A 60,699-nucleotide genomic window follows, 5' to 3' on the forward strand; every position below is an offset into this window, starting at 1 on the left:
CTTGCGTGACTTGGTGCAAGCTTCGCCAATCTTTGTAACTTTTGATGGGAATAAACCTAACTCAATTCATTTTCCAGCATGCATACCTCAAACAAAGCTGCAAACGAATTAAGTGTGCAAAAACAAAAAACTTTCGATGCAAAAACTTTCGAGCGTGCGTAACCCTGAAAGTGCTTTTTCTTTTGCATTTTTAATGGGAATTGCAAAGTTAATAGTCGCCGTAGTGAAAGCACAAGCGGAAGCCATGTTGGTCTGTGCATCGCTGCAAAAATAAAACAATAGTTTACGGTTAACGCTACTCATTGAGCCGCGAAGTCCGTGACGTCAGTTTCTTCCCCCTCCCTTTCCACAAACCCGAAAATTTCGTAGAGGTTCCATATCAGTCACGAACGAAACCCACAAACAATAAGAAAGTCTATAAAGAAGTCGGAAAGCGGTGTTCCGTAACGTCGCCCATTTCTTGCATTTGAGCACTCTAGAAGATTTATAGTAAAAACGCCCCCGGTGGCTACGATTGTGAAGGCGCATCTGAGGAAGGCTTGTCGATACAAGCAAATTATCATCATTAGTTTTTTCAAGACAACGTGCCCGAGCTAAACATTCTTTTTCTGTTTTTTCTCCGTCCTTCTTCCAACTTGGAGCCCAAATGCTCAGCTTTCGCGGGAGCTTTTTACACCCACGCGATTTTATTGTTATATCTTTGCTTACACTCACCGTGAACAAGAACAACTTCTTTCATTAGAACTTTCAAATCGGCCGAGTCTACAGCCGGAGTAAGGCCACTATCTGCAATGTGGCGCTTGAAAGCAATGTTTAAAGCTCCGGAGTCTATTTGGCACTTGTGTAGTTACTGCCTTTAAATAATATGTCCTTTGAGGCCTCCTTGGCTTCAACCGTACAACGGGTCGGCAGCTCAGTGGTCGCAATGAGTTCTGTCGTTAAGGCCTCGGGAATGTTACAGTGATACCTAACCATCAACATGGTAAAGAGCACGTCCAGGCTACTACAGTGTAATCTGGACGCGTTCTTTCCATATGGTCCAATTTAAGATGGAAGTAGCCAAGACAGAGTCGACGTGTCGCCCAAAGTTTCGTTTCAGTACTCAGCGTTCAACGTCGCATGTCTGCCCTAATTGTAGTGAAGATTATAGCTTGTATTCACTGGCGAGGCACTCATGCAGGCAACCATGTGAGTGCGCCGTTTCTGGTTACGTCGGGCTCCGTGGGATGGCGGTACTTGTCCGTGCTAAGCACACGATTTGTTTTGGACGTTCGAAACTCTACCCCAGCGAACGCAAAGTAATGCCTCGAGTTCAATGTGAGTGGGATTAATAACATCTCTGTTGACACCACCGTTGAGAATCCGGTCGAAACGGAGCAGACGACGCACGCCGGTGTTTTTTTTTTTTTTCGGCGTACAGGTAGCAGTAGCGCAAGCCGCGCATGTCTGTGCCGCATCGGCCATGTCCGTGGCCGTTTCCGGTGTTGCCAAGAGAAGAAATTGACAGCTAAGCTTTTCAATGAATACCACCTATAGCACCACCGCATATCCGAGTGTACCGTCCCAATTTTTCGTATTCCCAGAGTAATCGCAACAAACGTTTACTGAAAGCATGAGCAGGGAACTGATTAGGAAAAAAGCATAATAATTCATCCTTATTTGTTTATTACGTAAACATTAGACGTAGACGTTACGTAAACAGTAAACATTACGTCCCTGCTGACGTTAACTTTGTAGCCAGTCAGTTGAACGTCGTTCGACGATTCTAAACTTTTCTGTTGAACACAATGTCATTGAGGCCATAATGGAGTTGAGCGAGTCACTAATCACTGTCGTGCGATATCCTTCTATAAGATTCAGAGTGTTGGGGTGAACAGCAAAAATTCCAAAAAAAAACACGTAAACATAGAGAACTGCCGCCGGCCAACACTGCGCAACACCGGTATCGTGCAGATGATTTGGAGGTGCGCTGGGCATGTCTGCCAGGACACCGGCCAACTGGCGCAAGCGACACTGCAACTTCCGTCACCCTGTTTATCGAATCATACTCAATGAGTCACGGGGCGATTAATTAGAACCGTGACAAAGATAAACCAGGTACAAATCCGGTCAAAAACAAGGCGAGTACAGACACTGGTCCTTGAGCAGTATGGTTGGGCTATCTAGGAAGGCGGATGGTGACATAAAGCGCTTCCGCATGACCTCCTGTCGAGCTCATTTTCGGTTCCTTATAGAACGCTGCATCTGGAGGCGTTATGAAGTCAACATACAAACTTTACGTTTCAGGCACTTCTTCTAACATGCTATTACTGATCTCACAATTAAAGTTTTCGCGCAGCGGAGTAATAAAAGCTTTGGCTTTAATACTTAGTTTTATTGCGATAAACAAATCGATGTTTCCTGTTGCACAAGCGCTGACGCTATAAAACACTGAATCTTTTAAATAAAACAAAGCAGTATGTTGTGTTTACGGCCCCTTTATTAAAGGCGCGGGCGCGGGCAGATGGCGCAAGCAGTGTGTTTATCTTTATTCCGTTGTACATTTCACGAGGTTGACCTCATTCTAGCACGGAGGACACACGGTCCTGTTGTGGGACAGGGGAGCAATGGTAGGTAAGATGGTTTACATCATGTTTGTTCACTGCCCTTAGAGTGTTCACTTGAACCTGTCAAAAGAAAAGTAATTACGCCCGCAATTTTTCGTTTGTGGAAACAACTGCGGGATCATTGTAGATGGCGTAGTATTTTTTAGTGGTAAATTTCACATAAAGCATGAGGGTGCTTCTATTGAGACATTTGTGTACATTAATGAGGATGATTTATATTAGTGACTTCGTTTCTTCAATCCTTGTCTAGTTTTATGACGATTCAATCAGTCTTTAAACGCATGCTGCTACTCGTCGTTCTTGTTCGTGTTGTTTCTTCAAGCATAGCACATACCCAATCAGAGGATCGGGCAAACATCAGTGGTTGTAAAAGAAAAACGTTTACCGAATCAAGGGGCGCTGTATTTTGGGCAATTGGAAAGCATTCTGGATGTAGAAATAAATGAAAAAAAAATGAGAAATTTAAAGTGAGAGTAAACAATGCATATTTAATAGTGACAATTGATTATATTTTAATGGCGTTCAGGAGGGGCCAGAAAGCGTCCCGGCGGCAGCTGAACACCGTCCCAGAAGCCCCGAATGAATGTTAGGCCGGCACTGACATGGCAAACCGAAGGCTGTGAAGCGGCATCTCAAGGAGCTGGAACCCGAGTCAAGCAAAACGTTGACAGGATAACAGATAATGGTCAGAGGACTGACCTTCATCGCAATAACTACACTGCGGTGTTAGAGCCGGACGAGACCTATGAAGGTACCTGTTTAACTCGTGTACTCGACAGCGAAAGGCCGTTACGTTATCCTCTAGGCTGCGTAAAGGGCCCCATTCGGATCTCGAGGAGAACTTTTAACGCGAAGCATTCTTTGTCGAGTACTAACCCACAGCCAGGGCCATGTAAAGCCCTGCATTTCCACAAAAGTGCAGACTTGGTGGGAGTAGTACCTATGAAAGCTTATAAATGGCGTAAATGGAGATAATTGGTCGAACAAAATTTTGAAAAACCAGCAAATAAGAAAAATAGAAAAAATCATGCACCCCTCCGTGTAACGAGGACTATGCTTGAACGCCAATCTTTCGCGTGATGGATTCTTTGGTTGGCCAGTCCCACATTGCGAGTATGTTTTACTCTGGAGGTACGCACCTCTTTTCGAGAATACCCACAACAACTCTCGGGTGTACCCTCCGCCGTGGCTCAGTGGCTATGGCGTTGTGCTGCTGAGCCCAAGGACGCGGGTTCGATTCCCGGCCGCGGCGGCCGCTCTTCTGATGGAGGCGAAAAGCGAAAACGCCCGTGTGTACGATATTCCGGCACACGTTGAAGATCCCCAGGTGTTCAAAATTAATCTGGAGCACTCCACTACGGCGCGCCTCATCGCCTGTGTAGCGTCGGCGCGTTAAACCCCACAATCAGTCAATCAAACCAACTTTCGGGTGTGCGTCTGTTGTGTGAGTCAGTTGTGTATCGTCCCAAGTGGGGTTTTCCAGTTTGCAGTTAGTTGTCTGTCTGCGTGTCCCATGTTTGCTGCCAAGATTGTCGGAGCGCCCTTCGTACCAGTGGTTTTAGGTCAAGGTAGGGAACACACAGTACTTCCACACTGTCGAGGAGAGCTGCCACAGCGACATCCTGTGGCACAGCGGCACCTGAATTAGCCTTAGCACAGTTACGGGTAGCCATACACATGCAGCACACCTTCAAGACAGACTGACTCCCACCGACTTGGGTACGGGTCTTCATAACAGTTTCCCAACAAAACATGTACGTGAGACAAGTGGAAAGACGTAAACCCGGTCGTAAATACGTAAACCCAGCGTAAACCCGCGAGACATTTCAGGACCTGAGTGGGCGAAGAAATGCGGGCCCGTAACCGTTTAACCTCGGGGTAACCTCAAGCTGCTCGAGCTCTGGATTCGCCCAAGCAATTGGCAGTATACCCCTGTTAATTCAATGCCTCGAAATTTCCCTCCTTGGAACGTTACTCCCTTGCAAATTCAATGTCGCATCCCTGGAATTGGCCCCAAGAAGACAATGCCCCATACTTAAATACTACATATCGTGCTAGAATACATGTGTAAAATGCATTCGGCTCGAACTCACATATTTATGGATGGATCGTCATCCACGCAAACTCTTCATCTGGAATGTACGTGCCACTTACGGGTGAAATGTTTTCATTTCGTATGGGGCGACCAACATCATCTACAGCGGCTGAGCTCTGTGCCCTTGAAGAGTCAATTGTTTACGTCCTGCGCCACCAGCCGCATCAGTGGAGAATATTTAAAGACTCCAAGGCAGCTCTGCAAGTTTTGTCAAGGAGGAGCAGGTCTTCCCCTCACCACCGCAGCCTCCGATGTCTCCTACCTTCACCACCTCGCTTGCTGCTGGACACACTATAAAATGGCAATGGATACCTGGCCACTGTGGTATTATTGGAAATCAAAACGCCGATGAAGCGGCTCGTATAGGCCTTAACCACTGGAAATACCGCAAAGTGTACTTTACAAAAACAGAGGCTTCTAACATGGCCAGTCGCTTTGCAGTAACTGAAAGAAACCAGCTATGGTGCAACGAACCGAATAACGAAGTATTTTTGCACGCGATTGACCCTGAATTGAAGTCAAGACTTCCAAGACAGCTCCCTCGTAGGCTGGAGACGTTATATCATCGCCTACGACTGAACTCGGCCTACACTAACAGTTACCTTTTTCGCCTTGGACTGACCACCAACCCGTACTGCGATAACTGTTCTTCCGTAGAAACCGTTGAACATATTTTATTAGAATGTGTGGCCTATTTGGCACCAAGATCCCGTTTTTTTTTTTTTAAGATATTGAATGCCTAGATCAAGGGCCGTTAACTTTGAAGACCATCCTAGGACCATGGACTTGCCCCTCAAAACAGCGTCAGGCTCTAAAAAGTTTGTTTTCTTATTTGGAAGACATTGGCCACATTTCAAAATTGTGAATTCTGTGACACAATCTACATAATAGTCCGTCAAGTCCGTCAAGCCAGGCCAGGGTTTTTTCTTTGTTTTTTTTCTGCCCACCTCTTTCTAGGGCCTGTTTTCCCTACATCCCCGACCCCTAGCAGAGAAGTATGTAAGCGATTGCAAACGCCGGCAAAACTCTCTGTTTCTTTCAATAAAGAGCCTTCTCTCTCTCTCTCTCTCTCTCTCTCTCTCTCTCTCTCTCTCTCTCTCTCTCTCTCTCTCTCTCTCTCTCTCTCTCTCTCTCTCTCTCTCTCTCTCTCTCTCTCTCTCTCTTGTTTCTTTATTCAAATGTTTGGCGCAACTATATACTTAACATCCGAGGGGACGGTGACGTCGCAGTAGATATTCGGTGTGTTGATTTTTCTTCCAGCACATACCCAGCACGCGCCAGACAAGGGAGGATGGACTTATAAAGCGCAGCATCCCGACTTTCCATAGCTTTACCAGTATGCAGAGCACGCCCTAGGAAAAGGAGAAACGTCGCAGGGGCGTGGCCGATTGACTGTGCCCGATCAACGATGGATTCTCTCCTTTCCGGCCAGGACATAAACGAGACGCCAGCACTCTCAACGGGAAGTGGTCTCCACGGGTGACGAACGTGCCCAAATTACTCGGGGACACAGCTAAAGACATAATGAGAACGATCACGTAGAATTAGGGGCTTCATTGTTTATCCACGTCTCCTTTATTATGGGAGGGTCTCGCTTAAGGGGAAGGACTATCTGGATTGCAGACAACGGGAACACCGGCGTTGCTACTCGACTAGGGCACTTGGGGAGAACATACGTGCCCTTCGTGCCGCAAGGAAGAGCGGTAACGATTCTTCCGAATAATGAAAATCAATGCCTCCCTTGCTGCGACCAGACAGGCCGGCCTTACGAGCTGGTCCTTAGGACTAAGCGCTTCCTGCATGGCGCATTTCTCTTCGGGCGGTGTCCAACCGGGGCAAATGGCGCAACAGGGTGGACAGTAGGCAGAGACCAGGTTTTCTTGTATTGCTCGATGGCAACGATAAATTCTAATCTTGCCTATTGTTTATTTCCGGGGAAGCGCTAAATACCCGCATCGCTCAGTCACTCGTTACAAAGTGTCGCGAGGCGCCCCGCACTTTACTGGCGCGCGTTCTGATTAGGTAAAAAATACTCGCAAACCAGTTTTCTCGGCGGCCCGCGCGCCTTCCGCTTCGGCGGACCAGCGTTACTTGTGCGCGCTGGGCTGCTAACATCGCTCGGCGCGGTGTGCTCCGCTGCGTATAGTTCAGGAGTGTTTCGCACCGTGCGCTTAGTTTTTGCGGAACTTTCAACTGTTTTAGCCAATGCTGTGGTGCTGTTCAAGGCGTAAACGTCGCTTGGTCAGCGCTGTGCGGTGGTGGGTTATCGAATAACCAGAGAAAGCGAGAAAAATTCCGCCATCTCCACGAAGTAAATGATGATGAGAGGGGCGAAGCTCTAATGCTTATCGGTAAAAGCGTGAAACATTCGCCCGAACATCTTTTGAAGACTGGACACGTTGTTGTAGGGGTGTTTTTATGTACACTTATATACATGGTGTTTATTACTTACATATCGATGCAATTATGTACACTTATATACACACAAGATGTAATCATTTATATATCGATGAAATTATGTACAAGGATTACATTACTGATTATTAAGCTGTGGGAAGCGCTTTCCTTTGAAGATAATAATTTTGTGGTCGGTGAAGTACGTGGCGAGAGGATCTTGGATGAGAGGTTGTACTTGAAAGTTGGAGAAGGCGTCGATGTTTGTGGTTGTTATGTAGGGGTTGTTTTGGACGATGAGAATCTCCATGGGTAAGTTGGCGAATTCGGTGTGTGACAGTTTAGCCACCTTGGCCGTCGTGTTCTGCAGAGCGTCTTGTGTCGTGTACCCCCGGTACGTGTCTTGAGCTCGCAGGCGACGAACGACAACCTCTTCTTCTTCCTCTTCTCCTTGTTGGGTAGCAATGAACGCGTTAAACGTTTTGTCCTCTTCTGCCAATCTTTGGTTGGCCAATCCCTAGGGGGATCCTGCCACAATCATCATCAATGTGCCGTGTCGTATACAGCAGCAACGAGGGACGGGACAGGGCCCGAGCAAGAGGAGCTTCGGCCCTAAAAAATGATATTACCCGACTCTTCCCGTCAACCCACTATAGAAACAGGATTTCTAAAGTAGCGAATAATTTTGAATATTTTTTTTATTGAAGGATTTCGCAGCCATCACTGAACGGTGCGATTGTGCTAGTCATATATCTAAACTTGACAGCGCTTAGAAATAGCCCGACGTGGAACGATTGACCTGCTCGTCCAAATTCTAATTGGGCAGCATTAATTTCTTTGGTGTACCGGTAGGGTGCCGGCATGTACGCGACTCACGGAGAATAGGCATCCAAGCCGCGTATGGTAATGCGTAACCTGCGATAGGAAAATACTTCAGTCGTCGTATCAGACGACAGGCTGAGTAAGTGGCGGCTCTTCCCCTGAACTTGAAAATTTTGGGAGAATGAGTGAGTCGCTCGTCCGCTGAACTTCGAAAAATTTGGGAGAAGCCGCGGACCCCCACCATGCGCGCGCCAGTGGCTGTCGTCATGCGCTCCTCACGGAATGACCGACTCCGGTAATCACATCATGTATTATCTGGATACCGGAGAGGAAGCAAGGTCCTATTCCTCCCCACGAGGAAGCAACGAGGGTTCCTCGAAGAGTCACGAGAGACCTCGTTCAGATAGCACAGATATATGGCCCGCCCTTGTTGAGCAGCGAATCGTCAATTCGTTCCCCAACAGGGCAACGCCGCATCCCCCGCTCCCCACCCACGTGAAGGCTCCATCAACGCAGGAGGCGCGGGTGTGAACATGATTGCGTGTTCATGGATACACCTGTTATTTCCTTCTGCGCCCCGAACCTACTCGAGCGAAAAAGGAACTAACCCTAAATTTTTTAACAGCGAAGCTGTTGCACAAGCCGTAATTTTGCCGTTGCAGGAAAAAAATACTAAGAAAATGCCGAGTGCTCGTGAGTGCGTGCCTCGCGGTGACCAACGAGTCCCCGGCTGGCTGAATGGCTCCAGCAATAAAAAAAAAGAACAAAAAAGAAAGCATACAGCGCTGTTGTCAAGCGCTACCGCGTATGTACAAAAAGAAAAAAGAAGAGAAAAAACTCCAGCGCTAATGCTACAGCTTAAAAGACACCCTGCTTGGGAGAGGTCACCGCGGCCGCCGCATATTTTCTAGAAGCCTTTATGGACCGTTGGAAACATGGCTACGAGTGTGCCACTCCTCCCCGAGACGACTTGCGATTCCACCACCGCTGCCCCGAGTCGATGAAGAAGAGCTGGTGGAAGCCTACAATGCTGAGGATGACTTGGCATCCACCACTCGCCGCGAAGAAGACGACGACCTCTTCGATGCATATGACGACGATTACTAGCCCCGCAACTATCGCACGTGGGCATCACGGGCAACGAGGTTGCAGACGCCCTGGCCAAGGGTGCTGCTCGCCAGGCAGGGGTACCAGCCTCTCGGGATGTGGTGTCATTCGACGCTGCAAGGACTATCCTGGCCCGAGTGGTGGAGGGTCAACATCCAGATGCTCGAGTGGTCAGTGGTCAGGCCCCACGGCTCCTGCCCGGCCGCATTAGTAGAGGCGCCCGTTCGCTCCTGCTTCGCCTTCGGCCTAATTGCTGCAACGTGGGAGCCCGCCTGCACCACCAGGGCCGCCGGGCGTCCCCCACCTGCGCCGACTGCCCAGAGCCCGAGACGCTCGAGCACTTACTGTGCTTTTGCCGCCAGCACGACACCGCGAGGGAGGAACTCCGGACCGCATTCCAGCGACTCGGTGTACCAAGCCACAAGCTGGAAGACTTGCTTTTCCCCACGGGATCGGACGCTTTACGACGGGAGGTCTTCCAGCACCTCCTCAACTTCCTAGTTGTGGCAGGACTACTGCAGCGTTTGTAGCCGTCACGCCTTGGACGAAACGAACGCTGCATAGACTGTGCCCCACTCTCTTCCTTCCTTCCTCTTTCTCTCTTCCTATCCTTTCAACCCCCCCCCCCCCCCTTCCCTTCCCTGGACTGGGTTGTATGAGGGTGAACTCCCCGACTGAGTTCAACAATATCCCCAGTTCTTTTCTCTTCCCTTCTTTCTTAATAAATCACTACCACCACCACCACAACTATGCAAATAAACAATGATACTGAAACTTAACTATGTGTCCGCCAACGCTCACCTACGACAGCCTCGCCATTCAAGTCTTGTGCCTGAGTGCAAGCTTCCTAATTTTTTTTTTCACGAATTCAAAAGAAAAAAATTAGTTTTTTTTTTTCCTTGGATAACCCACTGAGTGCACAATATGCAAAAATGATCCGGCTTTCCTAGCATGGAGCGCGAGCCAGTCAATATAACAAGCTAGTCCCGCACCAGTTGAGTATGTGGAATTTTGGGCACCGCGAGTAAAAGCTTCGCGCGTCGGACGCCGATCAAAAAGCGAGAAAAAAAGAGGGAGATCGCGAAGTGACAATTTCCAAACTCAAAGGCGCGCATGTGCCCCAGTTCAATTACATTTTCGCATAATTAAGGCTGGATACTCGCAGTAAGGCTGGGCGTCGAATCAAATTTTAACCTGATTAATCGACAAGATTTATTCGGTTAATTGATCGATTAAGCAGCTGCATTGGTTTATGGAGAAAAAAGGTAGCAGTGAACTTTATTTGTACCAAAAATCTGTAAAAACATACTTCACGTTTGGCTGGTATTTCTATATGTCACGATCCGACGCGGTCAAATACTTCAGAAATTCTTAGCGAGTATCGCGGTGCTCCGCTGACAAACAACATTTTCGGACAACAGTATGCGTCTTGGCCTTTTCACAGAGGTGTAATCTGATCATAATCATGAGGCTGATGCGGCTGGGACGCTTATCACCGCGTTCATCATTTACCCTATTTCTGGAATGAGGAACATTGGCGCGCGCCGATGTCCCCGCCTGAATTGCAGCGGCGCCGAGCAAACGTGGTCTATTGTCTATAAAGTGCCAAAACGGTCTAAGTGTCTGTTCGCCGATGGCTGTACTACCTAGAGGTACTCGTATTTGTATAAAAAATACCCAGTTTCCATGTCTGTGTTGGCTATCAGCTTGGGGTTTTTAGCGCTGATCCCTGAGGATGCCTACATAGTTTCCTGTTGTGACGTATGCTATGTGAACACGAGTATGACCCGCAGCATATACTTGCGCCAATTTCACCATGACACTCTTGGTACATGTTGCTCACATCGCTTCAACCGATTAACCGATTTAAAAAATTAATCGCGACTAAACCATCAATCGATTAATCGGAAGGTTAATCGATCAATCGCTCACCCCTAATATCAATGTTGTACTTGCTATTGTTTGGTGAAGATGCCGCATAAGTGAGCTTTCAGTGTAAAGTTTACTTAATAGTAAAGACGTGACGGTTACGGGCGCATTGACATATACATGTCGATTCATACACGTACCGATATTTAACGTGTAGGAGCTCCGGCTCGAGGCGCGGAAAGAGCGTGAACAGAACCATGTTGGTAGAGTGGGCGTCGCTCTAGAGTTCACTTTTGCTTAAATTTTGCCATAAGTGACACTACCGGAAATGTCAATAGAAATGTAATTTAACATTTTTCGCTAAAAAACAGGTTAAGTTGAATTTTGTTGCCATCTTCGCAGTTCAAGTGTTCGTGCTGCCCGCAGAATTAGAGTAGTGGATCTCAACCATGAGAGTGCGGGGACCTCTTTTGAACTCGCAAAAGTGATGGAGGACCCCACGATGAGCTGTATTTATCCGTGTCACAATGTCAAACAATTTCCACATCTAGCTATAGAAAGTCGTCCACACATATCTGATGTATGTGCCCGCCTTTTGAAACTGACGTTTATGCTGATGCACGTCATATGGTCAAACGACCTGCCTCTTCAACTCAAAGTCGCCCAAACACTCATCTGGGTTTAGTGGGTCTGGCTGTCTTGCATATCTGGTTTGTTGGGGGAAAATCGGGCGTTAAACTTTGTGCTACGCGGAGAAAAACTAAACGTACATGGCATGCAGTCAAGCCACATTTCTGCGTTGGCAGCAAGGTTTAGAAAAAAGGAAAAATGAATTGTGAGGAGGGGGGGAGGGGGGTAGTTTTGGAAAAGGCTACCCAGAACCTTAAAATGTCCTTGCGGGCCCGTGGACATAAATTTGAGAACCACTGAAGTAGAGTATGCATCAGCAGGCAAATTTTCCGCTCTTCCACAAGTGGCTCATGAGAGTGACAAAACAGCTTGAACAAGCAGCATCTAAGTAGAAAATATCCAGAGAATCCCACTGTAGGTGACCCCAGATTAAAAAATTATTTGAATGGCTGCCATTTTAAGTTAACGTAAACTTGTAGGTACGCCGGAAACGCCGGAAACGAACCGAAACGAGATGTTTCAAAACAGCTTGCGCGTCAAATCCAAGCCAACTGTATCCAACGCTAGCCGCTGACGCTAATGGCGTTTGCGGCAGTCTCTTCAGCCTTCTTGTTTGTAATGATTAGTTCGACATTTTAACCTCTGTTCTTGATGAACGTAGCGCAAATGAATGTCTTAAAGTCGTGAGTGGTTGTCTTTTATTAATCGTGGTAAGGAACCCGGCTTCACGTAAGTAAAGTTGTACACTCCTTAAGCTTTGTTTTTGCTTTACTTTCACTGCGGACTCGTCGCTTTTAGTATTCCCTCCTACTTTACTACTCACTCGAGCCAGCATTCGACAGCTTACGCGGATGAAGTGATAATTAGTGAGTTCGTCTTCTGCGTTTTTCTGCTGTTTGCAGGACTATCGAATCGACATGTTTCATAAGGGAGGAGAAGGGCGACCGAGGGGCTTTGGCTTCGGCAGCTTCGCGGTTTCTGCGAAGAAACCCGACCCTCAGCTTGGTCGCAGTGCTTTTCAACCAGAGACTACACCTGTGCCAGCTTTGCCGGTGGTTAACAGGCACGGCTACACTGGCCTGAGCACGATAACCCAGAACGCTCTTGACATCAACTACGGCAACCTCCGCAAGCGGCCCAAGACCGAGGAAGAGTAAGGATGCCTTTGCTCATTCGATTAAAGGCCGGCAACTGTTCGCGTGCTCCTCTAGAGGGCGGACGAAGGCCGGAGTAGCAATGCCACGTAATTAAAAATTTTGATCGATGCAGAATTCAAGCGTTCCGTTCGTTCAAGCACGCTAGCTCTATCAAGCTCTGTCTAACGTAACCCGATCCCAGAGGCTAAAGGTATGTCGCACGAACTCAGTACTGGAATTCGGTAGTTGTGTTCAAAAGCACGTAAAACGTACCAGGATCTCAGTGGTTAAAAGTACACACACACACACACACACACACACACACACAAAAGAAAATCTGTGACAGCAAACATAGGGGCTCGTGGCACTCAGTAAATGCAGAGCAGTCTAACGACAGGCTGGCACAATCCCGTAGTTTGCATGTTTGGCGCTTGATCGCGTGGTTCTCTGCTGCAGTATAGTTACGTCACGATATCTGGAAATAATTGCAGGGAAGTCACGAGCAAGTCAGGCATGTTTTATCAAGCAGCGAAACTCAGCGAAAATCTTCAAATTCATTTTTAGCTGTTATATTGAATGACGAAAAAAGCTTTATCCTTTTGCAAGAATATTTCCAGACGCCGGGACGTAAGTATTGCAGGAGGCGATCTTTCAGTCAAACGCCTTAGGAGGTGGGTCCTCTAAATCTACAAACTCTGAAAATGTGCTAGCATTGCACCAGAGTACTCTATTTGTACGGAGCGGCAAGTGCTTCCGTGTTTAATTTCATAAAGCTTTTGACTGTATGTCGGACATACCCGGCAGTCTAAAGATGCTTCAGACATAGCCCCTACTGGTCCATCGGACACATCCGCTGGTGTATTCCGAGCATTCCAGAGAAGGTGAAGGAGGAGGAGAAAACTTAAATTTAACAATGAGATCGAGCTGATAAGTGGGTGGGGTCCTCAGTCCAGGGCTCTGTTGGTGTGGCCTTCGGCCTTTGCCCTTTCAGCGAGCCAAAGCTGCTTACATAGTTCCCGAGCTGGCAAGTTCATTCTCCCACTGCTTGTATGTAGGGTACAAATTGGGGCAAGATCTGGGTTGAAATGGCATGCCAAAACCACATGGTAGTATGTTGCTGGATTGTCGCAGTGTCGGCATAGGGAGTTATTTTACATTGGGGGGTGAATGGCGTGTTGCCATGTGGGGTGTCAACATGTGTTCATTGGAGTTGTTGGAGGGGGAGTTCTTGTTCTTTTGTTAACTTTTCATCTGGTGGTGGGAAGGTGTGTGTTGTGAGCACGTAGTGTTGGGTGATATCGTTGTATGTAATAAGTAGAGGATGAAAGTTCAAAGGAGTACTGACACGAAATTTTCGTGTTACGTTTTTTTCGCTGCTATGGGTGTCTACCAGCCCACTAATCATAGAATGGCTCATTAGACAGTCGATTGCAGCGTAAACAATCATTTACAGCGTCGTTGATTTGGGTCAGTTTCGGTTTTGCCAAAAGGAAAGCAGAGCGGCTGCCATGACAGGAGGGCGCCCATGACGTCACTATTCTTGTCGCAACGCTGCCGGTATGGACGCATGAGTGAGCGCGCATGTGTGCCTACACCGACCGAGTTTTAGATGCAAAGCATCTCTTGCTCTCGGCTCCATCGTCCGTCGTCCATCCATCCGCCGGCCCAGGAAGACACCGGCAACACTGCCGCTCCAGGAGCCCTTTAAGGGGAAGCGTGCTCATCTCATGCCGGCCCAGGAAGACACCGGCAACACTGTCGCTCCAGCATCTCATGGTCGGGGCTGTGTCCCTCCCTTGTTGTGGCGCCGTCCACACCCCCACTGCGCATGCTCGGCTCATCTCGGGCCGGCCCAGGAAGACACCGGTAACACTGTCGCTCCAGGAGCCATTAAAGGGTAAGACACCACCGGACGTTCAGCAAGCCGAGCAGCACAGTGGGGGTGTGGACGGCGCAACAACGACAAGGGAGGGACATAGCCCCATCGCATCTAACAAAATTACACCATCTTCCCGTAGGGGAACCCTGAGTAGTATGCGAAACAACCGTGGGCGCAACGCAATTTCCCATTTCGTATTTCACCATCCCCATGCGCCCGGGCAGCTTGACGTCGTTCTCAAAACCATGACGTGATGCACACGGCGTCACATCGCGCACCAACGGCAGCGAGCGCGTCGGCTACGTCACGGGAGCGCCAACGTCGGCAGTTTGGGGCAAGGAGCAGATGATGTCGTGCTGACCCACTGTGGGCTTTCTTGTGCGGGCAAAGATTAAAATGGATTCAAAATATGTTATACTGAACGGTTACAGTTGAAACTTGCTCGGATATATCTCCTGATAAAAAGGAAGCAATTTACATAGTTATCTCAGCTATGAAATTTCGTGTCACTACTCCTTTAAGCAAAATGCCTATTTTCCCCTTGAGTCCGTATCAAGCCTATTTAACATATAAGCATGCGCTAAAGAAAAGGGAGCATTTCACTCAATATTGTATTGTGCCTATAATTGCCTATCCTGACAATATGGGTTTTTAGTGCCTATTTTGACTATACAGGCCTGTATGGGCCTTTTAGCACCTGACAAGGCCTTTTTTTTTTATGGCTTTTTTTTTTTTTTTTTTTTCGAGTCGATGTTCTGCAAGGGTTGTTCTTGCTTCAGAAGCCCGCAACTGGGTGTTTGTTGCACGCTGTTTGCGAGAAAAATTCTCAAGCTGTGCCAAACACACCGAGAAATGCAAACGAGCTGCCGCCACATCGACCAAACCACCAGAGGCCCGTGCGCAGCAACCCTACAGCCAACCTCACTGACATCACCTCTGTCCACGCGAGCTGTTTTGTTGTGTCCTCCAAACTATAGAGTTTCATACAATAACAACTAGAGAGGAATCTGGCGCTGCAATCGTACACCTCATTGGGCGTGATGGGTATTTCTGGATTCAGATTGGCGCTCGATGGCTTGTGGAAGTTACTATGGATTGCAGGCAGTTTTGTTTTCGTTTTGGATTTACGTGAATGCATTTGCCTACGCGGGGTGTTGGAAGAAGCTATCAAAAATACGTTTCTCCTTGAACTCCATGCCGCGCGCGCTCTGACGCCGCCCTGAGTGGAATGTTTTATAACCAGAGTTGTGAATTGGGTGGGTTATCAATTCATTGCCAGCACAGCGAGCACGAAAACACAAATGACGGCGCCCTGTGCAGCGAAGTTGTCTGCGAATTAGGTGTTGCGGCGCTGCTCATTCGGCAGAGCAGTGTATTGTCGAAGCTGACGACGATTGCGAATCGCTTGGAACAGCCACACCTTCCATGCAAACGCCAGCTCCTACGGTGTAGAGCAGCAGTACCAGCGGCTGATAGGAACGCAACTTGATGACGGTCACTAATTCAGGCAATAATAACTTCTCCAAAGGTAATTGGGTTCTGTTTTTTATGAGCACAAAACTTTTCTCTTCGTATTACAAACCACCAGCGCCGAAACTTTTACAAATAGTTTTTGAAGAAGTCCGCGTCCTGCTGTAGTTGGCGGCAAATGGCAAACCTGCTCCACAAACCTCCTCCACTCCGTGTCTGCTTTTTATTTAAACGCGCCGTTTAATTTCGTACAAAACTGATTTTTCGTCACTAACCTTTTTGTAGCCATGTAATTTGTAAACGGAGAACCAGGCAATAACAGTTTTTTTTGTCAAAAAACACAATTTGCGCAGCCAGAGGCCCGTTTTGATCCTACGCAATCCAGTTTCCGAACTACCCATCATTTCCATTGAAGCGTACGCGCCGCTGCCATGTTCGCGTTGACACTAGCGCCAGTTTCCCCTCTAGTTATTATTGTATGAAACTCTGTGCTTCAGACCAACAGCAAACCTTGTGCCCTATTCATTGCTAACGCAATAAAAAACAAAAATGAAGAAAACGAACCGACACAGCCGGGCATACGCCACTTAAGGTCAAGGGCGCCTCCGAGGGGAAACCCACATGCAAATAAGACAAACCATTTTAAGGTGACGCCATGAACACAAGCAGAATTATGCACCAATCACAGGTGCACCGCCAGCCAGCAAGATGCAGCACGTGTAGGATGAAGAAGGAACAAGAGACGGAGCTTATAGGAATGAGCATCTCGGCACTTTTCAAGTATTCTAGTTGCGACAGCCATCATTGCTATGCAGGGCAACATTCAAGGGCATTTGGAAACCTAGCAATAAGGGAATTCGTTGCAAAAAATCTTTTTTTTTTTTTAATCTTGCGTGCTGTCTAATATTGATAATTGGTATATAGGACATAGTTACTCAATGATGTTAATCCTGCAACTTCGCTGGTCATCTGCTTCTGCAGAACAGACTAATTCAGTAATTCTTACAGAATTGTTGCACTTCCCTGTACTATCCATAGGGTTCATCCGTGTTGGGAAGAGCTGAAAAGATCGTTGTGCTCTGTCAACGAATAAATACGTGCAGTCAAGGTCTTTCTTCGAGGCGCAGTTGTGTCTTCAAGCAGCGGTTACCGATTGTGCCTCTTCCACCAGAGCCTGTTGTTACCCTTTAAAAAAACTTGGCTAAGGGCAGAAAACTACAAACGAAACACTTGCCAGGGGTATTAACAGCTTTGCAGTCTACAGAAGAGTCGCTGCCCAAATTATTTACACCACGCTACACTTGAACGTGACTTGTCACATTCATGTGGTTATTTCACACTCTTAGCAGAAAGAATTTCCACAGCCGAGAGCTTGGGCTCAACTCTGACTGAGAATTCTGAGCTTATTTTGAAGGTCCAGGACAGATCCGCCACCATTCCCGAAGTGCTGGTTGCCGATAGACCTATTCCTGTCTGAAATTCTCCTACTTTGTCTGACATAAAATTCCCGAATTCCCTGTGCTAAAAGGACTACTGAAGGTTTTGAGCAAAAAACATTGATATTCTCAATGGAATCAGGTCATGGAGTGTCCCAAAGTCAGGCACGCTCCCCCAATTTTCTTTTTTGCTTGCAATTTTCAAACGAAATCAGGTACCCAACTGACCAAGCTACTTCTGCTTACTTTTATTAGCGAGAGTCAACGTTAATTATGTAGTTACTGTTCTTTTCTTTGCTGTACCTTTAGCCTCTGGGATTGGGGCACGTCTAATATATCTTTAGACACTTTAATTAATGCTATCTTGAGTGCCTATTGCGCGCTGCAGTGGTATATTAGGCGTTGCCATGGAGGCATTTATTAATCCTATTGTTTATTATGGTGGCTACTTATTAACTTATTGTCTATTATGGTGGCCTGAGCAGCAGCTATGCTTTCTTTTATGCCGTTAGATTTGGATTAATCATTGTAGTCAGTTGAAAATCTGTTTTGATAGATTAAATGCAGAACCAGTGCTACCGTGTTGTGATAATGTCTTCACTTGTGAATGCAAGGGGCCTGAGTACAACTGTGACTCGAGTTTCCGTTTTGAGAATTTAATTTTTTTTTCGCAGTAGAGAGGAGCAGCACAAAAATGACATGTAACAACAGACAAAGGAGACAGTGCTGTCATCTTGGTCTCTTGTCTCATCATTTTTACACTGTTCCCCCACCCGCCGTGGTGGCTCAGGGGCTAAGGCGTTGGGCTGCTGAGCATGAGGATGCGGGTTCGATTCCCGGCCGTGGCGACCACTTTTCTGATGGAGGCCGAAAGCAAAAACACCTGTGTGCACGAGATTTCGGCGCACGTTAAAGATCCCCAGGTGGTCAGAATTAATCCGGAGCCCTCCACTATGGCATGCCTCATCGGCTACGTTCCGTCGGCGCGTTAAAGGCCAACTGCACTCAAATTTCACCTTGACCAAATTTATTTTTAATGCATAGTAAGTACCTCCAAATCAGATTGGACACGAGTAATAGCCCCGTGAAACGCCTCGTTAATCAGTCAGAAGAGTTTAAAAAGCTCCGCCGCAGACCACGGGGCACCTGCCGGCAGATCCCGTAAACAGCCATGACACGCCTGTGACGTTTCAGCCGACGGGGGCTTCTTCCTCTGGCCAGCCACGTAGCTGGAGAACCGGTCGAGCTCTGCCACGCACGCTTCACCCATCTGCTGCCCCGTGCGCGCGCAGAGCTTGCGCGCAGACTTTCTCCCGAGCTGGTGATCGTCCGGCCACTCGCTGGATGGCTGCAACGTCACTGCAATGGCCGCGCTCTCCTCGGTTTCGGATTCAAAATCGTCGACTTTTGCTGGCCACTTGCGCCGTCCACGCGCGTATTTCAGCTGTTGTATTTTGCATGTTGCTTTCTTTTTAAGTACCATATATGGAAATAGAGTTTTCAAGAGGTCGAAATTTTGAGTGCAGTTGGCCTTTAAACCTTACAATGATGATCATCATCACTGTTCCCCTCCGGTGCATCATTAACCAGCTTGCCCAAGCATCAACCCTGGTAATCTGTGCAGGTACTTTGAACAGGATGAGGACGACGGCCGTGGGGGGCAGCTGGCCTACATCCCGGCCCCCGGGAGCCCCACGTGGGACGAGCAGCAGCAGCAGCAGGGGGCGGACAACTCGGAGAGTGACGAGGACCCACTCGACGCCTACATGGCTGACATTGAGGTCGGCCCATCCTATTGGTTCAATTGCTGGCCCTGTCACGTGCATGTATGGCTTGAGAACGTGGGACAAGTCTAAGCCTGCGTAATTTTACGCTAATCAGTGGTTCTGGCTCTATTCACAAATCCGACCTGAGTCACAGGCATGCAGAACTAGACTCTAATAGCCCGTGGCCATAGTGCTAATATGTGCATTTACGGCTTTGTGGCAACCATCTGTACAGCGTCCAGGCAGCAGCCAGTGTTATTGTGTGAGGTTCAGTGTGCATCTGAAGAAAGTCCCACACAAACCAGACCATAGGTTGACCCCTTAACTGGCAGTGAAAAAAAAGCTGATGAAAACGTCCTGCTGAAAAGCTCACCAGAAATGTCACTTCCATTTATTTTCGGTAGAGTACTGCACAGGCCTAATTTTAAAACCCGGGCCCGGCCCGAGCCCGCTTTATTAAGCCCAAGCCTGACCCGGGCCCGTAACACTTAGCCCGTAACACTTAGTGCGTCTATAAGTAAAGCCAGCCTGGGCCCAGACCAGGCTCGCAGACTCAAGCCCAGGCCCGGCCCGGGCCCGGTCATTTATTTCTAATACAGTAAAAGCTCATTAATTCGGATCTCACGGGACCGGGAAAAATGTCCGAATTATCCGAATGCCGAATTAATAAATGAATAGGAAAAACGGCATTAAAATCACGTTGGAGAAGCATACCTTTGTTTGCTGAAGTATTTTGTAATAGTCGTCTGCTTTTGCGCGCAGATTTCGGCTGACATTACAATCTTTCTTAACTCTTCTAAGTGGCCAACAGCACACAAACTGTCGGAACTGCTCAGGCAAACGTCCTCCAATATCAAAAGTACCTCCGAGACTTCTCGTGAGGTGCGATGAGGTCGCGGCTGCACCTCCTCGCATGACTCTTCGTCAAAATCGTGGTTGATGACGATGGCGATGCCTCTCAGGTTTCTGTTTCACCCCAGTGGTTCCAGTGCTGCTAATTTACCACACTTTTGTGCAGCGGCAGCCGTCAGCATTTGTGCGAATTAAGCGGTGTGGGGCCGAATTCTGACGAAATAACAAAGGTTTGGTCCCATAAAATAACATGCGCTTTGGCCGGGACCAATAGAGCCGTCCGAATTATCCGAATTTCCGAATTAACGGGTGTTGAATTAACGAGCTTTTACTGTATCCCGGCTACACTAGGGTCCGAATGTCATTTGAACCAAATGCCATTTGACTCAAATGGGGTGCTTCGAGCGCCATTCACAATCCGCCGTGCTACGCTACAATTTCGATGGCATTTAAAAGCTTTCACAATTGCTCACCGTGCTGTAGTAGCGCTGTTGTCACCCTGTTCCATTTTCGTAGAATAATACAACAATTAAATTTAGGAGAGACGAGACGCCAGTTTTGACTCTAATGTGGCGGCTGTTTGTGTAGTGTTTTTTTTTTTTGCAACTGACCCACTGGTTTTGAGAGTATGAAAATTAAATATATTGATTTCATATTTTAAGTAAATAAACAGTGAACAAAGTTCCACAAACAAAAATATTTTGTTTGTTTTACGCACGGAACTATTATATTTTTTTTTGCCCATCAAAGGCGCTGTGTGCAAGAGTGCTAGAAATGGCATTTGAAATCCCAAATGTCTCCCTCGGTGCTCATTTGGCTCGAATGTCATTTGAGCCGAATGGCATTTCAAAACCTAGGGTAGCAGCACATCTTGGCATTTGAGTCAAATGACATTTGGTTCAAATGACATTCGGACGCTAGTGTAGCAGGGGTATAAGCCTAGAAAGATCCTGCGTTACTTGAACGGGCCGGGGCTTAGATGCTGAAGGAAATTTGTTTGTTATATTTGGTTGAGTGCCCTTTGTAGCGGTCAGTCAGGCGGAAAATCGTGTACAGCACTAATGAATCAAAACGTGAAAAATTTAGGTTTTAAGCAGTGCACATACTTGAACTGGCACAGACATACATGAACTGTTATTGACAATGACGAACCGCGGGATTATTTTATAATGATTTGTACGAGCTCTTATGTAACTATTTGTGGCCATTATAAACTATCCGCAAAAGAAGTTTTCTGATCGTCTGCTGCCTCATTTGGCTCCTTCCTACCATGAATCGCCATCGTGCGTTTCGTTTCGCATATGCCAGGTGGCACCGTCATTCCAAGTTCAAATTGGCCACCGTTTCCCCATAGGCTAAAACTGCTTTTATTTATTTTCAGAATGAACGGGTAAGTGCCGTCATTGTTCACGGTGTCAAACAAAATAGACCACAAAGTGTGACCTTCGGGGGAAGTTTGAGTGCGAACGAAGCAGCAGTCCGCTCAGGGAAAAAATTTAAAGTGTTCCATCTACTGATGCAACACCCTGTATATAGCAGTGAGCCGCAGCTGAGTTGCAGCATGCATCTCAGCACTTAACCCAGTACAGAACAAAAATAGATGCACAAAAAAAGAATTAAGAATGAATGAGCAGGAACGAGAGAAGCCGGGAGGCGGAATATCACGCTCTGAAGTGCATGCAGTGCAGGTGTGGGCGACGGCAATACATAGTGGGACGCTTGTGTACACATGGTAGCCAGACTAAAATATACTACATTCTGCCAATGACCACCACAGAAGATAAGGGCCGGCGTTCAAACCTCACCACCATTCTCACTTTTAGCTGGCTTTCTGTGTACAGAACAGTTGTACTTTTGTACAGCACACAAGCGTTAACAACAGGTTGCATTCTTTTGTCTTTTGTGGACAGAAAAAGCTGGAAAAAGACAAGGGAAAGCCTTCTCGTGCAAAGAACGTCAAGGTGCCAGAAAAGGAGACGAAGTTCAAAGAAGAGCTGAAGTAAGCTCGACAAGAGGCACCTGCCACACATTTTTATTTACTTATTCTTGCAGCATGACCACTGCCTTTGTATTTTTTTCCCCTAGAAATGGCGTTGATTTTCCATTGACTCACTTTTGGGTGTTTCTGTGCACAGGGGTGTCCGTGACGACATCGAAAACGAGGATGACGAGGAGTCGTACTACAGGTACATTGAGGAGAACCCCGACCTTGCAGCCAACAAGGATGACAGCGATGTCGAACTGGAATACGATGAGGACGGTAATCCCATTGCCCCGGCAAAGTCCAAGGTACAGTCGGCCTGCCGAGCAGGCACTGCTTTTATTCTGTGCAAGGATTTATAGCAAAGTACGCCGCCACTCCGTACAGCAGCAACAGAAGGCACTCAGCGACAGTAGCACATATTTAAACAAAGTTAATTAGACAGAGTAGACAAAGTTAAAATGCAGAACAATGTGTGTTGCAGCGTTTGATGGCACTGACTTGCAGTGACAGAGTTCTCTTACTCATACGAGGGAAAAAAATGGGTGTCGCAACTTTGTGGCCTGAAATTGTGGTCAGATCTAACCAATTCTGCGAGCATACCATTCGATAGCTTTTTGTACATGAGTGCATTGGTACGGATACTGCTCATAACACTGAGGCTCATCAGATTTCCATTGAATGCTCTGTCTCTATCAGTGTAAATTTCAGAAATGGAATAAGGCTGCGAAACATGTTTTTATTTTGTTGTTTCGATATTGGTTTTTTGTCTGAAGTGCCTTGTGGCAAAGACATTGTTCTAACAGCAAGGAACCCTTCAGTGCACTGTGAGACTAAAGCGGCACTGTAGCAAGAAGCTGCTGGTCAAGCTAAGTCCACGCCGGGTCATACAACACATGGAAGCAATCATGGCACACTTCCTACGGGTACAGAACATTTTATGGAGCTATGGGAGTGTGGGTAAAGGTTACTACGGCTTGCTGAGACCACCCGGAGGCCTCGCAGCACTTTTTTTATCTTTCTTTCCAAAATCTATGAAAACGAACAATGCTTTGCCAAGGTACGGTGCATAAAACAGTTATTGTTCTTTTTATTCCTTGCCGTTCCTGTCACATCGGATACAGCAGACAACGGACCATAGTATTTCTGGGTATTCATGGTTTGGTAAACTTAAGGTTTGAAGTTTTCTTTTATTTTTTTCTCTTCGCTTATCTAGAAATGGAATTATCGTACTTTTGTTCTCCGTTTGCGGGGGTTACATTGACACAGGGCGCTGGTTACCACCAGAAGGTCAAAAGCCCCGTTTACATTGACCCGACGAGGGCGCTCTGAGTCGAAATAAACAGGTTTTTTGGACTCAACACCCCCATGTATAAGCGGACGGGGTGGGTCAGAGAGCCGTCGCGGCGAGTCCAGTCAACTCGGAGGCAGGGAGTGGGTTAGCTCGCTCGTCGGGCTGAGTCGGCGGGCCGCGGGGAGCAGAATACCGTATTTGCGCGGTTCTAACGCACCCCCAGTCGTAACGTGCGGGTAACTTCGCGCAGGAAAATTCGAAAAAAAAATGTGACACTGACGGTACTGCGCAGATGGAAAAGACATGACACCACGTACCTGGAAGAGGGAGATTTTATTTGGCATGCAGCTCTGGAAGCCAAAAATGAATTGTGCTTCACAAGGTTGCTTATCCAGCTGCTGCTGGAAATAAAGTTATAGCGGGGAACACTGAAGTTGCTTGCGATTTCAAGTGCCTTGATCTTCATAATTCTAAGCGTTAGGGGCTAAGCAGAAGCACAAAAAATTGTGCAACAGCTGACCAGGGTATGCGGCATGCCATTGAGGAATCAGTGCGCCCATATTCACTCGCATGGTGTTGACGGATTGTTTTTATTGGATTGAGTTGGATTTTGCGGGTACTTCGTGTCCGTTGCGCATGGCAATGCTGGTCGCTTTAAAGCCTATTTCGGTTTTGAGCCCGATTGTAACGCGCACACAGATATTAAGCTACCTTTTAGCAAAAAAGGGTGCGCGTTAGAATCGTGAAAATACGGTAGCCCCTTTTCCGTGAACCCCGCCGTTCCCCTCACCTCGATTCTTTGGACGGGGTTCATATAAGCTCGGACGCGTCGAGGTAAGCTGAACCCGCCACTCAGCTCACCCCGCCCCCGTCGCATCCATGTACACGGGGCTAAAGAGTGGACTCTGGCTGGGCAGGACAAAAAAAAGTTGGAGGTCAAGGGAAGAGGCCTTCATCCTATATTGGACCTAAATAGGCTGGTGATGGTGATGATGATGATGACTCAATTTGAACTAGCTCACAAACTGCCAGCACTGTCTAGCTGCCCCATACCTGTCGCTTTTCTCTTTGTACAATTTGTAAAAGAATCCCACCCATGGGGTATTGTGTAGCTTGTAAATAGAGTGCTTTCCTGCTGTGTTAGCACAAAATTTGCCTCGTTTATCGTTATTAAGTCGGCCGTAAATGTAGGTCAACCTTTTAGTTGAGAGCTAGGGGAAAACAAAAATAATTGCAGTACAAGCCTGCCATGAATGTGTTTGGTTACGTTACGCCTACGTCTGGACATTGTTCTGCCGCTGTTATAAGCTGATTTTGTCTGGTCACGATTGTTGGCGAACACCTTTAGCTTCAGGCAATATTACTGGGGTAAAATCCCGACTTGCAACAACAGAAATAAGGTACTTATTTTTGTTTGGCAATGTTGTTATTTATCCATTTAGCGCACTGTCTCCAAAGAATTTGTTTCTCCTCTATTCTAACTTTTTTTGGTTACAGCCAGCCAGAAGTAAAAAAAAAAAAACGGCTAAGCGGGTTTTGACATACAGTAGTGCTCAGAAAGAGACCACTGCATACAACTGAAAATGGTCGATATTGTAAAAATTTTTGTTGGGGACAGGATGTTACAAGGCATGCGCCACAGTTGCCTTACAAGGATGTGACGTTGCAGCAGTTTAACGGCTGGATGCACAAAAGTGACGCCTCAAATGCAACAGGTCTCCCTCCCCCTCCCCCCAGTACATTGACCCGCTGCCACCCATCGACCACTCGACCATCGAGTACAAGGAGTTCACCAAGAACTTCTACGTGGAGCACGAGGACATAGCCAAGCTGAACGATGCCGAAGTGGAGGAGCTACGCGCGACCCTCGGGGTCAAGGTGACGGGGGCGCTCCCGCTGAAGCCCGTCACCAGCTTCGGCCACCTGGGCTTCGACGAGCCACTGCTCAGGGCCATTCGGAAGGCGGAGTACTCGCAGCCATCGCCCATCCAGGCGCAGGTGAGGAGAGACGGCGGGTCTTTATTCACACTCTTAGTATCGTGCATTTGTACAACCTGGGCCTCTTCCGTTGGTTTCATGTATGACGAGGTATTCAACTTTTGTGAAAAAAAAAATGCCGCAGAACCTTTTAAAGGGCACATGGGTCTTTGGGACCGAAAAATTACCCAAAAAAAGCATTTTTTTTTTTAGGTATCACTTTTCTCTTGATTTGCACAGCTTTTCCTCCGAAAATTCTGTACTTGGAACACTACCAGGTACTTATAAAACCCATAGAGGCCAGATTTTTAAAAAAAAATTAACAATTTTTTCGTAATTCCCCACTTCTTCATCACGAGTAGTATCGCAGTGATAGGAAATTCTCGAGCGGTACATCTCAGCATGAAGTGCAGCTAGGAAGATCATTTTTTTTTTGCACTGTGAAGCTGAATGTTTAACTATCCCATAAGGGGAGCATATTTTGCATTTTATGCTTCGTTAGCATTTTAATTAGCATTATTTTTAATTGGTTAGCAGGAGAACTTCAAACCTGTAAGTTAGAATGGATGTTAACATGTATAGGATTGCAAAACAACAATAATCTGCTTCCCACATTTCATTCTCTACTACTTCTGGTATCTATTCATGCTTTGCAGGTAATCTTTTGTTGAATAGTTCAATAGTTCCCTATTGTTCTTGGGAACAACCACAGATTTTTAATTAACTTGGAAACTAATTACCTCACATCAAAACTAATTGGATATTTGAAATCAGCTAAAAAACTGAATAAGCCCGTGAAGTTTCATCAAAATCAGTTGGAAAGCAAAAAAGTATTTTCTAAGACCAGTGAGCCCCTTAAAGTGTACACTGTTGTTGGAAACGCTTGTGGTACCCGCCGCGTTGGCTCAGTGGCTAAGGCGTTGCGCTGCTGAGCACGAGGTCGCGGGTTCGATTCCCAGCCGCGGCGGCCGCTTTTCTGGTGGAGGCAAAAAGCAAAAACGCCCGTCTGTGCGAGATTTTGGCGCACGTTAAAGATCCCCAGGTGGTCAAAAATAATCCGGAGCCCTCCACTACGGCGCGCCTCATCGCCTGCATTGCGTCAACGCGTTAAACCCCACAATCACACTTTCTTACCAGTTGCTTACCCATCAGCCTTCCAGTTGCAGTGGCCAACTGGACCTTACAGTAGACATTTACGTATGAGCAGTGGCGTTTTGACCCGTGCTGCTGAGAAAAAGACAGCCCCTGCGCAGTGTGCATTACCTTAATGCTTCGGCATCAATCACCACTTGTTGTGGTCCGAGAGTTGTGTGACCTCTGCGGTGGGAAGGTCATGCACGCATGACCTTTTTACTGTCACAACAGCACCTAGGGATATCAGCTAACAAGGCAGCTTCTCAGGAACTGTATAAAAGTGTGGGTGCAGATGCGGTAACTTGTCTTTGTTCTGCAGGACAATAATTACCTTCCCTGAACGTGTTTCTTTCTTTCTTCTTTTTGTGTGTTTGCACGTGTGTGTGTGTGTGTGAGTGTGAGTGTGAGTGTGAGTGTGAGTGAGTGAGTGAGTACGAGAGAGAGAGAGAGAGAGAGAGAGAGAGAGAGAGAGAGAGAGAGAGAGAGAGAGAGAGAGAGAGAGAGAGAGAGAGAGAGAGAGAGAGAGAGAGAGAGAGAGAGAGAGAGAGAGAGAGAGAGAGAGAGAGAGAGCAGTCTTCGAGAAGGGGAGTAAAAGATGTAGGGCCTGAAGATACAAAAGTGTTCTTATTGTGTCCTTTATTTAGGTAGTGATTGTTGCTTTATGGTGCTGTGTCTAGCCGCAACAAACTGAGGTTTCCAAGTTGCTGAGTATGCTACCCTTAGGGGGCAGGCATGCCCATAGGGGACCTGTATAGGTGGTATTCACTGAAAAGTTCTGCAGACAATTTCTTCACTTGGCAACACTGAAAACTTTCATGACCATGGCCAGTGTGCCTGCGCATGCGCCTTGCGCCCGCATCTTGCATAAAAAAACACCAACGTGTATCGTCTGCGGCGTTTCAGCCTGATTCTCGGCGGTGGCGTCTGCAGATATGTTATTAATTGCACTCACATTATGCGGTAGCACTCTACTTGCCCTCGAGCACTTTGCATCCGTCATCTCGGCCGTGGCACAACAAATATGAATAATAGGACCAACATTTTGAAGTGATGCTAGGATAAAATAGGGAAAAGTAAAGATCAGAAAGGCAAGGCGAGGAAAGAGTAGAGAAGAGCGGTTCCACTGGGGTTGATCCCGTCGCACACAACCCACCTCGAACACTGCTGGCTGGCATCATGCTGCGTCCGGGACATGAGAAGCCTCAAAGGGAACGTTGGTGTGGAGGCAAGCGAGCTTGCTGTGATGAGGAGCGAATCTGCGGTGGTTCCAACCACTTCGGAGTCCGCTGGAATGGAGTGTGGCCAACAGACGGGTTCTGGGGAGCGGGAGTTGCCACTCGACGGCCCACCCCAGCTGGGCAAAAACCGGGCGACATCCAAATCCAGGGCGGCAACTTGCATAGACAATGGGCCACTGAAACGAAGTCCCTCTGCAAGGGTTGAAAACATCGCTACAGGATACCCGCTGGCTCCGTAATCGAATACGCGTGGCGGAACCACTAAAGAGCTGAGGGCACATTCCGCCGCAGAGAGGAACACTTGTGGTGCGTCGTTTAGAGTGAAAGGAATGCACCCATGTTTCTCCACAAGGTAATGCTTTTGATGTCGGTGGGACGGCCTGGTGTGTGTGCCGCCGGGATAGTGGCTGCGCATCCCCGTCGCTAAGGCGACACACATGGTTGTCGGCATGTGCACCATGCAAGTGAATACAACCTACACAGGAACTGGAACTATTAAGAATAAAAAAACACAATTTTTACACAGATGTGTGCAAATTCTTCACATGCAAATAAATTAAAAACCCTCCACTTTTTGCTAAGCTCAGGATAAAAGCCCTAAATATGAAGGCATATTTTTTGGGTTTACATGTTTTTTTCTTTTTTCAAGAATATTTTTTTAAACTTGAAGTAAAAGTTCTACTATTCAATACTCAACTTTTCTTTTTGCTGCGGTTGGTAGCCATTAGACTGGAATTTAGTTTAAGCTGAACTTTCACTGGTATTTGCACACGCCTCGTGGCAGCCACCTCATCTGTCTGGCAAGCTCTGTTTGTTTGCTTGCCTAACAGTAGTGATTCCCCAGACCCTGACGTTGTCCGTCTTGTTTGGGAACGCAGGGGGTGCCAGTTGCGCTGAGTGGCCGGGACATGATTGGCATTGCCAAGACTGGCTCAGGCAAGACGGCCGCATTCATCTGGCCCCTCTTGATCCACATCATGGACCAGGTAGGTTCCACGTGTCTTCTGGGACTCCAATCCTTTCTTCTACTCTTTTTTCCTCTTTCTGTCACTTTTTTTTTGTTTGTTTGTTTGTTCTGCAAAATTATGGTAAAGTACCACCTGCACGTCTTTTTTGACCGGGTTGTGTAAAAAGTTACTTCGATTTGTAAAATGATTTGTCGGCTTTTCCCTCTTATTTAACCTCCTCTTTATAATTATATGACCAGGATGTGACCCTCAGCGATTAATGAAGCTTGAGATAACCATATAATTACACTGTAACAATTGCTCTGTGCATGCACATAGTAGTCCTCTTGTAGTCAATGCATTGTGCTGAGTAATGTTATCGTGGAAGCAGAAATCGAGAGACTTACTGGCATGTGTGTCAATGGTGGTGGCCTTTGCGCTGTGTTTCTGTGTTACAGAAGGAGCTTGCGCCTGGTGACGGTCCCATCGGCCTGATTCTGGCTCCAACGAGAGAGTTAGCTCAGCAGGTGGGTGTGAATGCCCTGCAATGTTGATAGACTGCACCCGATGACAACCCTGGCAGCATGTTAACAGCTGTGACCACCTGTGCCCCACACCTTGCAGATCTACCTGGAGGCCAAACGGTTTGGCAAGGTGTACAATGTGGCTGCGGCCTGCTGCTTCGGCGGCGGCAGCAAGTGGGAGCAGTCGAAGGCGCTCCAGGAAGGAGTGGAGATTGTCGTCGCCACACCCGTATGAGCATTTCCTGTTGAGATTTTTGTCCATCTGTGTGTGTGCGTGCCCCTTCACAAATTGCCCAGGGCTCTACTAGTGGAGTCTAAGCAAGCGACAGTTCTCTCCTCCCCCTTCCACATAAGGAATATGCAACCTTTCCCTTTAGTGCATGGCATCGGGGCAACTGCCTATTTGTCCTCTCTGCTTTGCTTGTGGCTTTTCATCGTGTTTTGTTTGATTCCTGGGGTCTGAAAATGGTTGTTTATACAGCTAGCACTGGTGCTGGCCGAGATGGCTGCAGCTTTGCTGTTTCTTTTGGAAAGGAAAACAAGTTTAATGAAAGCTTTATCAACTTTTTTTCTTTTTTGCTAGTGGTGTTTTTAGTAAGGTGTATGTGAAAGGTACTACTCTAAATGTGTCAGAGATGTGTGCAATGCTTTGACGAAGCTTGGTCATACCTGTCACCTCTGCCATAGTAGAGCAGCTGCTGCCTTGTTCTCGGAGACTCAGTATTCTCTGATGACTAGATAGCATTACGTGTGCTTGAAGCAGAAGCACACTGGCAGCATCTGGTGGCTGGAGAGAGCTGCCTCCGTGTCGCATTGCAAAGTTGGAAATTTCATATTCCAGGCCCCCGAATGCTGCCGCTGTGTCTGTCTTTGTATGCCTCTGTTGGCACATACTTCCTTGAAGGGGCCATGGAGACAAAATAAAAGATGGGTTCATTTAGGGGGACTCAGCTGATCACATTCCTATGGGACTTGCTAATTCATGATCCACTAGCGTAAAAAGCATCATGTGCCGATGCGAATGGTTTTACAAATTTGGAGAAATGTTCCCAATGGCCTAGTTTGGTTATTTTAGAAATGTATCACTTCTTTACTGAGATAAAAAAAAATAAACAGGAAACATATTTTGGTTTATCCAGTTTTCACGAGATGGCGCTAGCGGTCTAGCAAGCACGAGTTTTATTTCTTTATTTCAGTACAGAAGTGGCATTCCTCTAAAATAAGCAAGCGAGGTCATTGCGAACATTGATATGTATTTGTGAAGCTTTTCATATTGGTGTACAATGGCTTTGTAGTACGTGGGTCCATGAAGTAGTACGTCCCATAGGAATGTTAACAGGTGAGGCCCTTCTAAATGAGCTGGCTGTCCCAATAACAGTGGGACTGATTTTATTGCATACTACAAATAAGTAATCAAGATAAAAAAAAACATATGAAGCAGTGGCAACTTCCTAGCCACATTCCGCCAACTTCTGTATGACGCCACAGAATCTTGTAAGTTCGATTGGTGGCTATCAACCTAAGCCCCCGCCAAAAAACATGACTGGGAAAATTTTAGTGGTGCCTCCAGTTCTGTCTGATCGCACCACTCGAATGCTACTGTGCAGTTAACACACTGATAACGATATTTTTAGGGCTGGCTGGTATTACGTCACTCCTGCCCATAACACGTCACTGCAGCATGAAATACGAAAGTTTTTCAATGCAGTAGACTCGCGATAATTTGAACTGTGATAATTCGTACTTTCGGTTAATTCAAACAAAATTAAAATGTTTGGTTGGCCCACTAGTCTTTCAATGTTTTTAAAAGCCGCTTAATTAATACTCCATCATTCGGTTAGTTCGTACTTTTCGCATGTCCATATTGTCAAATATCTACTGCTTGCCCGCAACTATTTGAAAATCTGCATGCCTATATAATCACGGCAGACGAAAAAAGGAAAATAAGCACCTCAAGCCTTCAAGGAAGAGGGCGTTGCTAGTAAACAAACATTTAAAACGAAGCACTAGTAAGGTAGACAGTGACATTTCTTAACTTTCTAGCCTTATTTACTGTTTTCACGATGCAAATTAGAAACTAAAACAACGAACAGGCCTCAAAAAACGTCTAAACATCATTGACTGCCTACGCTTGTCGAAGCAGTCAAAACCATGCAGGCCACTGTCGCAAAAACAAACAAAAAAAACGCACAATCACGCATTCGTGTGTCGCATGCCAGTTACGAAAGTGAAGCACACGGCATTCGGCTTGGGGACCTTACGCCTCTGCTTCCTGTTTATTTTGTGCAGTTAGGGTTTAAAAACGCTTGGAAATAAAATAATGTGACTAAAATGTATGCCTAATCATAATGTGTGCTGTCACCTTGCCCAGAGTCATATATATGAGAACTTCTGATATTTCAAACTTCGGATAATTCGAACAAAATCCTGGGGTTCCTTCGAATTGGAATTATCGTGAGTTGACTGTATTTCTTGTGTTTAATTGGTTAAAAAATGCCTTTTGTGGTGGGATGCAGCTGAGTGAGCTACAACCAAAGGCTACTTCTTTCAAGTTGAATAATGTTGTATGGCCCCTCTAAATGCAGCGCTCGCATGCCTGTGCCGGTAGCAGTTTCATATCTTGAGATGTTCTTACCCTTGTGCTTCGAGAGTGCGTGCACGAAGTGTTGTTGCTCTCTGGGCAATCTTCCGTTCTTGGCTACTTGTGCGAGGTATACTGACCCGAGTGTTCCCTTTTGCACGCAGGGTCGCATGATCGACATGATCAAGATGAAAGCCACCAACCTGGAGCGTGTCACGTTCCTTGTGCTGGATGAAGCGGACCGCATGTTTGACATGGGATTTGGTAAGCTGTGCCGAGCAGCTCTTGTGCTCGGCTCGGAGGTACAGGGACTACGAGTTTGACAGCGTTCTTTTGAGTGTTCTGTGAAAAGTAGAGTATTCTGAGGGAGGAGAGAAACAGTTTTGGCCTTTACTGTATTCACCTCATTTCGCTTCCCCATACTTTGTGAACTGTTCTAGTATACCTGAGTAGTACACTGTTGATATTTTAAGTGCAGAGCACTTTAAAGGCTCGCCTTGTCATTGCAGCTCACTCGCTGGACCCAAGTAGAGTCATACGGCGTTCTGTCGTACCGTCTGTCGTCGCGGCGTAACCCAGAGGCTTCGAAGGCCAAGCGGTTTATATAGTCATAAGCGTCCGAAACCTGTGAACCACTGGTGCTTGTCATACATCTCCCTGTTGTTTAGCGCAAAAAAAAACTGTAGGTACATGTGAGGCAAAATATACGTAATTAACTGGCAGCGCCCGCGTTCATTTAGTTAGGAACGTTCGTTGGGTTGGTTTTTACGATAGTAAGCGAACAAAAGTGGCAGTGCAACGCCAGGACGTGCGGGAGGAAAAGCAAGCACAAAGAGAACAGAACTCCCGCTGGCAAAGTTTCAGGAAGGTGAAGGCGGGAAATTTGAATTGCATTGGGTGGTAGGAGTGAACGGATAATGGCGCCACAGCCCATTATGGCGAATCACTGCTCTGCACTTCCAACAGCTTTCACATTGAGTGGAACGGCTTTATTTATTTTTTTATTTTGCCTCAAAGGTGTATGTTAATTTACCAGAACTAATGCTGGTCAGCTGTTTCTGTATTGGAATCAAGTTTAGCTTTTCAGCAAAATTTATTTTGTTAAGTTAAATTAAGTTAATGTTTCTATGGCAGCTGTGAAGGGAAGTCTTGACCCTGTTATGGCTCAGAAAATATGTTCAGTGATGTGTTTTTGTCGATACTCTCCACACTTCCCTAGAAGACATCAGTAGGGTTCTACTTCACTCGTTGCAAAAACTTCTTATCAAGTATGCTGCCATTCCATGACATTACAGAAGATTAGGGCTGCAGTTTGTCTTACAAAATAAGAAGATTTATTAACAGCTATTTTTATGAAATAATTAATTAATTGGCTAATATTATTGGCCACTCAGAAGTGAGCAAAACTCTGAAGTGATGAGAACTGCCAAGATGTTTTGTGTTGACGTTTTCAATGCCGTCAGCACAGCCCTACCTCATAGTCAAGTGACACTACTGAACTTGCCGTTAAAACCTTGTGTATTGTAATCGCAACAGTGTCTCTGTTTTAGAATGACATTTGATGCAATGTGGCAGGTGCTGGTTACATGTTAGGCCACCTGTGACAGTGCACTCTGGTTGTATTCTTTTCCTGTCTTGTAACAACTGTTGCCTTTGTGACCCCCTTGCAGAACCTCAGGTGCGGTCCATCTGCGATCATGTTCGGCCAGACAGGCAGAGTAAGTGCCATGCTTTGTTTTTCTGTCATAAACCTTGGGATTGTGCATATTAAGAATGAATGCTATAATTGACAATGGAGCAATGCGTTTGCCTCACTGTTGTTTTGTGGGGTTATACCGGTAAAATTTATAGACGTAGTTACAAACGTACTGCAATGTAGCCAGCATGAAACAAACTTGGCTGTCTCAAAATCTGTTTATTATGGACATGTTTTATTTATCTGTTGTTTGGATACATCTGATGAGGCTTGAGTGCACTTCGGACTCAAAAATTAGCTCTAGTTGAAACTTGTTAGACGTAACAAATGAGCGATATGTGCTGTTGGACTAGTTGGTTCTGGTCTGAGACAGCATTTTCTCACAACAGTAAATGACAGGATAGGGGGCATGACCAGACGAAGCACTAATTGCAACCGATTTGTTCGGACACCTTGGCCAGAAAAAGGGGACGCGAGTTTCTCTTTTTGCGCGCATGGGCTGGCTGTGGTCCTACTACAGTCAAGAAATAGACCGACTCCGTGTTGCACTTTGTCCCGTCGTAATCTTTCAACACCAGCATGGCTTTGTAAGGTGAACCTTGTGCCATCCCCTTTGTGTTCATCAAATGTTGGCGATGGAAATTTCACTTTGGGGAACACGTTGAACACTGTCAGCTCTCAAAAACTGACCGTTCAGAAATGTTTAATGCGTCTCAGTGAATTCTCACTAAAGGTTGAAAGGATGCAGGTAAGAGTCACAGTGTGTTGAAGCACGGTGGATTTACTTAGCTTTTACGACCGTTTTTGTTTTGCGCGTTCATAAAAAAAAATGTCTGCCATGGCTAGGATCGAACCTATATCCACAGGATCAGCAGCATAACGCCTTAGCCGGTGACTCACCAACCACAGAGGTTGTGTTAAACAAAATAGACCCTAAAAATGCCAGTTTCTTCAAGTTTGAGTGTAAACAAACCGGCAGTTTGCTCTGAAAAATTTTTTACAGGCACTCGTTGTTACATTACTGTGACTGTTTGCACACATGCACACAGAGTGTGTATATGTGTGGACATTTTTTGTGTATGACTGTACCATTGTTACGAATTCCTTAAAGAGGCCATGCAGAGAAAACACAAGTTGGGTTCATTCGAAAGATTGCCTCGTTAGAATCATACTGACACCACTTTTAACGTAAACTTCCCAAATAAGATACATAATTAGGAAAAAAGGGAATGGCAATGCAACCCACTAGCTCATTTCCCACAACAGAACTTATGATGTCATACGTACCAGCTTTGCGATTGGCTGGGGCCAGCAAAAGCAAATGATAACACGAGGACGCGGGTGCGATTCCCGGCCGTGGCAGCCGCTTTTTTGATGGAGGCGAAAAGCAAAAATGCCTGTGTGTGCGAGATTTTGGCGCACGTTAAAGATCCCCAGGTGGTCAAAATTAATCCGGGGCCCTCCACTACGGCGCGCCTCATCGCCTGCATTGCGTCAGCGCGTTAAACCGCACAATCAATCAATCAAAAGCAAATGATAATTAGGCAGTGCTTATAAGCTTGCCGAATGAGCTATTTTGCGTTTTCATTTAGGGCACGTTCTTGTTATAGCAGTAAGGATGGTGGGGTAAGCAGGTGAATTTACGAAAGTACACGTAAACATAGAAGTACCGATGCATACTGCTGTTGGTACTGTGCGCACTATGCTTGGCTTAGTTGCACAGCACTGTGGCGCTTTAGGGTTCTCTCAGATGACACCGGCCGGTTAGTGTAAGCGACGGTGTCTTACATGACCATATTTGTCAAGCAAACACCATGTTTCATGAAGCGATGATTTTCTACCTTAACAAAAACAAGCCAGGTACAAGTACGGTGAAAAACAAAGCAAAGGCAGGAAACGGCTCGCCACGGTATGGTGGCACCATCTAGGTTGACTAATGGTAAGCAAGGCTCCCGCCGGCACCCTAGGCTTAGTTTGAAGACCTGCTCTTGTGATGTAATTGCAGACATTGTTAAAACACACGATTTGGCAGCAGAATAAAATATTTAACTTAAATTGATTAATTTCTCAAGGAATAAATCATCGTTCGCTTCCGGACGGGCACTGGGGGCACTTCAAAACACGAAATCGTTCGAATGAAACAAACTTGTATTTTTTCTGCGTGGCCCCTTTAAAAAGAAAGCGGAAGCTGGCCCTTAGTTCTTTTTTCTGTCCTCACCGTACCCCAGCGCTGATGTTCAGCGCCACGTTCAAGCGCAAGGTGGAGCGTCTGGCGCGCGACGTGCTCACGGACCCCATCAAGGTGGTGCAGGGAGACCAGGGGGAGGCGAACGAGGACGTGACGCAGAACGTGCTCGTCATCCCCAGCAACCCGCCCGGCTACAAGTGGAACTGGCTCACCGCCCACCTGATCGAGTTCACCTCGGGTGGGCTGGCTCTTCTCCTCGCTCTTCTGTCTGCCGAATGCTCTGCTGGTCGAGATAGCAGTGACGTTTTTGTGGGTTTGTTCTAGGGACAGCTGCTGCAACATGTCCGCTTACTAATGTCAAAACCCTTGTGGAAGCGATAAAAGTACCTAATTATCAAAAGCATTAAGCATACTTAGAAGCATTAAATTTCTTTGGGGCTCTTAGAACATCGGGGATCTTCAATTTTCCGTAAAGTTCCGAAAGAATGCCCACCCAAAGTACAGGGATATCAAGTAAGAAATACGGGATGGGCGATCTTTCGGGTCAGGTGCGAAAAACTAAAAAAAAGTGGCCGCACCGCCAATCAAAACCGCTGAGATATCAAGAAAAAATACCACATGGGTCAACTTTCGGCTGAAGTGTGGAAAAGACTAATAAGTGAGCGCAAAAACACATGAATAGATGATTCACTTTTATATTGTGCAATTATCTGTGCTAAAGCCATCAATTTTAGGAGTGGGCTATCTTTGGGATCTTTTAGTAAATTGAATATTTTGCCCCTAAAGGGGGATGGGTGATATTTCGGGGGTGGGCGTTTGCTCACAACTTTACAGTAGTCACAAACTCGCCACGGGTAGCCAGAGGATTCACCACGCCCTAGAAATACAGTGTAGACCGCTTATAACGTATGTCGCGGGAGCCGCAAAAATCCGCACTATAAGCGGTACCGCACTATAACCAAAACACGCGAGAATTCAACCACATCGCCACCTATCGCTCAAGTCAACCTATATTTATCATCACTCAAACGCACAGCGCTTAAAAACGAAGGCACGGTCTATATTTCGTATTATTTTTAACATCAGCCGCTGCTGCAGGGCAAAAGCGCAGTCTCAAAACGGCGAGTGCGGCTTTAACTTCCGTTGTGTTTGTTTTGAAAGACCATGGCTGCGTTTTTAGCGTCTATGAACAAATGCCGCAAGACGTGATAAGAACGCCAGCGGGATTTTTTTTTTACCCCGCCTTGTGTTCACGATGCCGAAGGCGGCTGCTTATCAGCGCAACGTACTGGTGGTGGAAATCTTCGGCTTCGCGCGGCTCGAATGTTCGGAAAGGGAAAGAGCGGTGGCTTATCTGCAACAACGTTCTAAAGCGTGAACCGAGTGGTAGATTTGGTATCGCGAAAACGTGCAGTGCTCGCCAGCGCGGATACAACTGGCGTGGTGTGGGCGGCGCGGTAAGAGGCGGCAACATGGCGTCGGCACTGGCCGTGAAGCGGTGCAGGCAGTTCCAGTTCTAACCGCTCGCTGAAATGCCGCATGGGGCGCAAGCGAAGATGCTCATGCAAGAAAAGAGCTAATAATGTGGGCGAAAAGTGGAATATAAACTGCCATCCACGCTGCTTGTGAAAGCGCTCATCAAAAAATACCGCGGTGGTAAACCTAAACATCTCTGGCGCGGCTAGCCGGCTCGGAGCGCTTCGAATCTCCCGCCATTAGGTACGCGTCTCCCCATGGGTGCAAGTCGTCAGGCTCCTCCCACTGCCACGCGAAGAAGCCACCGCGAGCGCGGAATCGTCGATACGAGCACGAAAAAAAAAAAAAAAAAAAAACGCCCGACGCTGATGTGCATGATTCGTGCGCGAAAACGGGCCATGCGGTTCACGATTAATAAAATCAACTTGCCGCGCGCGGATCTTGTCTGCCGCTATCTTCCGAGGTGCATCAAGCAAGGTCAGTTGTGGTTATCAGTCAGGTACGCGCGAACTATAGGGTGCCTTTTTTTTTTTTTTTTTTTTTTGGGGGGGGGGGGGGTGTCCACGTTAGAGGAGGGCAAGGGGTGCACGCTGCGTCAGATGGCCGATTTCATCCTTTCTTTTTTCTTTGCTACCCTAAAACGATGCCTCAGCTGCGCCGGTCGATCAGCAGACCCGCCGAAAAACCGCACTATAAACGGTATTGTGCTTCGGCCAACCGCATCTTAAGCGGTATGCTTATGCATTGAGTTCTATGGGAGGCAAACCGGTGGTCGCAAAAACCCGCGTTATATCCGGTCCCGCACTATAAGCGGTTACGTTATAAATGGTCTACACTGTATACCGTATTTACACGATTGTAGGTCGACCCTTTTTTTTTTTTTTTTTTTTTTTTTTTCAAATTTCACAATCCAATGTTGGGGGGTCTACTTAGAATTAAAATCGAACCGTGTATTGCTAGCAATGGCAAGAGAAACGAGAAATCGGGGGCGCTACGAGGTGGGGACAGCTTTGTACCCTCGTTCCCATGGTTATGGTCTAAAGTGTGAACCGCATGGGGCGTTTTCTGCTCGCGGAAATGCGCCGCGCTGACGCTGCCACGAATACCATCCGCATGCTGCGTGCTACGCGATTGATGGCAGCAACATGGCAGTGTCACCAGCCGCGAAGAGGTGCGCGTAGCCCCAGCGACCGCTTCCAACTGCTGTTTAAGGTATCACTGAAGGCACAAACGAAGGCGTTTGTGCAAGAAAGGAGCTGATAATGTGGTCAAAAACGACAATATAAAGCATCGTCCCCGCCGCTAGGGAAAGCGCCAATCAAATATCTTCCACCGTGGTAAGCCTAAACATCTCCGGTGGCGCCAGCCGGCTGTCCTGAGCGCTTTCAAACTGCTGCCATGAAGGGCAGGCCTCCCCATTGGGGCAAGTCGTCAGGCTCCTCCCACTGCTGCGCTCGTTATGCGTCATACCGACATAGATTCCGCGCGCGCGCAGAATCGGTGACACGGGCGTGAAAAAGTCACCAGTACAACACCGGCGCGCACGAATCGCATGCAAAAATGCATCAAGAAGTGCTTTATTCGTCTCTAGTAAACAAAATAAGTATTAGCGAATCCCTTGATTCAATGCACGGCGCTAACGTAGCCCAAATCATATCACATTGTTCAGTACACTTCCGAACGCGATGGTGGGAGGTTAGTCGCTCAAAAGTAAATCGCGCGCGGCCGCTTCCGTCAGCCGCCATGTTGTTTGTTTTGGTATTGCGCGGCAGTAGCCGCTGCCGGTTGCTTCGATGGTTGTCATCTCGGAGCGAATGTGTTCTTCCCATTCAACTCACAGCGCATGGTTTTTCCGGGTGCTTATACAAAAGCTGTTCTTTTTTAACATCTACCGCGCGTACCGCAAGCGCACGGCTCTTGTGGGAGCATCGATCATTGATGGTAGAGCCGCCATCTGGGTTGACGGTAGAGCTTCTCTTTGTTATACAATTTTCTAGGCGGCTCTCGCTTTTTTTTTTTTTTTTTTTTCGAGAGAGAGATGCAACTGTTGGGGGTCGACCTACATTTGAGTCGACTTACAATCGTGCAAATACGGTATGCAAAACGAAAACCGGATCGCTTCTCAGGAAGTCCGTGGGGAGTTCGAGACTGATAAATATTGCAGAGCCCCACGGTTTGGGGATGGCATGCTAACAGTGTCTTGCATTTCCTTTCCATTCCTTGCGGCTGCAGTGGGCAGTGTGCTGATCTTTGTTACAAAGAAGGCCAACGCCGAAGAGTTGGCGAACAATCTCCAGACGCAGGACCACTCTGGTAAGTGTTGGGGGCTTTGATTATACCGGTACAACATAGGCTCCTTCGTTTTCTGGTCTTATCATTTTCTAAATTCAGGAGGTGAAAACGGCAACCTTTTGAAAGTTGCAAATCAGGGAGAGAAATAGGATTTTCGCCAGTGCTATTGACAGCTGAAATTTCTCGAGCACATACTTAGGGCTACATAAGAAAGTTGGAATTTTTAAGCGCAGGAATGTGTACAAAATTTCTGATAAACCTGAGTAAATAATAGGCCTTATGCAAAATTGCCGCCCTCTGTCTGAGCCGAAGCAAACCTGCCATTTTAAAGGGTAGGGCCGGTCATTGATACGCGTGATTCACATGCATTTTGTCATGTTGAGCTGTCTTGCTGTCCTCCTTGTGGTGTTTCGTCACACAAAATAACTCTTAAATGGTTTGTGGGACTTGTGCGTGTTGCCCCGGTTCCCGTACGGCTTCGCGGAGACCTATTATGCATCCAAAACGCAACCTCAGTGGTACTAAGAATGGAGTCACAAGTTTGCCACCGAATTGAAGCAATCATCTTTAGTGAAGTGCTGTAAACAAATTTGGGCTGTCCTGATGTTAAATGGGGGGTCTCTTTTCATGGCAATCAGCCGTGCCTTACATGCTTGTTCACCAGAGGGAGTGCAGTGGGGCGACACCTTCGGAAATAAGTTTACGTGATGATTGCCGTGAGGGGGCAAAAAAACTAGTCTATTTAAAATAACCTGCTTTCCTAACTTAAAATTTGCGCTAGCTTGTGATTGCAAATACGATGTGATCGGTTCATCCATTGAAGCTTGTGCAGATGAATCTTTCATAAAATGAAAGGGCGTATGACAGTTGTCACCACACAGAACAATGTCGCCAACAAAACAACCGTCCCCTTCCCCCTCCTCCTTTTTGCGCTACCCCCTTAATCCTGCACTGAGAACGTTATTCAAAGATAACTTATTGCGCTCATTGCCAAATTAGAGCATCCACATTTACCTGCGTGTGAATATGCCCAAACTGCGCTTTTTTCCACGTTCTCATTTTATCTGTAGGGCACAGGGTTTTTTTTTTCTTTCCCATCGGTGCGTTTCCTATGTTGTTGTCGTCTAATAGCGCCAGATAATAGTTATTTATGGCAAGAACTATCACAGATCAATTAATGGTGCAGCTTCGGCACAGAGTTCTTCCAAGCGCCCACTCGAGCTCATTACGTGTGCCATTTCGTACGAACAGAGTGGGCGTACATCGCATGCAAAACCTATTGCAAACAGTTGTCTTTGTCGTGGGCGCATAAAAACTGATTCTTGCAAACTACATAAAGAACGTTAGGCCACCAATTGTAACAGCCAAGTTAGCCTTGAGCTCGCAAAGCATGTATGTCAACACTGCTGTTCAATTTATCAGTATGAGACACACATACATAGCCATACCATTTAGTATTCGCTTTATATTGATTTATAGCTTCTTCAATCTCATTTGCGCCAATCGCCGCAGTAGTAGTACCGCTGCGTTAGCACAAAGTAAGTGGCAGATTGAGACAAGCAGGCAGTTATTCGGTAACACCTCTTACATCGCATTAAATATTTCTTCTGGTCTTTGTTACATCAATGAAGGTTAAGCAAGTACGATTCGCAGCGCATGTGACACCCATACAAGAGAAGGTAGCAACATTTACGGTTGTTCTGGCACCTGCGATGATACAATAAACAATACTTTGACTTAGTTCTTTCCTCTCTCCCTTTGAGCATCCTTGTTCCCACTTTGTGTGCAGCATGGCACACAACAGTATGTGGGCATCCTGGACAACAGCACACACCAGGTCACCCAACACACTCCGCAGTTAGCTGCTCGGCTTTCCAGTTCAGCCCTTGAACGAGGCGGCCGTGCTCGCGGTGGCCGCATGAGGGCAGCAGATTTCGCATAAGGCCTCTTGTGTAAGCTGGCATGGAAGGTTTTAAAAGTTGAACGGGCCTGGCATTTGGTTCCCCAAGGTTCAGTTGTAGGAGTAGTCGTGTTAGACACCTTTTACCAACTTCAAATTTAATTTTAATAAATTACACTAAAACACAAATAAATATTCGTAAGGCTTGTTATGGTTAACTTAATCTATTTAAATGCTATCAGGTCAACAGCATTTCAAGTCCCGCTGTCTTTGTAATGAAGCCAGGCACCACTGACTACCTCCCAAGTGGTTTTACAACTATTTCCACGCAATAGCGCCATCCTAGCATAAATTTAGCATGAAGGTCATGCTGTATGGTCTCTTTTTTTTTTACAGTACTGACAGCATTTACCTGGTTATTTTTTTGTTAATAAAAGTTAGCGTTCAACTTGTTTAGACTTACTTTGATCTCTGCATGGACTGATCTAGTCCTCTAGCAGCACAGATTATATGTTACACAGATGGGCGCAGGCGCAAAGTGTCATGATAGTGAAAAAAAAAGGTATGCCACTTGTAACTGTTTTAGTTCAAATCTTGTTTTTAAATGGCATTTTTTGTTATTTAAAAACAAAAGCAGGTTACATTGGGGTTTAGTGTCATGGTTGCCAACATTCATCTTGGCTGTCAGGCAGCCTGCATGACGTCGATGAAGGTTAAATGTATGTTAATGGATGTTTGTGCCATTGCCAGCAAATGCACTTCACTGTAATGTGCTCTAAGTAATACCTTCAAAATCATCCATTAGCAGCAGTGATACCTTTTGAAAGGAAAAAAGTAGGGATGGGCGAATATTCGGTATTGTCGAATATTCGATCGAATAGCTCTCTATTCGTTATTCGCTTCGATCCGAATGCAGTTATTCGATATTTTCGAATTATTCAATGCTCCCGAATAGGCAGCTAAAAGCCAAGCTTTTCGGTCAAGCTTTCCGAGAGTTACCCCAGGCTTGGCTCAAGACCCACCGACGCGGACATTTCTATTATCAGTGCCGGCACTGCCGAGTTGCTGCCTTGCCTAGAGGTTCGACGAAGCTCTCGGCCGCCAGCACACTTAAGTTAAAAAAAAAAAGGCGGCACTGAAACGACACCACTCCGAACATAGCGGCACCAAGCCAGCAGACTTGTACAGGCCGCCATTTTGAATAGGCATGCCGCCATTTTGAATAGGCTCGCACAGCGCGGCAGTACGCCGCACTAAGCGAGCCTATTCAAAATGGCGGCCAGCCACTTGCGCTTTGCTTGGCTACGGCCGAGGATACTAGTGGCTACAATACTTCTTTTTTTAGCGGAGCTTCTAGGCGGCGCTTAAGTCTGCGAGTTTCTAGGCGGCGCTTAAACTTGTGAATGAGCAGCCGGCGGAAACTGCTGCACCTAGAGCATGTGGCACAACAGGCATTTCTTCATGAAAACTTGTGAATACAGCAAAGGAAAGCTGTGTGTAAGATTTTTCAATAAATGTTCAACTGGTAATAGTTTTACACAATGCTGTGCCTACGTGAGTTCTAATTATTAGAAAAAAATGTATACATTAGTCAGGTCACAAGTTGCTCATTTGTCTTTGTGATTTGCAATGTGTACTATTCGAACTATTCGATTCGAAATTATTCGACCAAATCACTATTCGCTTCGAATTCGCTTCGAACCTCAAAATCTATATTCGCCCATCCCTAGAAAAAAGTTTACCTCAGTTAATGTTCATGGAGGAACTAATGACAACATGAATTTAGGTTTCCAGCATGTTGCTCGAACTGGGCAAGAGTATACTGTAAGTGGCATGCTTGAAAAGCACTCAGACAAAAGCACACATTGTGTTTCTGACCAGCTGGGGCTCAAACTTTCCAACCTACTGCTTACTGACATTCTGGTAAATCAAGCAGTGTATCTTAAAGGTGTGAGAGAGGAGAGAGGGAGCACGACTTAGAAGTAAAGAAGATGGCAAGACGTTGGTGCATGTCTCATGTTTGCTCTAAGCTGTGTGCATTTATGTTTTCGTGAATTCTTCTATGATCGATTGTCACAATTGGTGCATGTCTCATGTTTGCTCTAAGCTGTGTGCATTTATGTTTTCGTGAATTCTTCTATGATCGATTGTCACAAACTTGCTCAACATTGGGTATCCATGCAATAGACTGTACATAGCAGACCTATTCAGAAATAACAATCGAGTCCAAGGCAAGCTTGCTGACACGTTGTTGTGATTCTGTTCCTCTTATGCTGTGATTTCTGCCAGCTCAGTTTAGAGCATTTAATGCTTTTGTGCATCCATGCACACATTTGAGGCACTGGCGTTGTGTTTGTATCGCTAGTGAACACGTTTTGGCCCCTTATCCCACAGTGGGCCTCTTGCATGGAGACATGGAACAAAATGACCGAACCAAGGTGATTGCGTCCTTCAAGAAGAAAGAGTTTCCTATTCTCGTGGCCACGGATGTTGCTGGTAAGTCGTGTTTCTGAGTTAAATGATGTTACGCTGCTTTTCTCTCCAACTTTGTTGCAAGTTGCGGTTATGGGCCTAAAGCTTGCTCCATAAAATCTTCATTCTATCAATGCACTGTTGTGCCAAAGGGAAAGCAAAGTGGTTACTGTAAGAATATGAACTTACTTTTGCATAGGAACTCAGCTTTTCACTTTCCTCTTTCTGTGGTGGTGTCAGTTGAGTATTCCAACTTCCCCGTGACTTTTTAGGATGGCAAGTTTTGAGGGGGGAGGGTGCAAGAGTAAAAACGCAGTCTCGAATTAAGTGTAGTTTACTTAGGCCACATCAATTAGTTGGCTGCGAGTATAGCTATATAGATTTCACTAATGCTCATGGGCAACTGCTGACATCAGAAAGTATTTTGGGTATGAAAATGGTCTGCCTTTATTCAGACAGATGAATTATATAATGTGGCTAGTTTAGCAAGGGCTCTGGCATGTGCTGAGGCATGGAGTATATGATCTTAGCGACCCAATGCAGTACAGAAAAAATACCTTGTGGTTGCATTTTTGTGTGTGCGAAAGTAAGGGGAGCAATTTGACTCCGAGGATAATTCCTTCATGTACGGTGTATGTCACAGAGGGCAAAGGAGCTGCATAAAATTTAGTCGGCCTAAGCGGGACGTTGGGTGTTCATATGAATGGGTAGCATTGTCATGAGACCGGACATCACTTAGTTACATTTTTTGTTTTGTTGTCGCATGAATTGACCACAGTACAGTCAGCCTACTATGTCTCAACAGTGAATTTTCATTTATTTTTTATTTTCTCCTGAACAGCGCGTGGTCTGGACATCCCTCACGTGAAGACGGTAGTGAATTACGACATCGCTCGGGACATTGACACTCACACCCACCGAGTTGGCAGGACTGGCCGAGCAGGTAAAAAGCAACCACTTTTCTTTTTGTTGTTGTTATTGTAATGAAATATGACGTATGCCTGTCTCCAAGCAAGGTTCATCTATCCATATATCGTTGGCACTCTTGTCATCATTGGGACCCCCCCCCCCTTTCACCCTTCAGAATTGTGAGTGGGATCATGATGCTGTTCCTCAACAGAGGCAGTGGTGGGTCATGATGGCAAGTGAAATGAGAAAGTAGATTGCAGTATCGCCCTTCATGGGAAACAGAGGCTGGAAAATAAAGAGGACTGACACGCCTCTGCCCCCATGATTTGTTGTTCAGTTTCCGGCACTTGCTGTTACAAGCCAGGTCTTGTGCAAGTAGCATTTCATGTTCAAGAGATTACGAGAAGAGAAACATTTGAGGGGCTGGAGGAAGACAGAAAGAGAGGAGAGAGAGGGGAAGGAGATGCATCTTCCCACCATCCCTCTCCCTACCCACCTCAGGGGAGAAGGGTGTCGCGTACACGCTGATCACGGACAAGGAGAAGGAGTTTGCGGGCCACCTGGTGCGCAACCTGGAGGGCGCCAGCCAACATGTGCCCCAGAGCCTCATGGACCTCGCCATGCAGGTCAGTCGGTGCTGGGCAGCTCCAGTGCAGAGCACTTTAGGGGTCGTCGTAGCTCGCTTGCTGGACCCAAAGTAGAGCCACACGGCGTTCCGTTGTAGTGGCTGTCGTCACGCCGCAACCCAGACGCTCCGAAAGCGAAGCGGTTTATATAGTCATGAGTGTTCGAAACTCGTGAGTCACTGGCACTTGTCATACATCTCCCTGTTGTTTAGTACAAAGAAAACTGTAAGTACATTTGAGGCAAAATATACGTAATTAGTTGGCAGCGCCTGCGTTCATTTAGTTAGGAACGCTCGTTGGGTTGGTTTTTACGATAGTAAGGGAAAAAAAGTGGCAGTGCAACGCCGGCACGTGTGGGAGGAAAAGCAAGCACACAAAAAAAAAAAAAACAGAACTCTTGCTGGTTCAGTTTCAGGCAGTGGGTGCATGAGCTCTGCGAAGGCGGGAAATTTGACTTTCATTGGGTGGTAGCAGTGAACGGATAACAGTGCTACAGCCCATTATGGTGAATCACTGCTCTGCACTTCTGACAGCATTCGCATTGAGTGGAATGGCTTTAATTTCTTTCCTCTGCTACTCAGCTGGTCTGACAGTACTATAAAGAATTCGCATTTGTTTGCTTGGAAAGCTTGTAAAAGTTGCACTTTTATAATCAGCGCAGGCTACGTGCAATGGTGCACCTCTGACATGTAAAGGGAGAACGGTTCCCAAACACTGCCAAGTTAGTAAGCATAGCCTACGAGTTATGGGGCACTTAACTATTACAGCAGGAACATCTGTCTGTCTGTTAGTGTTTACAATGTGCTTAGTAGTTACGGGCCAATCAACCACCGGTGTTGAAGCACCCACGCTAGTGTTAACATGCTTGCGCGCTGTAGGGGGTTTTGCACAGTCCCGAAAGTGCAGCCATGACAGCCAGCAATGACCGGTTTGATGAAACACATTCTTACAGAGCCAGTGGTTCAAAAAGTCCCGCTTCAAGCAAGGCAAGGGCAAGAAACTCAACGTGGGAGGCCATGGACTGGGCTTTAGAACCAGGGAGCGCCCAGGCCTGGGCTGCCCCGAAGACGTGAGTGCCTTCCGAGTCTCATCCTGGCTACATTGCATTCTCTGCTCTGTGGCATTTTATGACTGGCAGAGGAAAAAGAAAGCAGTCAAGTGTACATTTTCCAATTACAGAAGTTATTCTTCATAAGAAGGTCATTGCGACAGCTGTTTGACGTGTTACGGCATGTACAATTGTGCACGCGACTTTTAAAAGCATTTTTGTGAGTTACAATCGTAGTCATCCACACTTGAGCCTCTCAGCCAGCATTCGCATTTCCCGCTCTACGGAATGGTGCTGCCATCTCGCGAATGCCGCTCCTTTACCATCCACCAATGCCTTATTAAAACAAGGGAGCAAGATGAACGCCTTGGCGTTCTACGGCGCGTCAAGTAGGTGTTCTTTAATTAATGTTACCGTTTCTGTCTAGTTCAAATGTTTATTAAAGCAAAACTGAAGCTGTTACCTTAATATATAAGGCCTACAGATCACAATAATGTGTATACGTTTTCTATTGTAGCAATGGTTAGGAAACGGTTGTCGTATTTATGATAGCGTGTTTACGATTAGGACACAACCTAATTTATTAACTACTTATGAGATCGAGTTGTTTATGGTTTTTAAGTGAAAGTTTGGTTATCAAATGCATATACAGGCAGCTACAAGCTTTTCCGACGGTTACATCCTAAGGCATGTCGCAAAGGGTTAAGAAATCATGGCGACAAAGTGCAACCCTGTTTCATTTAAAAGAACCAGCCTCTTGTAACTGGCACAGCCCAGAAAGGGATTTTTTCAACTGAAAAAAGATAAATGCTGAGAAACATTCAAATCCTGCACCACACAACATTCAACTCTGATGTAATTGGGGAAATGCCAAAAAGGGAGTAAGTACTGCGCTAACTCTATGTTAGCAGACATTCAAGTGCGATCAGACGGTAGTAGAGGCACCACTACTCTCGCACAGTAATGTTTCTTGGTGGCGGCTTTGGTTGCCGGTGCCAGTCGCACAAAGAAGTCCCTGTGACATCAGTAGAGCTTGGCAAGAAAGCGGGTGGCATGCTTCCGCCGCTACATCTATATGCCTTGTTATCCAGATTAATTTTTGAAGGTTGCGTTGAAATTGGCATTATTTTTACTCTGACAAAGCTTTCCTTTGAATGAACCAAACTTGCATTTGGCATTCGTGATCTTTTTAAGGGGGGGTGCCCTCAAAGGGGCCATGCAGACAAAATAAAAGTTTGTTTTATTCGAAGGACTTTCTGCTTTATAGTGCCCCCAGCGCTTGTCCGGCAGCAAACATTGCCGTATTCACTGAGAAATTAATCAATTTAAGTTAAAATTTTCTGTCTCCCGCCAAATCGTGTGTTTTCGTGACGTCTGCTATAAAGTAGGGATGGGCGAATATAGATTTTGAGGTTCGAAGCGAATTCGAAGCGAATAGTGATTTGGTCGAATAATTTCGAATCGAATAGTTCGAATAGTGCATATTGCAAATCACAGACAAATGAGCAACTTGTGACCTGACTAATGTACACAGTTTTTTCTAATAATTAGAACTCACGTAGGCACAGCATTGTGTAAAATTATTACCAGTTGAACATTTATTGCAAAATCTTACACACAGCTTTCCTTTGCTGTATTCACAAGTTTTCATGAAGAAATGCCTGTTGCGCCACATGCTCTGGTGCAGCAGTTTCCGCCGGCTGCTCATTCACAAGTTTAAGCGCCGCCTAGAAACTCGCAGAGTTAAGCGCCGCCTAGAAGCTCCGCTAAAAAAAAAGTATTGTGGCCACTAGTATCCTCGGCCGTAGCCAAGTAAAGCGCAAGTGGCTGGCCGCCATTTTGAATAGGCTCGCTTAGTGCGGCGTACTGCCGCACTGAGCCTATTCAAAATGGCGGCATGCCTATTCAAAATGGCGGCCTGTACAGGTCTGCTGGCTTGGTGCCGCTATGTTCGGAGCGGTGTCGTTTCAGTGCCGCCTTTTTTTTTTTAACCTAAAGTGTGCTGGCGGCCGAGAGCTTCGTCGCACCTCTAGGCAAGGCAGCAACTCGGCAGTGCCGGCACTGATAATAGAAATGTCCGCGTTGGTGGGTCTTGAGCCAAGCCTGGGGTAACTCTCGGAAAGCTTGACCGAAAAGCTTGGCTTTTAGCTGCCTATTCGGGAGCATCGATTAATTCGAAAATATCGAATACCTGCATTCGGATCGAAGCGAATAACGAATAGAGAGCTATTCGATCGAATATTCGACAATACCGAATATTCGCCCATCCCTACTATAAAGTCATGAGGGCGGATATCCAAACGAACTTCCAGTGCGTCATTGGGCTCTGCAGCCTTGCTTACCGTCAGTCCTCCCAGATGGAACTACCGTAGTCGGCCGTGGACAGTTATCCGCTGTTGCTTTGTTTTTGACCATATTTGCACCTGGCTTGCTTTTGTTACGGTAGAAAGTGATCATTTCGTGAAACAGGGGTATGCTTGACAAACAGGGTCGCGTAAGACAGCATCGCTTACGCCAATTGGCCAGTGTCGTGTAAGACAACTCCAAAAAGTAGCGGGCTGCTGTGCAGCTAAAACAAGCACAGTGCGCCCAGTACCAACAGCAGTGCGCATTGGTACTTGTATGCTTACGTGTATTTTCGTAACTTGCATTATTTACCCCAACATTCTTACTGCTGTAAAATGAATATGCATTGAATTAGAGCGCAAATAGCTTGTTCGACGAGCCCTGTCTGATTTGCGTTTGCTTTTGCCAACCTCAGCCAATCGCACAGCTGGGCATATGACATCATAGGTTCTGTTGCGGGAAACGAGCTAGTGGATCGCATGGCCATTTCCTTTTTTCCTAATTATATAGCTTATTTGAGCGAAGTGTGCGTTAAAAGTGGTGCCAGTACGATTCTAACGAATCAATCTTTCGAATGAGCCAAACTTGTGTTTTGTCTGCATGGCCCCTTTAAGCACTCCTCAACAAAGGCAAAGCGCAGCATCGCAGCCTGAGCTCGCCGTTAGATGTGGTTCAGTTGGCATAACTGTTCATTAGTATTGCTGCCTGGAGCAATTGAAGGAATAGAAGAGTTTTATAGGAACAGCAGTTCAGGCTGCCTTCCTTGGCTTGAAATGGCCTCTTGTGCAGCCTGTCTGGCTGATATTGGGAACACCTTGCTATCACTGCAAGGACAGGAGTGCATTATGGAATCAGAGTAACCCATTTTGTCTCTGGGCATAAATGTCACTGTCTTGGAACTAGCCCATGGAGGCAAAAACACAAAGACCAAAATGCCCATGCACATTGCAATAGGTGCATGTTGAAGGAGCCCACCAGGTGATCTGATTTATTCCGGAAACCGTTTTTACGGTGCACTTCATATTCAAGGTACTTGCCTTCAGGTATTTACAGTAAAACCTTGTTTTAACAAAGTTGAAGGGGGAGTGGTATAAACTTTGTTATAACCGTTACTTCGTTATAGCTAATGTCCATTTCTCTCCACAATTTACATGCGAGAGGATGAACTCACCACCAAAACTCACAGAAGCCCACACAAACAAGAAAAACAAGTGAGAAAAAACAGCAAAGAATTGTTACTTTATTCGGGCCAGACAGGTCATCCATGATTGCTTAACAGCACACGAGCTGGCGGCCCAGTTCACAAAGAAAAAGTCCCTGGTAGATTTTTGCCGCGTCTTCTTCAGCGAATGATGGCTTTCAAGTTCAGCTGCAGCCGCGATTTTGAATACGTCTTCGCTGCCGTTGTGAGTGCCCAAGAAACGGCGCAGCAGGTCTGCCGCATCCCGGTAGAGTGGCTGGAGGAGCATCCAGGCACCCTACTGGGAACCCGGGCACCTTAGCCCCAGAGATGCGCACCCTTGTGCATGTTGCCAGGCGCTTGCAACCATTTTAGTGCGCTGGAGTTGCTGGCCCCGAGCTAGCGCGAGTTTTGAATTACTGCATCCTAGATGCAATGTAACCCGTCACGCACTATAAGACAATTGACCTGACGGGTACCGAAATGGTCAGTAAATGCCCGTTGTCGAAAAAAAAAAAAAAAAGGTTCACTATACCCATTGTGAGGAAAGTTTTGCTTCGTTAAAATTAGGTCTTAATTACATGGGCGTCCATACATTTCAAGGGGAATCATGTTGGTTTCATTATATCCATTAGTTTGTTGTCGTTGTATCCCGTTTCGTTATAACGAGGTTTTATTGTATTTATATGTGAATGCTGTGGTCTCAGTACGAGTTTGCAGAGCGGAAGACAGGTTTGCTAACAACCTTCAGCTACCACAAGAGATGCTGATGTCTCTCTCTAGATTGGACGGTGTTTCTATCTGACAGCGTTAAGTGACAGTTTATTTCTGCCTCGCTTGTCTTTGTGGAAAAATAGGACCGCTCAAAACAATTGTCACTTGAAGTCATCCATGTTACTGATAGTGCGTGTTGGTGTTTGAGGTATTTGAGGTATTTATTTGAGGTACTATTTGAGGTATTTATGCGATAGCGTGGTTTGTCTAATCCCATAGGTTGTGTTGTTCTGTCATGTGGGACCTTGCCGTCATCTTTTTTGGTCGCCTGATGGTTCTGGTGGTGTTTGCCCAACCCAGGGCCTAAGCCAGAGGCCGGCACCCGCGGCCGGTCCCATGTCAGGGCAAGGCAGTTACACGGCCAGTGTGCTGTCGGGCCCAAGGTTTGTGGCTGCTTCGAACTCCTCTGACAGCGGCAGGGGCGGCTTCTCTTCCTCTGCGGCGCCGTCTTCCTCCTCCCGCCATGGATCAGGTCCCCAGACAGACAGGCTGTCTTCCATGAGGGCCGCTTTTCAGGTGGGTGCTTTGGTGGTGGTGATGATGATGATGATTGATAGTGGTGTATCTTTTGTAGCGGGGTGATGACGTGTCATCTTACGAAAAAAACTAATATACCTATGTTTTAGACTCTTCGTTTAATACTAGTGCTGCTCTTAGGGCAGGCATGAAAGTTTATTAGGCACAAAATACTTATTTTTTCTGTTACTGGTGGCAGCTGCCCTAGGCAATATTCCCCTCTCTGCTTTTCGTCCATCAGCATTCCAGACTTCTTTTTTGTCGCCTCGACAGCCTCAACTCCCTCTGTGCTACTCTTAAATCCTAGGGCTTCTGGAAGCCGAATATTTCCCTCATGTAGATTTGGATGGATACCCTCGCATTCTAACACTATGTACCGCATAGTTTCTGTTTCTTTCCCGCAGACCACGCACACCCCATCACTTTGTGTATACTTCCCAACAAAGCTATTAGTTTGCAAGCAACCTGCTCTAGCCTCAAAAAGCAAAGCACTGCCTTTAAAATTATCATAGAAATTTTCCTTTTGGATGTCTAATTTCTCAGCTCTGTACATCTCTAACGAAGATTTAGGTTCCATTCTTTCTCTCCATTTATTCGTTTATATATCTGCCTTGCCTCTTTTTTTTTTTTTTTTGTTCCCTCCTCCCTCCACAAATTTGGTTTTCTTATTTCTTGTCTCTCACTTTCCGATCGTCTCTGCAACTATCGGCCACTTGCTCAGCATAGTACCTAAAGATTGACTTGTCCAACACCTTTAGTATGGATTTCCATGCTTGCATTGTTATCCCGGAAGCAATAGGGTGAATGCCACTTGCACATATGCATGCTGAAGTCTCCCTATCTAATAAGGCCATTGTGCAGCCTTGCATAGTGCAACTTGCAGTGTATGTCGTAACAACCAAAAAATGGTTGTGACAATGCTCGTTCTTGAAAAGGCAAACTATGTACCACTGGCCGCCCCTCATAGTGCTCACGTCCTATTTTATAATTAACTCGTGTTTCCAAAACTGGGCTTTGTCTGCTGCCTCATGAAGCCAGTGTTATCACTGTTGCCGTCAATCCTGTTGAAGAGTCACCAGTGGTGCAAATGGCAAAAGAAACTAGTAGGGAGCGAAAATTCTGAATGCTGTCAGCACTTGACGAGTGACGTATTTCAGGTTAAGGGGGGGGGGAGCGCAAACGACATTTTCTTTATGGAACAAATTGAATCAAATTAGGAGCATTTATGTAACTAATCATTCAAACCAAAAATTTAAAATCTGTTTAAGGTTGCCTTCTATACTTTTTAGTTATAAGTCTAATTGCCTTAAACTTGCATTCAGCATAATTAACTAATTAGGCAAGAAGCCAACAAGATTTTTATGTCAGTGCGATCAAAAATGTCTATTCTGTGCAAGGTAGCTATTGGATTATTGCATTAGATCCTTTAGGCATAAAGAAAGAACAAGAAACGTTTCACCTTCCTTTCGAAATCACAAATAGTTTCATGTCAAAAAGAAAGTGGTACTTGTCTTTCTTTTTGGATACTTAGAAGAAATAAAGCAATAATCTAATAGCTTCCTTGCACAGAATAGACCTTCCTGATCACGCTGGCATAAAATTCTTGTTGGTGTCTTGCCTAATTAGTTAATTGATCTTGGGGCAACTTAGTGAAGGTAATTAGTCTCGCAACTCAAACAGTATAGAAGATATTTTTAAACTGATTTAATTATTGCTGTTGGGTTAGTTAACTACATTAATTCTCCTAATTTGACTGAATTTGTTTCCTAAATAACAAAAATAGTTTTACTTGCCTCGTGATCCCTTAACTGGGCAGCTTATTTCTGATAAGTATGACTTACAGAACAGCAGGCGTGCTTTGCGTGCTGCTAGTTGTTACCGTTCACTGTGCTCACTGAAACCGGGTGTGCTGACTGATTTGGGGTGCAAGGACGCTCCTCATGTGGGATTGCTACGCGATACAATTTGCAGGCTCAATACAAGTCGCAGTTCACGGCTGCCACGGACACCTCGTGGAAGCTGGGGCTGCCGCAATCACCCCCCCGCCGACCCCCCTCTCCGCCACGGCACTTGCCGTTTATTCCCCCCGCCCCGTTCGCCCCACCGGCAGCCCCCGTGCTGCCCTTCGCCATGCCGGCGCCCCCTCCACCACCGGCAGACTCTCGCCACGAGTCACGCGAGAGTGACTCCAAGAGCCGGGACAGTTCGAGCCACCAGCGGTCTTTCAGCCACGACTCTTCGAGACAGCAGCAAGCTCATCAAGACAGCAACGGCACACCCAAGGAAGACACGTCAAGGAGAAGGAACAGGAAATCGCGTTGGGACATTTGATCATCTCACCTTGAATACATTTCTTTTTCACTCCTCCGTGTGACCTTGTTTGCAGATCTTGTTCGGAAACCAGCTTTAACTTCCAGTAACAACCATGCATGCTATCTACTTCAGGCCGGAACGTCGAAGAAACAAATTCTACGTTGCTGTGCTGGTTGTCATCTCCGTGTTTCGGTAATATATAATGTTTGCTGGATGTTTAGTGGATGTTCCTTTACTGTGCTGGTATTGGTTTCAACACAATCGGAATCCTCCCTCCTCCCTTTTCTTTTGTACCTCATATCCCAGCTTGCCATTTTATTTCCCCCTCTGTTATCAGATTTGCGGTGCGACCCATGCTGCAGTTTCGCATGCTCTTACATTAAACATTTACCAAAACCATGGACTTTGTCTCATCGATTGCTCTGGCAGCGAAGCATTTTGAAGCATTGCAGATTTGTTGGCAGTGGGACCATGTCGGAATTCTTTGTCTTCAACAATACGCAAGTTACGTATCTTGGCACGATTGTATCCAAGCCTTAAAAGCAAAGCCAAAAAGTGGAATTTGCTCGCAGTTAGTAAAGATTAACTCCTGGTGGCATGCATAGAACGGTATGTTTTAAATAATGAAAAGTTAGATGAGTAACGAAAAGCTTAGTCAGCTTCGTAACGAGTGAAGAAAACTAGTCTTTTCTTCAATTAGTACAACGTTGCAGACGGATCAAAGAAAGTCTAAATTAAGCAGTTAAAGAAGAAGAAAAGGCTACAAGGGCACCCAAGCTTTCTCTTATGATGGGAGGTAACATGAGCACCACTTCTCACTTAGTTATGTCACTGAGTTTAGTGTGAATTAGTTTTGTGCTGCCAAGTTTATTGTTGGCGAGTGTACGATGTCGCAACACACTCGGGTTGACAAACCAGCCATATTTTGACCCTGTCATGTTAACGTTTTTTTTTTATTCAAATTTCTTTTTCTTGCCTCTTTGCCTTCCTTTCTATAACTATGTGTAAAAGCTTTGGCCAGTTGCTTTTGCTAGGCCTATATTCAACCCTAACGATAGCTTTAAAGGGACAGACAACCGATTTTCGTTGAATATTTTTACTCTATCCCAAAGGAAAGAGCATCACTCAAAACATGTCAAACCGAAACTGTTTTGCTGATAGCACCCTAGAACTCTTTCGAAATCTGAATTTTTAGACCTACCAGCCATACATTTCCTGCCAAAAGGAGTGCTGGCAAACATGACTGAGCCATGCAGCCACACAAAATTTTAACTTTGTGAGAGATGAAAAGAGGTATCTAAAACCTTATCCCTGGCTAAAACAACAATAACGTGCAGTATTTTATATTTACCTTTATGTGGTTTTTGAATCTTGCCTTGAATCCCACGGAGTTGTTTGGACACATGCGGTAGTGTCTTGTTTTGACGCTACATGGCGCCACCTTTCAGACTTCGGAAAGTTTAGTGCCAAATTAAAATTATTTCCGCCTGTTTATTTGGAAATTTCTTGTGGTTACCCCCTATATAAAACACTGGCTTTCATATGAGCTAGAGTACATACTACGCAAAAGTCGGTTGTCTGTTGTCCCTTTAACGTTGAGCCTCACAGTATACATAGCTGCATCAAACTCATTTTTCATCAAGCTGCGGGCACCGATTGACATTGCTAGGCCTATGACGTAATGTAACAGGTGTCATGTCAGTCCGTCCTCATGTAACCGTGTTCGTGCCTCCCTGTGTAGAGTTAGTAATTAATAGACGAGCGCATACCCACATATGCAGCCACATGGGGACGTTGAGCACGCAGACAACTGCATTTACAGCCAATGGGAATTTCGCACCGAGCTTCTGGTCACGTGAACCTTGGGAATGGGACTTGTTAGCCGCTCAACAAAGCTGCTAACCTCCAGGGGGCATGCATCACCCGCATGCGTTCATAAGGAGCTGTCTGTGCCGGGGACAAGAACACCTTCTGGCAAAGCCAACATTACCACAAATGCTATGTAGAAAATGGCTGCAACCTTTGTTATATCAAGACTATCCCCCCAAGAATCCCATGACTATTCACCACTGAGGGGGCTTTATCATTATGCCGAGTTTCATTTACTTGTCATGATTGGGTACTTCACAACAAAGATGTAAAATTTCTGGAATTATCATCTGCTGTCAATACGTCTTTCCTTCTACGGGAGGGAAACGCAGTCCTGTGTTTGTCTTCTAGAATAAAACTCTAGTCCTTCCAGGTTCCTTGTTTAATTTAAGCTAATTAACGAGGAGTATGATTAATTGCACATTGCAAACAAATGTGCTTTATTTTGTGCACTTCTTTGGACGGCACCTTGGTCAATCGTGTTTTGTTTCGCGCACTCTTTTAACTTTGCTGTCCAACCATGTTCACATCATGGACTGGGGACGAATTCGGAAGCTCAACGACAGCTTCATTGGCATGCTACCTCCCCATTGGCCCCCAGTTTCTTTCACTGACTGAGTCAAGTAATGCTGGAACGATGCTCATGCATTAAAATGATCACACAGTTTGCATAGTATCCCACTAATGTTGCAGTACCACATTTCATCACCTAACTATTTCATCAAGGTAGTGCAATCTCCTAAAGCACTTTATTATGGTCCTATCAATATTATGGTGTCTTTGCACAGTGCATCTCAAATTGAGCCTGATATAACTTTGTTTGGAGTAATTGAAGGATGTAGAATATTTATAAAAATGCGAACTGCACTGCTATCACAAGCTGCGATAAAACTTCTTCAGTCTCAAGGGAAGTCTGCAAGACTGTAAACCTTCTCCCAGTTTAAAGCCTGTCTGGTAATGTTTCAAAAGAATGTTTGCATTATGTGTTTCCCATTCACAATAGGTCTTTTTCTCTCTCTCTCGTTTTCTTTTCTTCCCCACCTCCAATCCCGAGAAAAATGTCCTAACTGGGCTTTGCATCTGCATCAGCATCTGCAGGCAGCTAGAAATTAATCTTCTGCACTCTTTAGCGCCACTTTCCTTTTGAACATCACAAAAGATGCATTCACGGAACTTCCGCAAACTACAGCATTGGGCATTTTTTGTGGAGCCCTGTACTCTCTAAGTTGAGCAGTTCATTTCTGTGCAGCCATAACGACCAAGCATTTTTTGCTCGGGTGACTTTAACTCGGGTGACTTGTGGTAATTCATACACCAGCTGTGATGATACTCGATGGGTTAAATATATAGAAGCTTCATTTAAATGGCATAAAGTACTGAATTGCTGGAATTGAGTGCTGCAGTTTTTAATGTTTTACGGTAACTGAACAGCAGCTAGCATCAGCCAGTTTGTCCTACCTCATTTCGGGTTATGATTTTTCATTGAAGCTAGGAAGCTTATTTTGTTATAAGTGGTACTCATTAAAAATGCAGATTTTCTCTTCCTGCATGCACTGCACTTGGAACCGTATAAAAATTTTAAATAAAGCGATTTTGTTGTGACAAGGGCTTATACTCAATTCAATATACATCCGCCTGTTGTTCAGGCCCCTCGGTGTAAAACCAATTGCACCCAAGTCTCTCTCTATGTACATCTGAGTTATTAAAACCAATAAAGTCTGCCTTGTAGGAAATAGACCTCTGGTTTGAATAGTGGTTGTCATGTGGCTTTGTGAAACAAATTTGCTAGTTCTGTGGGTCTTTTTACAACATTAAATGCTTGTAATTGCAAACGTTACAAGCGTAACAACATTGCGGACGTAACAGCCCACCCCTGTTCAAGCATGGTAAGAAGTAAATGCTAAACTTTACTTTGGTAAAATTCAATGCTGTAAACATCAAGCATCTTAAGAAATACATGCGTAAGCCATTAAGAAATGCATGCATGGCAAACTTTACTGATTTTTTTCAAACCTAAAGGTCATTGCACCTTCTATGTTAGGCGCTGCAGGTGCCTTTTATATTGATTTTGTAAACGGGCCATTTCGGCTAACCAATCGCGTGACTTAATTCATACGGTAATAGATGGTATTTCGGTATGAAGGATCACTGGTCACTTACCAAATTCGGATTGCTTCCTGAACTCTAACATTTTGTTTATTTCACAGAAAACAGTGCATGTTGATCGCAAATTTATTGCCGACAGTTCCCTATCGTCATTAGAACCTTTCGGTTAGTGCTGTAATGCTGTGTAATCGCAATTGGGTCCTGACGCTTGAGTGCGACGAATGCGAGATAGCAAAGGTCAAAGCTCATAGTTATTCCAGTTATTCTTTTCTCCAATGGTAAAAAATGCTCGGTTTCAGACAACGTTGGTTGCATACGTTTGTGGTTTGAGGACACTTGTGGTAATAAATAGCACTGCAAGTTTGCTACTTTGTGAAGGAAAGGCACCTTCAAATCATTGTCTCTACAATTTTTTTTTCTTGTATTTGTCATTTCCGCGCAATTATTTCAGAGTTCTTGCACTTTTACCACTTTTACCTGTTTAAAATCAGTTTCGGTTTCCGTTTCATGGCGGTAAAAATTTTAAACCGGAAGTAGGTGACGCATTGGCGCCACTGGCGCTTTCAACATCCGCTGATTCGCTGCACATGGCTGTTGTTAGGCAAGTGTTTGCGCCGTGCTGAAGATGCTTTCATTAAGCTTGAAACAACTTGCTTCTCATTTCAGAAGCAAAAAGTATTCACCTATCGAAGTATGTTCTGCTTGCCTCAAAGAGGCGGAGCAAACGAGCTTCCTAAATGCCTTTATCACGGTCCTCTCCGACAGCGCTCAGCAGCAAGCGAAGGAGAGCCAAGAACGTTTTGTGAAGGATGCGCCTTTGGGGCCCTTAGACGGCGTCCCAATCACTGTGAAAGACAACTTTTGCATTGCCGGCGTGCGAACTACATGCGGTTCGCGAATGCTCGCAGATTTCCACCCAACTTACACGGCGACAGTCGTGGACAGACTTCAGCGGCAAGGCGCGGTTATCCTCGGCAAGACGAATATGGACGAGTTCGGAATGGGCTCCGGAGCCACCGATTCTACCTTCGGACCGACCAGGAACCCGTGGCAATACGTGGACAGAGACGCGCGCGATGAGTGGTACATTTCAGGTGGCAGTTCGGGTGGTAGTGCGGTTTCTGTGGCCACAGGTTGTGCCTTCGGAGCCCTGGGCTCCGACACGGGGGGTTCCACACGTAATCCTGCTTCACGCTGCGGCGTTGTTGGGTTAAAACCTACCTACGGGGCGCTTTCTCGGCATGGACTTATTCCTCTAACGAACTCGATGGATGTCCCCGGCATATTAGCGAAGACAGTGGACGACGCTGCGGTTTTGTTCGGCGTTATGGTGGGTGTCGACGAAAACGACTCCACGTGCGTGCCGTATCCAGAGGACGCTCGGAATCTTGACCTTAGCGACGAGCCGTCGCTCGCCGGCGTGCGAGTGGGCATCCCCAAGGAGTACCACTGCGCCGGCATGTCTCCCGAAGTAGTGGACACTTGGCGCGAAGTGGCCGACAGATTGGTCTCGATGGGAGCCATCGTGTCGCAGGTGTCTTTGCCGCACTCTCGGTACTCAACCGAGTGCTATTCCGTGCTGAATTGTTGCGAAGTTGCCTCGAACTTCGCCCGTTACGACGGACTCGAGTACGGGCACCGTGCGGACGACGACACCTCGACGGAGGCTTTGTACGCCGCTTCGAGGCACGAGGGTTTCAACGAAGTCGTTCGCGGCCGGATACTCGCCGGCAACTTTTTCCTTCTGCGGAGAAACTACGACAAGTACTTTACGAAGGCCCTTCAAGTGCGGCGTTTGATTAGCGACGACTTCAGGAGAGTATTTGAGTCGGGCATCCAGCTGCTTCTAACACCCGTCACTCTCACCGAAGCCTCCAAATACTCGGAGTGGGCTTTGAAAGACAATCGAGAGCGTGTGTCACTCGAAGACTTCTGCACGCAGCCCGTCAACATGGCAGGTCTCCCTGCGATCAGCCTGCCTTGCCGGCTTTCGTCTAACGGCCTGCCGCTCAGTCTGCAGTTCGTCGCCCCCAAGTTTGCCGAACGGCAAATGTTGAGTGTTGCGAAAAGGCTGGAGTTGGAGCTGCAGTTCCCCAGGCTAGACTTGGATCTTCATGCGCATGGGCAGAGTAGGAAGAGTGCGACCCCTTAGTTTGCCACGTATCCGTGTGTGGTGCTGGCCCTAAAACAAAAAGCCGAGCTCATATGCTCAGCACTTTTGTTTTAGGGCCAGCACCACACATTCGCGTAATACCAATGTACTCAACAGCATTGGGTACAACTGTTGAATGGGGCAGTAGTGATGGTGAGGGCACAAAACCTAGGTCGATGCTAATTTTTATAAAGGAAATGCATACGAGGGCATTTTCACATTCTGTGTGACTGTGCTGGTCTGGAAAATATACTAATCTCCTTCACTTGCTCCGCCTTCTCTACTACCTTCGAGACTACTTTTGTAAATGTGTTTTAACGCAACTGAACATTGGCAAAAGCTGATCGTTTTGAAACATCAAAAGAAATTTCAGCAAGACTCAGAGATGCATGCATGCTTGTAGAAAACGACAAAATGTGTTTTGAGGGCCCTTTCCACAAGCCTCTTGCGTGCCTTGGCTAAAGCTTTCCCTTTAGTTAAACTTGCCTAAAACAGCATCACACGTGTGAGTCTGGCAGCCCACTCAACACATACCTGGTGACATGTCGATAGTAACACAGGCAAGCTTGACCTCACTGGCTGCAGAGAGAAAACTGATACTTTATCTCAGACTTCTGTTAGCCAGAGCTGCTCAGTTGCTATTCTTCCTTTTGAAGGGTTATGTACTGAGAGATGTATTTAATGTGGGAGAAGAGCTTGCCGGGAAAGCGGACCGCTGCGGTGGCTAAGGCGTTGTGCTGCTAAGCCCAAGGACGCAGGTTCGATTCCCGGCCGCGGCGGTCGCTTTTCTGATGGAGGCGAAAAGCAAAAATGCCCGTGTGTACAAGATTTCGGCGCACGTTAAAGATCCCCAGGTGGTCAAAATTAATCTGGAGCCCTCCACTACAGCGCGCCTCATCGCCTGCGTTGCGTCGGCGCGTTAATACAATCAATCAATCAAGCAAGTTCGATTCTTGGCTGCAGCAGGCGTTTCTCTAATGAAGGCAAAAAGCGAAAACACCAGTGTGTTCGAGATTTCAGTGCACGTTAAAGGTCCCCAGGTGGTCAAAATTAATCCGGAGTCCTCTATGGCACACCTCATGGACTGTGTAGCGTCGG

The 60,699-nt window shown here is 46.3% G+C and overlaps 2 protein-coding genes across 3 annotated transcripts; both read left to right on the forward strand.

Annotated features, from left to right (window-relative positions):
* Window positions 1–2,588: 2,588 nt before the first annotated feature.
* Window positions 2,589–53,875, forward strand: LOC144169807 (ATP-dependent RNA helicase DDX42-like). Of its 2 annotated transcripts, none has more exons than XM_077699164.1 (19): window positions 2,589–2,609; window positions 12,426–12,676; window positions 19,069–19,225; window positions 21,973–22,061; window positions 22,198–22,351; window positions 25,075–25,335; window positions 28,565–28,672; window positions 29,092–29,160; window positions 29,258–29,386; window positions 31,903–32,002; window positions 33,409–33,456; window positions 35,663–35,860; window positions 39,331–39,411; window positions 43,685–43,786; window positions 44,604–44,705; window positions 45,173–45,297; window positions 46,250–46,366; window positions 50,946–51,161; window positions 53,133–53,875. In XM_077699164.1, the coding sequence occupies exons 1-19, from the start codon at window positions 2,607–2,609 to the stop codon at window positions 53,490–53,492; spliced, it is 2,670 nt and encodes an 889-aa protein (XP_077555290.1). In that variant the 5' UTR covers window positions 2,589–2,606; the 3' UTR covers window positions 53,493–53,875. The 2 variants fall into 2 exon arrangements, with proteins under 2 accessions (XP_077555290.1, XP_077555291.1); XM_077699165.1 differs by lacking the exon at window positions 2,589–2,609 and adding an exon at window positions 12,064–12,252.
* Window positions 53,876–58,011: 4,136 nt separating this feature from the next.
* On the forward strand, window positions 58,012–60,078 carry LOC144169800 (glutamyl-tRNA(Gln) amidotransferase subunit A, mitochondrial-like). The gene is made up of 2 exons (XM_077699160.1): window positions 58,012–59,609; window positions 59,683–60,078. Exon 1 carries the CDS (start codon window positions 58,075–58,077, stop codon window positions 59,599–59,601), a length of 1,527 nt encoding a protein of 508 aa, XP_077555286.1. The 5' UTR covers window positions 58,012–58,074; the 3' UTR covers window positions 59,602–59,609; window positions 59,683–60,078.
* The last annotated feature ends 621 nt before the right edge of the window (window positions 60,079–60,699 follow it).

This window comes from Haemaphysalis longicornis, unplaced genomic scaffold (assembly GCF_048455015.1).
Source record: "Haemaphysalis longicornis isolate Haplotype H1 unplaced genomic scaffold, Haemaphysalis longicornis Haplotype H1 scaffold_2, whole genome shotgun sequence".
Taxonomy (NCBI): Eukaryota; Metazoa; Arthropoda; class Arachnida; order Ixodida; family Ixodidae; genus Haemaphysalis; species Haemaphysalis longicornis.

Excerpts from the sequence above, each read along its gene's own strand:
- LOC144169807 (XM_077699164.1), top strand. Across the intron at positions 39,412-43,684 it reads CCAGACGCAGGACCACTCTG|TGGGCCTCTTGCATGGAGAC; the intron begins GTAAGTGTTGGG and ends CTTATCCCACAG. Across the intron at positions 43,787-44,603 it reads CGTGGCCACGGATGTTGCTG|CGCGTGGTCTGGACATCCCT; the intron begins GTAAGTCGTGTT and ends TCTCCTGAACAG.
- LOC144169800 (XM_077699160.1), top strand. The coding sequence starts at position 58,075 with ATGCTTTCATTAAGCTTGAAACAACTTGCTTCTCATTTCAGAAGCAAA.